The 69100-nt window shown below is 59.6% G+C and overlaps 1 long non-coding RNA gene and 1 other non-coding gene across 2 annotated transcripts; both read left to right on the top strand.

Annotated features, from left to right (window-relative positions):
* The first annotated feature begins 21367 nt into the window (after positions 1-21367).
* On the top strand, positions 21368-60002 carry LOC121016080 (uncharacterized). Its single transcript, XR_005784096.1, has 3 exons — positions 21368-21730; positions 34527-34648; positions 59913-60002. It is a non-coding gene; the product is annotated as an uncharacterized LOC121016080 (long non-coding RNA).
* LOC121016116 (U6 spliceosomal RNA) lies at positions 28063-28168 on the top strand. The gene has a single exon (XR_005784122.1). It is a non-coding gene; the product is annotated as a U6 spliceosomal RNA (small nuclear RNA).
* Positions 60003-69100: the final 9098 nt, after the last annotated feature.

Raw genomic sequence — 69100 nt, 5'->3', positions numbered from 1 at the left:
AACTGAGACCATTGCTCTCATGTCTTTTTTCTTTATTAACACAGGCATCTAACGCTCCGGCTTTTCTTTTAAACCCCGTGTTAGCTGTCGCCTACAACTTTGATATGCTTTGCTTTCATTATCATTCACTTTGAAATATTTCCCAATTCCCTTTTCCCCTTTGTTACCCTTTTCCACTGATTGATGGCTTATTTAAAAGTGTTTTGGCTTGATTTCCTGATATTTGGTGAGTTTCTAGATGGCTTACTGTTATCACGTTTAAGTTTGAGTCCACTGGATTGGAGAATATAACCTGTATGATTTCCGTCTTCCTGCGTGTTTTGAGACATGCTTTATGGGCAAGCAAATGGCCTTGTCCTGGCGACCGTTCCTTGCATTCCTGGGTAGAAGGTGAGTTGTTGATGGGGTGACCCCTCGATGGTGTGCAAGGCCCTCCTTCACATCTTCTGTATTCTTCGGGCACGAAGACAGCGAGGAGGGCTCCGAGGACATGCTCTGTGCTGGTGGGGCTGGCGGACAGGGTCTCCCTGCGAGGAACCAGGCTTTGCTGTAACACGCCAATTCAGAACCCACGTCTCTCACGCTTAGAGACTGTCTACACCAGCAGATGAAGGTTACTCGATTTCTTTAAGTCGACTACTCGCTAAGGGCGTCAGGTGTGTCTGTCCCGGCTGGGGAGCTGGAGGGGGGGGGGACAAGCTTTCATCAGGGGACGGGATATTGCCTGTGGCTAAGCGTGGCTGGTGCCCTTTCCTTCAGAACTGAATGTGCCCGGTGAGCCAGAGTCTGCTCTGGTGCCTTAGATGAGGCCTCTAACTGCCTTGCACCCAGCGTGGTCACTGGGCAGTGCGCGTGGGCCCCCAGCGTGCACGTTCCTTCTGACTGCTCGGCCCCGACCCTCGGGGCTCCCGTCCCGTGTGGCTGTTGGAGCCCAGCAGGGGTTAAACCACCCACCGCAGAGTCTGAAGTTACCAGAACCGAGCATTCGTTGTTCCGATGGGGAGCCGAAGCCCAGAGGGCGGCGGGGGATTGGGGGAGGTCACGTGCTGAGGGGTGCCACGCGGGAACGAGTGTCAGCTCTCCCGTCCCCTCTCCACGGCTTCGGCCCTGGGCCGGGACCCGAGACAGCCCGGCACGGCCAGTGCTGCACAGCGTGCAGGCCAGAGGGTCAAGGTGAAGGGTCAGGAGGCCTTCTCTGTCCCCAAGACCCCCGTCAGGAGACGGGAGCCTGGAGGGGAGCACGGCCTGGGCCCGTCTGCCATCTCCGGGGGCGCTGGAAATTCCTCCAGGCGTCAGCTCCCGGGACTGATTCGTTCGGGGCCGAGGTCACAGTCTGTGACCGGGGCGCAGGGCCGTGCGGTCCATGGGTTAGAAGCTCAATTGCCCCAAGCGGCTGGGAAGGCGAGGAGGGCGGAACCCGCTGGTGAGAGGAGGTAATTGTTCGTGTGCGGAAATCGTGCTGCAAACCGCCAAGTGTCAGCACGTGAGCGGGCGTCCGCGTGTTTTCGTCCCGGCGATTTATTCGGCAGATCTCTCAATCCGTGGCAAAGTGCTGTTGCCGTGAGGGCTTGATGGTTTGTTTTTTCTGCTTAAGCAAAACATAAATTATCTGGCCCATTAATATCCGGGCGCTTTAATCCATTATTAGAGGAGAAAAGTAAAAATCCTGCACGAAGATGAATGTGTGCTTTTAAGGTGATTAATAATGCGCAGCCCCCGGCACATCCATCACTCTGCCGATGGCCCCGGCCGGCAAGGGAGGAAGGCTACGGGCCGGGAATCCTGCGGGCTGCCGCTGCTCAGTGCCTCGTCCGTCCTCGGCCCCTGCCCCCATCTCCCCTCCTCCAGAGCCCTCCCCAGCTCCCTGGCTCCTTGTTTTCCCCTTAAAAGCCAAGCTTCCGGCACTGGGCGAACTGCGGGCCGGGGCGCCTACTATGTGCCCGGCCCGGCACCGAGGGCAAGGCCGGAGAGCCTGGGTCCGGTCCGAGTCTCTGCCCTCAGAGGATTTTCTGTGCATTCGAGAGAGGACCGCCCATGGAGAGGAATCAGGTGCTGTGCCCGCGCGGCAGGCTGCAAGGACCGTCGGAGCTGGGTGGTCAGGGAGTGCTTCCTGGAGGAGGCGGATGAGAAGTGCGTGCTAAGCACAATGAAAGACGTGGATTCTGGAGCCCCGCTCTGTGCTGAGCATCCCACTGGGGCTCCTTGTCACGATACTGTGAGTCCACCCAGTCGCTCTGCGAGGTGGGTGTTGTGATGTCCTCTCACAGGTGAGGACACCAAGGCTCGGAGGCGGAGGTGCCTGCCGGGCATCACACAGTGGGGGCTCGGAGGCTGGGTCCCGACCCTGTGCTTCCCCTGAGGCCCGCGGGGCAGAGAAGCTGGGGGTGGTGTGGACTGCGGGCCTGCGGGCAGAGGGGCTGGAGGGGCGGGCGGGTGGGCGTGCTTGGACAGCGGGGCAGCAGGGTTGGGACGGCCTCGGTGCCGGAGGGAAGGGACGCCCCCGAGCCCTGAACCAGGCCGGCTGCCCACCTCCGACCTCAGCAGCAGTACCGTGTCCCCTGCTGCCGGGACCGTGGCCTCCGTTTGGGGGAAGGAAGTGCCCACAGGCTCCTTTCTCCAGTGTCCCCAGTGGGATTGCCTGGGCCTGTGAGCCGGGCTCAGGGCCTCCCGGTACTTGTCCTCCTGCCTCGGCTGCAGGGGCCATTCCCGATGGCCTTACAGGCGCCTGGCGGTGAGTCGCCCCAGGGGGAAGAGGTCTCAGGGACACCAGCTGTGGCCAGTCCCGAGGGACTTCTGCACGGAGGGCTGGACCCTATTTATTACAGGACGACCTGCACATCACGCGGTCTTGTAATTTCCCAGAGAGCTCGCTGTAGAGCTGCTAGGATCTCAGTGGACAGGCACCCGCACATGGGCGTCCCTCACCTCTGGCGGGGCCAGTCCGGGGTAGGGAACCGAGCCATGGCACCCCCCCCCCCCCCCCCGTGGCAGGTCACGGCTGGTGACAAGACCTTGGCCTCTGGATGGAGAGCTGTGGCTTACAGTTAGAAAAGGAAAGGGAAGGGAAGGGGAGGGGAGGGGAGGGGAGGGGAGGGAAGGAAGCTATTTGGTTTTCATCTAAAACTCAGAGTCCCTTGGGCACCCTGTAGTCTGGCAGGTGCCTATGGGAGAGGCCGGACTGGTCCTGCTTGAGTCACGTGCCACACGTGCCCTCCGTTTGGACCAATCCCGGTGAGTAGGTTGTACAGGAAGCGCCGGGGTGGACAGTTCCCGCCACAAGCGCTGGGGGGCGGTGGGCAGGTTCCCGGTGACGCCCCCTCCCCCGGCACTTCCTGGGGGACACGGCCCTGCTGGTGGCCTCGGGTATGTATTAGGATCTCACCTGCCTCCCTCTTTTGCTCCGTTCGGCTCCCCTGCCACGTGGTTCTCCACCTGTTGCATCCACACGACTCCTGAAACAGAATGCTACGGGCACCAGTGACGGTCACAACAGAGTTCATTGCAGTGAGAGGCAAGGCCGACCGGTCGGGACCAACACTCTTGATAAGAGTGCGGCCCCGAACAGCCGGGGTACAGAGTTTTTAAAGCCGATCACATCGTTTTATCATTACCTGGGAACAGAACAGAGAAATAGTTCCCAGATGAGTTAGAAACAGTTTCCAGATGAATTAGAAACAGTCGTCAGATGAGTTAGAAACAGTTGCCAGATGAGGTGATTATTTTAGACTTTCTGCAGCCAAGTTGTAACCAGTGGATCTCTTTGAACTTGCCTCTGATGCTCTTTTCTTTGAGTTTTTGTTTCCTTCATTGGTAAAGCCTGATTCACAAGAGTATGAAGCATAATTTACAAGAGTAAAGTCAGGCTGTTATCTCTTGACCTTCAGTGTCAGAACAAAGCTGTTATTTTTCAAGCTACCTTAGCCCTACACTAGAATTTAACCCTTACACACCCACGCTGTCCACGCGCGCTGAGAAGTCCTGCATCACGACAGGTGAGTGGCCAACATGGCCCGGTTGGGGGACCTCGGTGGCTCCAACTGTGGCTGCACATCAGTCTCCACAGGACGTCTACGTGTCCGAGTTAATATTTTTTATTTTATTTTTAATATTTATTTATTTTTGAGAGAGAGAGACATAGTGTGAGCGGGGGATGGGCAGAGAGAGATGGAGACATAGAATCCGAAGCAGGCTCCAGGCTCTGAGCTGTCAGCACAGAGCCCAAAGTGGGCCTCAAACCCACAATCCGTGAGATCATGACTTGACTTGAAGTCTGCTGCTTACCCCACGGAGCCCCCCAGGGGCTCCCCTTCTTGGCATTCATTACTGTCGGCCGTTCTTATATGTACCTTGTGACCTGGTGCTCTGATGGCCGGTGAGCTCCAGTCTGGGGTCCTGTCCACCCTGCCTGCCCCTGTCCACAGCGCCCACCCCTGTCCACACTGCCCGCCCCTATCCACACTCCCTGCCCCTGTCCACACTGCCCGCCCCTGTCCACACTGCCCGCCCCTGTCCACACTCCCTGCCCCTGTCCACACTGCCCACCCCTGTCCAGCGGCAAGTATTTATGGGGCTTCTGAGGCCTCACCTGGGGTTAGGCTTCTCCGGATTCCGTTTGCATCTGCGGTGGCCGGAAGCCCGACGCCAGGCTGTTTGTGACTCACAGGTGGTGTCATCTGGGATCTCAGAGTCACATCGGAAGTGGCTTGTGTTTCCAGGAAGCTTTTCCTCTTCAGGCTGGAGGAGTCTCCCGGCTGTGTCTTTGTGGGGGTCCAGGTTTGGGACCCCTCCCAGCCTCACCGACAGGTTTGACATCAGACCGCCTACCTCGGGCCGCAGCCGGCTGTCCTCAGCCCCAAACATCCGGCGGCTCCCAGCGAAGAGCCTCTCGGTGTCCAGGGACAGAGCAGACCTCGGGCCCCCTGTTCTCCCCAGGCTCCTTATTTCCCTTTTAGGTCTTTGTAGGTCCCTCAGTTTTGTGCCAGCTCGATGGTGGGTTCAGATGCATTTTTACAGCTCTCGTATCCGGCCACTCTGTATCGTGGGGAGGGGGGTCCTCCAAGGGACCGGGGCACACTGCCTCCGGAAACGGGCCACCGTGTTATTCTTCGCAAAACCACCACTGGCTTTGTCCTTTCAAGGTCCCTCTTTTCTTTCCCCCCTTGTAGTGCCAAGGCAGGGGTGTGGGAGCAGGGCGTATCCCATCCCCGTGGACATACCTGGATGCCCACCGAGCTACCTGGCCCTCTCAGATCGGCAGTTTTGCGCCTCTCTTGGGGGCTGCACCCCCTCCCCTCCCACGGCCGGAATTACAGAGAAGCTCTCGACCCTCCAGGGCAGGGTGGCGGTGGGAGTGGGCTTGGGGATCCTCCTCAGGGGGTCTGGCCCTGATTGCCTGGGTTCCAGGGGTGGGCAGGGCAGGGGACGGCAGGGACCGGGGCAGCTGAGGGCTTGACCCCAGGGCACAGAACCCGATGAGCGAGTGGGTCTCTGGGCGGAGAGCCCAGCCTGGCGTGGGGACTACCCCAACAATGAGGACTTGCGGGCTTGGGGAGAAGGCAGACAGTCTCTAGGGGCCGAGGGTCTCCACGGGCTGAGAGAAGAGGCCCCCTCCCCCCGCCTCCGGGTCTCTGAGCACAAGGAGCCGCGATTCGACCCTGCGGTGGCCCCGTCTCTCCCCTTCTGTGCCCTTCCTTCGTCCTCTCCTTCCGGTGTTGTAAAAAATCCATTAGGTTTTTATTTGCTTTAAAAATACTGTTCATTTTCCTTTTATTTATAACAGTAATGTGTTCACGGTGGAATCCCTGGAAAATGTCAAGCACGAGAAGCGAGCTGATGCCTGCCCCCAACCCCGTCTACTTTCACTTATGACTATTATTGATACTTCGCTGTTCATATTTACGTATTTGCCACATATAAATAAGCGCACAACTTAATAATGTATATTACGAAATTTGCATTATTTTATAGACTGCCTCCCCCCCCCCAGTTAATGAACTATTATGAAAAATTGTCATTGCTCTGAGCGTTCTTTGCAAAGATTATGTCTAATGGCTCATACGTTCCATCGTATAGATGCAATTTCAGGCATTCGGTCAATTATTATGCATTTGGATAATTTTTTCCAATGTCTTAGTTTTATAAATAAGTCCTTGATGAGCACAGTTGTGCATAAATTTTTGTGTGTAGCTCTGTTTTTTTCCCTCACGTCCATATCGCTGTGAGTGGAGTTGCTGGTTAATTTTTTTTGTGTGTGAGGATTTTGATTATGGTATGGAGCTGTCATACGATAATGTGATATATATGTGTATATATATGTCATATAAAGTGCCAAAAAATATTGTGTTCTGTAAAATCATGCAGTAAACACGACATGACTTATGGGAGAAAATGTGTTTAAGGCAGATCACTGAAAATTATGTTCTGTTGTAACCACAACACTAACAAAAAACAACCATCTTAATAAAAATGCTGTTTAAAAATTAAACTTCTAACAAAGACAGCAACAACTGCTTTATTTTATTAAAAAAAATTTAAAAAAAATTTTTTTTCAACGTTTTTATTTATTTTTGGGACAGAGAGAGACAGAGCATGAACGGGGGAGGGGCAGAGAGAGAGGGAGACACAGCATCGGAAACAGGCTCCAGGCTCCGAGCCATCAGCCCAGAGCCGGACGCGGGGCTCGAACTCACGGACCGCGAGATCGTGACCTGGCTGAAGTCGGACGCTTAACCGACTGCGCCACCCAGGCGCCCCTTAAAAAAATTTTTAACGTTTATTTATGTTTATTTATTTTTGAGAGACTGAGACAGAGTGCAAGCAGGGGGGGACAAAGAGAGAGAAAGGGAGACACAGAATCTGAAGAGGCTCCAGGCTCCGAGCTGCCAGCACAGAGCCCGACGCGGGGCTCAGACCCACGAACCGCGAGATCGTGACCTGAGCCGAAGTCAGACGCTTGATGGACTGAGCCACCCCGGTGACCCACAACTGCTTCACTTGTAGAAGCCGGAAAGGGGTGAGGGGACAGGATGGGGAGGAAGTGCGGGGTGAAGGGGAGGAGGTCAGAGTGCAGAACGATAGCCTCAGGATACTTTCGCTGTCAGCGCACACGCGTCCCCATTTGGACTCTGCCCAACACAGAACACCTCGCCAATCTGATAGATATGGGATCTCGTTTATAAATGTGTGGGTTTCTTTTTTTTTTATAATTACCAGGAAAATTGGCTATTTCTCACGTGTTTCTCAGCCAACTCTGTGTTCCGTGGGAACTGTGGGGCCGGGATGGTGCCTGTTCCTCTGTGGTGGCACTCGGGGTTTGTGTATCAAGGTCTCTCTTTACATATGGAGGCCATTAATCCTTTATGGTCATAACGACGTCAAATATTTTCTCAGCTTGTCGTTTGCTTTCCGGTTTGGTTTGCGATGTTTCTCAGGTACAGACATTCGTCACGTCTCTGGTGTCCCCGTACCATTTCTCCCCTGGCTTTGTGCTTGGAAAATCCTCCTGTACCTGGCAGTCTGTTAAAGATTGACGAACACCCTCTTCCAGATTTTTTAAGTTTCTGCTTTTCTAAATTTGATTAAAAAAAAAAAATCAGCCTAGAACGTACTTTCACAAATAGTGTGGTGACCTAATAATGTAGTTTCCCCCAATTTTTAAAGAGTTGGATGTCTTGCTATAAGCCGCTGCCTCTTCCTGTAACACAAGCCCATCTCGTTATGATAAACCAGACTCACTCAACAGTGACGTGTCTTAGTTCATCGACCTGTGTGGCAGTATCGTCCCTGGTTTCCTTCCTGTAGGTTCACATACTTATATATTAATGTTTATTTTTGAGACAGAGCGTGAGCGGGGGAGGGGCAGAGAGAGAGGGAGACACAGAATCCCAAGCAGGCTCCAGGCTCTGAGCTGTCCACACAGAGCCCGACGCGGGGCTCGAACTCACGGACCACGAGATCGTGACCTGAGCGAAGTTGGACACTTAACTGAGCCACCCAGGCACCTTTCTTTCTTTCTTTTTTTTTTTAATGTTTATTTATTTCCGAAGGAGAGAGAGAGCGTGAGTGGAGGAGGGGCAGAGAGAGAGAGAGACAGAGAGACAGAGAAAGACAGAATCCGAAGCAGGATCCAGGCTCTGAGCTGTTGACACAGAGCCCGATGTGGGGCTCGAACCCACGAACCATGAGATTATGACCTGAGCCGAAGTCGGACACTTAACTGAGCCACCCAGGCGCCGCAGCAGGTCCCCGATTGAAACCAACCGTGTGTGGGGGTTTCCTGGGACTGTGACAAAGTATCAGAGACAGAGTGACTCGGAACCCGGGGGGTTTACGGTCCCACAGTCTGCATCGCAGCGATCCGAGTTGAGGTGCCCGCGGGACCGCGCCCCCTCGCCGACCTCAAGCCCTCTGTGCGTCTCTGTGGCCTCCGGTGCCACCAGCAAAGGTGGGCGTCCTCGGCGGTGGTCCCGGCTTCTCCCCGCGTCTCGGTCCTCACTCGGACCTCTTCCCGTAAGGACACCAGTCTCACCGGATGAGGGGCGCTCCTGACTCCAGCGTGACCCCATCTTAACCAATTCTGCCTGCCAGGTCCCTGTCTCCGAACAAGGTCCCCGTGAGGTTCGGGGACAAGCGCTCCCCGGACCCTTTTAGGCAGGACGCACTTCACCCCGTGACGCCAGTAACTCCACGTGAGCAGAACACACACCGGCGGGAACAGCAACGGAAAACTTTACGACGCGTCACGTTTCCACGCGACGGCATCATCCGCTACCTTGTGGCAATCACTTGCGTCACGTCGTCACGTCGCAGCGTTCTCGCAAACCTGGCCGACCCGCGTTTATCCCTTAAAGGAGTCGTGGGCGTCCTGCCGTCGCTCACAGGGCCGTTCACGTCCGCATCCCCACGCCAGCTGGGCCCTCCGCTTGCTGCCTCTCCACGCTTTGGCGAGTGTCACGAGGCCACGCTTCCTCCTAGAAGGAACGGCTATGCTTTCCACGGGACCCGAGGAAGCGCGTGTGTGCGCATGAGCGTGCGTGCGCATGCGTGTGCGCGCACGCGCGTCCTCCTCGGCCGGCGCACGGTGCCTCTGGCGATCACCGAGGCAGCCACGCGGGGCCGAGGGCCGTGACACCAGCCACCCCCTTGGCCTTCACCAGACCCGCCATCGGGCGGCCACCTTCCCGGCTTGCGGCCCCCGCCGGTGCCCCCGGCCACGCGGCGTGGACCGGCCGTCCCGGCCCCGCCTTGGAGCCGCCGCAGCCCCGTATGTTCCCCCATATGCTCGAACCTTTTCTGAAATTCTTCCATCTGTTCCCGGGAAACGCGAAGGAATTTAATGATCTTTTCCGGGGTTATTAAACCGACAGCTGTTGTCATTAATGGAGGACATTCCTGACTGCGGAGAACAAACGCGAGTCGTAACTGGGGCCTGTCACACGGGCTCCCGCTAACGACTCGAGCGACCGGCTCGCGACTGGGCGCGCGCGGGCGCGGGCGGCCCGTCTTCGGAGCGTGAACGTCCTCGCTGCTTCTCTGTTCTCCAGGCAGCTTTTGAGGCAAGATGTGTAATTGGCAAAACACAGAATGCAATCTGCCAGCCGCTGCCTCCTTTGGAAACGAAGGCGCTTGGGCGCCACAGAGGGAAGATTACGTTTCACCGTGTGTTTCAAATTACGGCTCATTTTCCGGTAGGATGTTAGAGGCACAGGGAAAACAGCTTTTGTGGTTCGGGTCGGAGGCCGTGCGCACCGTCAAAGACGGGGGCCGGGCTGGTGTGGACGAGGAGCCACGGCGAGGCCGCGCACGACCCGGCCCCCTCCTGCCTCCTGGCAGCCGTCCAGATTGATCTTTGGGGCTCGGATGGCCCGGGAAAGTGCAGGAGAATGATGGGGCATTTCTCAGCGGGCCAGATAACGGCCCCAGGTGCTGTGGCACCTGCCCGGTGATGTGGCGTTGGGGACGGCGGGGCGGGGCAGACAGAACCACGTTCAGAACCATCCCTGAGAAGCTGGGGGCCAAACGGCCAGTGATTAGAGAAGGGACCGAGAAAGCCACCTGTTGGGACTCGGTTGCCCCTGGCGGGGGGGCCTGGGCCCCAGGGACTCCTCCCCGCCTGCACCGGCCTTCCAGACCCGGGGAGAGCCCATGGCGTGGCTGTGGCGGCTGGCGATTTGCTCTGGGTCCTGGATCAGGCCAACGGGGGAGACTTAGGGTCTGTGACAGGGTCGGCTCGTTGGGAGAGTGCGGCTGCTCCGGGCCTGTTGCCCTGGGGAGTGGGCGGCCCAAGGCCGAGTGTGCCCAGCAGGCAGGGATCAGGGAGCAGAAGAGGCAGAGGGGGGAAGGGACAGCTGCCACCAAGGATCCTCGTTCTTCTCCAGTGGGAGGGTTTCCTCTGAAACTTTGTTCATCTACCCATTCACAAATATGAGCTGTGTACCCAGAGGTACCCTGCATTTTGCTGGGCCAGGGGAGTATTAAGGAGCCTAGACCCTGCCTCAATGGGGGGACAGACACTCAAACCACACGGTACTGTCGTGTGGTGACTGCTGAGTAGGGCACGTGCAGGGTGCGTGGGGTGTGGAGGAGAGGCACGAGTTCTTGTCTTTGCTTGGGTCAGGGAGGGCTTCCTGGAGGAGGCACCATCTCCACCGCTGTGAGGGAACAAGCAGGCTCAAGAGGAAGGTGTGTGGGGAGCAAGGTCCCGGGGATTTGTGGCAAGTGAACCTTCCCGACGGTTGTGGGCCTGCGGTCACAGCCGCATTGGTGGCTGTGCTTTTCCTGTTGGCTTCCACCGCGCCCTCCCCACCCGTTAGAACGTGAGATCTGGCAGTGGGGGGTGGGGAGTTTGCTCGTGATGTGAATCCCGTCGCTCCAGAGAGAAAACCGTCTCCCGCCAGGCTGTGCTGGCACAGGACTGGTCATCAGGGGCGGCTTCTCAGCACCGAGGGTGTGTCCTGCGACATTTCACAGCCCAGGCGCTCCCAGACTGGGGGGCCCACGGTGATGGCTGTGTCCCATCCGATTCGTTTGTAACCGGGCGGGAGCTGGGCTTGTTTCGGGCGGGTTCGGGGAGCAACACCCCTGCCCCCAACGCCCAGCTCGTCCCTTTTGCAAAGCTCTGAGCTGCCCGGGGGGTGGGTACCACCAGGAAAATCACACAGATTTCACGTGAAGAAGTCACCTGCGGCTGGAAGGCTTGGAGACCGTGATCTTGGCTGAAAAAATCTAACGCCAAATAAAATATAGATTCTCAAACCCAAGCAACACTGAGGGTCCCTTTATAAGATGAAAGTATTTTCCAAGATCTCTCCCCGACTCCTGTTGATTCAAGTTAATTCCCATCATAATGTTGCTTGAACACGTACCGACGCGGAAGCAGAAGCAAGACCCTCTATTTATGGCTCTCATTTCACTATAAAAGCAAAACAAATGGACAAATTATAGAACGGCAAACTAGGAAATCAATAAAATTCAAATTAACAGCATTAATTTAACGGGCTGCGGTTTTCCCAGACCTCAATCACCGCGCTCCTGTCACAGTCCCTAGGGAGGCTGACTGTGGCTCCCCAGCCCCCAGAGCCTCCCCCCAGGGCGCGCCTCGCTGTTCCGATCTTCGTGGCCCCCCGGGGTTAGCAAAAATAAGATCTGGTGTGGTCCCCGAAAGCTGGAAAGCTCTTTTTTAAGTCATCTCTGCACCCAACGTGGGGGTTGACCTCACAACCCCGAGATCAGAGTCTCGTGCTCCACCAACTGAGCCGGCCGGGGGTGCCTGCAAAAGCCCGGCTTCCAACAAACACACATGCACGCGCACACACACACACACACACACACACACACACACCTGTGCACAGGCACACGCGAGCCCTCCTTGCACAACTCTTTCAACTTTCCTCGTGTTTGACGTTTTCACAATGCGATGTTAGAACAAGTGAAAACAGGAAGGAGATAAACGTGAGCAGAGAGGCTGAAGCAACCCCTCCCCCGCAGAGCCTACAGCCCGGTGGGGGCAAGAAGGGCATCAGGGGTGCTGGCGGCAGCGCTGATGGGGCGCTGGAGAAGGGGGGGGGGGATAGGCGCAGTTCCAAACTGGTTGAAGTCGGGGGCCGGGGAGCCGGCCACGTGGGCGTCCGCCTTGCAGCCGAGGGGAGGGCACCCGCGGAGGCCCCGAAGGGAGGTGCGCGGCTGCAGGAACCAACGAGGGGGAGCCCCGACGGGCCTCGAGCGGAACGTGGAAACCATCAGCCGCGTGTCTGAAGGGCGCCCCCGGCTGCTCTCCCCGAGGCCCCGGCCAAGGGCCAGGGGCCAGGTGCCTCCGACCAGGACCAGGGTGGCCGGATCCTCGGCACTTTGCAAAGCAGCACCGACCGACCGGATCTGCTTGTAGCTGGACGTGAGGAGGGGGAGGACGAGGCATCAAGGCGACGCCCCGGGAACAGAGGTCCTGTTTCCTGACACGGGGAGACTGGGGAGCAGGAGTGACGGCGGGGCGGGGGAGGGGCGCGCCTGCTGTTTGTGGGCTGCGGGGGAGGGACAGTGCGTGGGGGTGTGTCCAGAGCCGCGGGCTGGGCCCCCAGAGGAAGGCACCGGACCAGCCTGGGCTGCAAGTCCTGGCTGTGCTGGTCTCCGGGGACGGACCTGGCCCAGCTCCCATGCTGTTCTGGAGGGGACCGCGTACAGCCTCCACGAGCAAAGTGTGTCCAGAGTCCCTCCCACGCCCCCTCGGGGGCGGCGATGTCCCATCGGTGACACAGAGGTTTGCTGGTCTCACCAACAGTCTGTCCCCCCCTCCCCCCTCCCGCCCAGTGACCCGGCCGGATCCTAACATCAGGGGGACCCGGACCAGGGAGGGCACATCGTGAAGTCTTTGCCACCATCAAGGGCGACTCACCCTCCTGGTTTGCCTGGCCCTGCCCTGGTTCAAACACAGAGAGCCCCACGTCGTGGGAAACCCCCCATTCCCAGGCGGACTGGGGGGAGGGTGGTCACCCCACCCTCTATCACCTCGCAGGCATCGCTCACGGTCTCGTTCACACACCGTTGCCCCAACATCCTGTCACTGCGTTGTAAACAATCACCAGGTCAACGTGCTTGTGACCTTTGAAATGCTGGCTTAGCTCCTTCCCGGCTATACTTTCCTTGCTCTTGGGGTTCTGAAGCACCCCCCCGAGCACGGGCTGTGCTGTGCGTCTGGGCCGAGGCCGGGGAGGAGCGGGGGCCGGGCTGCCCTTGGCTCTGACCACCCTCATGGCCACGGGGTTCTGGTGCTGTTGAACCTAGAAACACACAGCACTGTTTGCTGCGGAGATCGGCAAGAGGGAAGCCTGACGAGGCCGGTTGAATTTAGAACTCTCCTCTCCGTGAGGGGGCCAGACATCTCCGCTCAAATCAGACCCAGGGCGTTCCGCTAAAAGCAGACACAGAGACTATTGATTGCCCAAGTTGGGTGAAAACTAAAATCCAATAATATACCTTGTTAATTTAGTGCAGAAGAGAAGACAAGTCAGCGCTGCAAATGCAGGTTACAGGAGACACAGGAAGAAATTACCGTGTAACAAGCGAGACGCTAATTCCACACGTCGTGCTATAAATGCCACAGCGTCCCATCAGCCAGAACTGAGCAGTCGTCTTTCCCCAGCTCGTTGGACTCAACCCGCCCTGCTTCCTTGTTGACTGGAGACTTTGAGTGGAGAGGAGAAATATGACCAGAAGGAAGGAACAGCTCCTTTTTCTTTCTTAAAGCCGCTAATGAAAGCACGACTTAGCAGTCTGCACGAAAACACGGAAAGCCATCTACAAGTATCCACGTTTAGGGGATGTGCAACGGAGGCCTCTTGGTCCTGTGGTGCTCCTGGAAATAGCAGTTGCCGAAGAATTAAATCTTTAGTTTGTTGGAGCAGAGGAGGTCAGATGGGTGGTTGTGATCAGTCCCCAAACCATCTTTTAAGCGACTGGCTTTCTGGGTCACGGCACAAGGAGCAGGACCCACGGTGGGGCCGCCCCAGCTTCTCAGAAGCCGGCCCTCCTCTATCAAGGAGCTGGCGTGTTTGAAATGCATCTGTGATTGAAAACACTTAAGTGTGAGGCCCCTGGCGCTCTCCCCTTTCAAGGTGACAGTAATTGAAGGGTGGCTCCACGCAATTCTGACATTTATAATGCGGCTGCGGAAAAGGTCAGCTTCCTGTTGGATGCGCACGGCAGCCAGCGGGAGAGGATCTCGGAGAGGTCACATGGCGCGTTTGATATTTTCTGGGGCGCTTTGATTAATAACGGCCTCAATCTGCAACATATAATTATAACCCCTCACTCTCCACTGTGTAGAGTGGCCAGCTCTGAGGAATAACGCCGCGGTTTCCCCCGAGGCGGGATGTGAATGGAGGCCCCCGGGAACTTGGGAACGGTTTGTGGAAGAAACAAACCGTCTTGCCCCACGGGTGCAGCCTGGTGCTCTGGGCGCCAGCAGGGGGCCTTCACCCGGGGTGCGGGTGAGTTGTGAGCAGGGCGATGGGGTCATATTTGGTCCTGTGTGCTCCCGGTTGCCAGTGCTGCCTGGGGTGGGGTGGGAGCCGTGGGGATACAGGCAGGGACCCCGGCCCGGGAGGGGCTGTGGGCACAGGCTTGCGCGGGAGGGGGTCCCAGGGGGCACAGAGGGGGCCGGGCCCGCAAGTGTGGATGACACCCTAGCGTGGGGACTCTGAGGATGGCTCAGGGGCTCCCCGCTGCCCCCAGACCTTCAGGTCCTCTTGGGGCTTCCGGCCGGCTGCTTAGATGTTCTTGTAGAGAGATGGGGTCGGAGCTGTGCCTGCTCCCGCCGGGCCCCTCCGGGTCACAGATGCGTGGCGCTCATTCTGGGCACCGGGTCCCCCGCGAGAATGCGTGCCCAGGGTGCACCTGCAGTGGGCGGGCTCAGCTGTGGAGCCAGCTGTGCTCAGTGCAGGGGAGGAAACGGGATGGGACCCCAGCCGTGGAGGGAGACCGTCTGCCAGGGCTCAGTCCCGTAGCCAGAGGTCGACATCTGGCCAGGACGAGGCTCAGGTGGGGGCTGGGGTCACGTGGAGGCTGAGCTGCACGGTTTCTGCTTTGCTCTGGAGCACGTATCACTCAAGCGAATTCCTTCGAGTGTCCGATTCCTGGGAGGGGAGACAGCTGGGCTGGCCCAGCTTGGGGCATCCTGAGGGAGGTGGCCCCCCTCCACGAGTCGATCGTCGGTGGCCAACGGGAGAGTGGGGGTCCCTCCAGGCCGAGGGGACCTGCACTGTGTGGGGGGCAATTCAGAGAGGAGGCACCAGCGGCAGCCAGGCCGCCCTTTCAGTCGTGCGCATTTTCAGAAGCATCAGGATGTCCTCCCTGGGAGGGGCTGCCCCTGGCGTTTCTGACCCCAAACCTGCCTTGTGTTGTCGTCATCAGACGGAGTCCTCGCCCTGGAGTTACCAGTCCAGCCTGGAGGTACCGACCTGTCGGGGGACACTCCCTCCTTCCAGAGCGGTGGTCGGTCCAAGGCCAGGGTGGGTCTTAGTGTGGCCACAACCACAGTCTGGGTCAGGGGCCCGGCGGTCTGGGGGAGCTCCGGCCTCGGGGTGGTCGGTCCGCAGCCAGTGGCGGTAGCCGAGGGGTTACTGCCTCAGCAATCACAGTCGGGTCTTTTCCCTCAGAAATTTACATTCCAGACGCAGAGGGATTCATCAGCAGGACAGAGCAGGGGGCTAGCGAGAGGGGGTCAGAGTGGCCGTCTTCCCCTCTGCAGCCGAGGCGTTGATGGGATCGCGTTAGAGGCTCCTGATTCCTGAACGGCCTTCCGGTTCGTAAACAGCTTCTTGGGCTCTCTGGGCCGCAGACAGGCGCGACGCCTGTTCTCCCAGGGGGCTCTGCGTCGTCCACGCCCGCCGCCTTGTTGCCACACGTGTCCCTCGGCGAGTCTCCCGTGGCTGCAGTAGGGGCCTGGGTCTGGAGAACTCAGCACCTGCTTTTCTGCTCCAAGTCTCCAGATGTGACCGAAAAGGCATCACAGTTCACGACAGCCGTGGGAAACTCCAAGCAGGCTCTTGGACCAGATACTATGGTAAGAAGTCTTCAGAAGACAGAAAGCAAGGGGAGCGGAACCAAAGGAAGCACCAAGTGTGGGTGCCACGTCTAGGGTGCCTCTGCCACAACAGGCTGGCGGGGTGGCCGGTACGGCGACCGTCGGGCGTGCGGGGGCCGCTGCCCCATCCCGGTCTCCAGCTGGGAGCGACGGCGTGGCCGTGTGAACTTGAGCAGCAGGGCCTCTGCAGGTGGGTCCTGGGCCAGCGGGGGTGGGGGGCTCGGTGATGCCGCTGAGGGGATCTCCCAGACCCTGGGCCCGCAGAGGGAGCTCCGGGTCCCGGCACCTGACAAACGGATGCGGCACAGAACGAAATGCAGGGAATTCTCAGGGAAGTGACAGTAAAGTAACTCCCAGGGCTGAGGAAAGGCTACTCTGTGGGCGACTGGCTCAGTTTCCTCCCCTGCACGAGGAGGACAATGATGGTCTCCAGCGTGGGGTTGCGGGAAGCATCCAGGCCGGCCACTCGGGAAAGCTTGACGTCGGGGGCCCGCATCATGGGAATCGCTGTTATTGGGAGGTGCCCAGGGGCCGAGGTGTGAGGCAAAGAACGCACAAAGCCCCAGACGATCAGGGAGGCATTTCGTAACACCACGGGCAAAGAGAAATATGCCGAAAACCTTCCAGAAAGAGCAACGGATCAAAAGAGAAACCGAGAAGCAGACGGTCCCCGAAACAGCAAGTCGGACCGACGCTGATGCAGGCGTGCAGGCAGCCGCACGTTCCAGGCTCTGAGGAAAAACAGCTTAAAGCACGATTTTCTCCGTGGCCTCGAGCGCCCCGGAGGGAAAGGGAAAGGCACGTTCGGATGGGCAAGGACTTAAGAGCACTGCCTTCTCATTACCCATCTGTGTGTTATGGCTTCACCTCTTCCTTCCAAGAATAAGCCTTAAAAATTATCATGTCGTTTGAAGAGCGGCCGACGCTTTGACAGAATTGAAATCTGTAATCTTTTAACTGACTCACGACTGGTGAATCAGTGACTGCGCAGCGATTGAACAGCTAGCTATCCCTCCCCCGAATTGAGATCAGAAGAAGTCATACTGGGTGAATCGCTCTCTCTCTCCCTTGTGGTTTGGATTATGTGTGTTCAATTCATCTTCTTGTGGTCTTTTTCAGTAACTTTTTAAGAAGAACTGAGTGTAGTCGACACAAACGTTCCAGGAACGTCAGGTGCACAGCATGGTGATGGGACGCGGCCCCACGGCTCCACACGGCCACCTGCCACCACATGACGGGATGACAATACCAGGGACTACGATCCCCGCGTGGAACCTCCCATCCCCATGTCCTCTTCAGTCCAGAACTGGAAGGCTGGACCTCCCACCTCCCCTCCGCCCATTCTGTCTACCCCCCCCCTTCTCACAATCCATCTGACTAAATTAATACGGAAATGAGAGATCAATCAAAGAAGAGGGGAGATGCAAAACACTAGTACAGCCTAGAGATAAATCGTGTCTGATTGCTAAAAACAACGGCGATCTGGCATCAGGATCCCAGAGGACACAAATGTGGGAGAGACATGAAGGGGTGGAAGAAAGCAAAGGAATTCAGAGTTTTGTTTTGTTTGAGGGGAAGACATAAGAGACTGGTTCCTTCTAGATGTTGACGGTGATGTAGCTTTAAGTACGGATGTGGAGTATTTAGGGGTTTTCTCCAAAACAACGGAGAAGGCAACGGAACAGGAAATATTCAACATTAGAGAAGCAGCGTGCGATGAAAATACTTGGTCCGTTCGGCGATAGGTAGGAAGTGGGGTCTGGAGGAAGAAAAAAGTAGACAGGAAGTATTAAAGGGATAAAGAGGGATGACGGATGTCGGCGGGAGGTCCAATCCACTGACAAGGATCAGCAATCGGCAACCTTGTGACCCGAGACCGTGGCTTCAAACCACGGGATGCAAAATCTGATGGGTGAAGAAGTATAGGAAAAAGTTGATCTACGATCAGCACGGACTCTCTCTGAAACCCACAAATCAGGGAGATTATTCACAGTCACTAGCTGGTCACATATATTTCTGCATATATGCATGTGACATTTTAGTCAACAGACAGCACACATTATTTTCAAGCACACACGAAACAAACATTCACACAAACCGACACGTATTAGGTTACAGCGGAAATCTCAACGAACTCCGATAGGTAGGAATTGCACAGCTCAGACTTCTGCCCGTCCAGTATGGCATACCACGTCCTGTTGACCACCCTTCCCTCCGAAACGGTGCCGGACGTCATCTTTCCTCCTTAAATACACTAATAAATCGGAAAGAAAGGAACAATGAGGTCAAAAACCTAGCGAAGGCAGGCATCCTTCCCAGTCTTTGGATTTTTGCCCCAAAGGCCTTTGCTGAACTTGAAATTTGATTTGGAATAACAGGCTACGACCCGGGGCCAGGTGCGGAGTCTACCAGGGAACCCTCGTTCCCCTCGTTAGGGAACCAAAAATAACCCTTGATGCTCACTGTAAGGAAAACCACCTGCCTTTAAATTTGGTGTAAGTGCGGGAGGAGGAACACTTCCCTTGGGCGTAAATCGACACAAATGGGCTCGTGTTGATTGGGAAGTCTTGGTGGGCGGGACACGATCCTCGGCGTCGGTAACAAGTGCCTTCTGCAGTTCTGAGGAGGGTGGTCCTCAGAGTGCCTGAACCAGTGAACTCACGCTCGTGCACGTTCGAGTTACCCGGAGAGCTTTTCAACGTTTCAATGCCCAGGCCGCCCTGCAGGCCGACAGAACCTGAGTACGTGCTGGTAGAATTCGGGCATCAGTATTCTTCACAAGGTCTCCAGGAAGGTCTCACGTGTGCCAGCGTCGAGAACCACTGTCCTCAACAGGGGCAGGAGCCAGAGACTTCCGGGTGTCTGCACGCGCCCACGCGTGCAGAAGGGAGAGCGTCAGAAAGCTCAGCGGGGGTCAGAGCGGAGAGGGAGCCCCAATGGACGTCAGCTGCTGCTGTTCTGTGGCTGTTATTATGCTGGTTGATGTAACGGTTGCCGGGTTATGGTGGGAAAAGTACCAAGTTGAAAAGCAGGAAACTGCAGCTCTCTTCCTAATGATACCTCCTACTCTGCACGTGATCAGGGCACAGAACGTTTAGGAAAGGTGCCAATTAGAGCCTCATTATATTTCAACTGTCACAGTTGATAATCCGTTTCCTTCGACCAAGATACTGAGCCACAACGTCCTGTTCCTTGGGGCTCTTTAAAAAAGGAGGGTGTCATGGGGCGCCTGGGTGGCGCAGTCGGTTAAGCGTCCGACTTCAGCCAGGTCACGATCTCGCGATCTCACGGGATCTCGTGATCTCGCGGTCCGGGAGTTCGAGCCCCGCGTCGGGCTCTGGGCTGATGGCTCAGAGCCTGGAGCCTGTTTCCGATTCTGTGTCTCCCTCTCTCTCTCTGCCCCTCCCCTGTTCATGCTCTGTCTCTCTCTGTCCCAAAAATAAATAAATGTTGAAAAAAATTAAAAAAAAAATAAATGAACGTTAAAAAAAAAGGAAAAGAAATAGAGAATCGTCGGTCCCATCGAGAGAGCCCCCATTCTGAGCTAGACCCAGGGCTGAATACTTAACACCCAACACGTTATGCTATTTATTTTTCAAACCCCCTGCAAAGTAGGTGCTTTTATTGTTCACAGACTAGAAAAAGGACCTCTGTCCATGGAGGGTCAAAGGCGGGCAGGTGACTGAGCCCACACTGGACGTGGGTGTGACAGGAGCAGCCGTGCTTTCACTGTCTCTCTGCTTCCTGTGAGCAGGTCCCAGGGAACCAGGAGGGAAGAGACCGGGTGGGCTCTGACAGCTGCCATCACCTGCCCGAGGGCAGTTTGGGAAGAGCAGGACTCAGCGCTGTGACCTCTCAGAACTCTCTGGAAGCTTGGCACACACCTGGCCCCGAACATGTGAGCAGAGGTCTGACACTGGGACTTGATCTGAGCAGAAGTCTGACACTGGGATTTGTTACAGTGAGGGCCCTAATGGCAGCTGTCTTCTCTGGGCCACCAGGCAGGCTCTGTCCTCTGTGACTTGTCATCCCGCCTGGCTCTGGCACTGGCCTCCCCACCACTGCCAACGTCCCCACTTGCTTCAGCTGCAAAATCTGAAACTAGACCCAATGTGTCAATAAAAGCCTCATTTAAGTCACACACTGTGGGAGGATTAATACCACGTTTATCGACCGAATCAATTATCGAGTGAGTTCCGGGGTCCTCACACAACGATTTCGCCATTGTCCTTATTAATGGGTTTCCTCCCCAGGAATTGCGACTCTGCCGCTCACACTGGTCATACCCCGTAGCAGCTCCCGTTATTTCAGTGAAGGGCTCATTATTTTTGCATATTTCATGCTTCATTTTCTCCTGAACACAGTCCGACGTTGGCTAATTGCGGCTGTGTTGCCAGGGTCACGGCTGCCCTGCGTGAACCCTGCATGGGAGTGATGGATCCTGTCTCCCCTGGGCTAAGGGTGGACGTGCTGGGGGCAGGAGGCTTGTACACATCAAGTGAGCAGGGAGAGTGGGTGCTCCTCCTCTGGGAGACAGGTGGGCAGGGGGAGGAGTGGGGGAGGGTGGGCAGGGGTGGGCAGGGGGAGGAGTGCGTGCACCCTCCCGCCCCTCTCCAGGTGGCGCAGAGGTGAGTCTCAGGGACACGCTGGCTCTACCCCATTCCCTGCCAGGTCCTCGCGCTCACCGCTCTGGTCCCTTTCCCTCCCCATGTCCACTCCTTCACCTCCCTCAGGGACCACAGCCCTGTCCCCTTGCCCAGCGCCCTCGCCCCTTCCCCTGCCTGTACCCCCTTCCCCACGTACTGCAGCCTCAGCCCCACCCCCTCCGTCCTTCCCCCACGGTGGACCCCAGCCCAGTCCCCTGCGCCCCCGCCGGGGCCCCCACACACCCTGCACCACGCGTCCTGTCCGCCGCAAGACAAACTTGCAGCTCCTCCCTCGCCGCTCCAGAGGCCGCCGTCCCTCCCACCCCTGCCACGGCGCCCCCTCGGCCGCCCTCGGATCCCGAACAAGCATCTAACCTTCGACTGCTCCACACGGCTCTGCAGGCAGCACGAGCTCAGGCAGGCTGAGCATGTGACCCAAGCCGGCCAATCTGAGTGTTTCTCACCAGCACCTTAGTGATTGGGCGGACGAGGACACGTGACCCTAGCCGGCCAATCCGAGTATTCCCTGCCCCGGACTTCTGGGTGGGCAGGGACACGTGACCCGAGCCGGCCAAACCGAGCGAGAGGCTTGTCGGGTTCTCGCAGGAGCCATGGAAACTGTGGTCGTGTCGTCTCTCCGTGGGTCCCTCCCGTGTGTGGGGGGGAGAGACGAGCCTGGCGCCGGCGCAGAGCAGCAGCGGGAGTCCCCCGGGCCGGCCAGGCCTCCGGCCCGTCACCCCGGACCTGGACGTGCCGGTCGGGGCGGCAGGAGGTCCGTGTGCACGTGCGGGGCTGTGCGCGGTGCCGGGGCCGGTGACCTCTGTGGTCGCGGGCTGGGACAGCCGGTGACGGAGGCCGGTCGCCGCACCGTCGGGGCCTCTCGGAGCCGGTGACGTTGGCGCCGCGACTGCAGCAGCAGCAGCAGCGGTGGCGGCAGCAGCAGCAGCAGCAGCAGGAGTTTGGCCGACTCCGGTGAGGCCGGTGGGAAGCGCCAGCACCGAGCCCGGAGGTGGGCCGGGGGACGTTGGGGGCAGGGGTGCTGGGGCAGAGCCATGTGGGGAGGGACCGCGTCCCGCTCCCCCCCACTTTGTGCCGTTTATACCTGTGGGTCTGTCCTAATCGTGGATGTCAGGGTGTCCCCGGTAGGACATGCATGTTGTGGGGTGGCTCCACCCGGAAGCCTTGTAGGAATTGGGGTTTTTCTCAGAGTGAACTAGGGCTTCGGCTGAAGGAGGGGCAGCAAGACGAACAGGGGTAGGAAGGGGCTTCCAGGCAGACAAGAGCTTGTGCAAAGGCCCTGTGGCGGGAGAGGAGGGTTTGGAAGGATGGCGCTGGGTGTGCCGGGAAACACGGGTGGGTACGGCAGGGCACCATTCAGGTGAGGACGACGCCGAGCACAGCCTGTCGCCCGGAAGTGCCCGACCAGGGTGACTTTCCTTCCTGGGGGACCCAGGCCTCCCAGGCTGCAGATGTGTGGGTCCCAGTGAGCAGTCGTGACCCCAGGAGCCCAGTGTCGCGAGGCAGCTGGAACACATCAGTGTGGGCCGGTGGCTCTTCCTAGAGCTGAACGAAAGCGTCCTAGTGAGTAGGCTCGGCTCGCTCCCTTCCGGGCACCGCTGGGTTCCGTGACATCCGCGCCCCGAATTCGTATAATCTGGCTCTCTGGGCAGGAAGTAACAAGGGGAAAGTGGTTTGGACAAATAATCGTGAATGAGTTGACGGGAACACGCGTGAGTGCTAACGTGTGGTGGGCGGTGCGTGGAGGGTGAGGAGGGAGTCAGGGGCCCTTCCGTCTCTGCGGCCACTGTCCCGAGCGGTCATCCGCCCGTGATGCTGAGTGTCCCCCGGCGTCTGTTCCCCCCTTCCAAGCGCTAGCTGGGCTGTGGCCCCAGGCTAGAAGCTATGTTTCCCAGCCTTGCCATGACTGGCAGAGCCGGGTGCCCCTGTGGCCAGATGTGGGCAGTAGGGTGTGAGTGCGAGTGCTGTGTGCCCTTCCAGGCCCTGACCCGTAAGGCCAGCACCGTATACCGAGCTGGCAGGCCCGCATCGGGGACGGCGGCCCTGGCCGCCCGGCCTTGTCCCTGACAGCCTTGGAGGGTCAGCCTCCAAGCTAGACCCCACTGCCTTCGGAGAGGAGCGCGCTGTTTCGGTCAAGCCACAGCCAATACCCCAAGCTCGCGAGGCCCTCGTGTCGCAAAGCCTGCAGCCTCCCTTCGGAGCCGTCCTCACGTCTGATCTTGATGGTGGCCCCTGTGAGTCGGGGGCTCGTGGTAGCTACCGTGCTTTGCTCATAAGGAAACTGAGGCCCAGAGACAGCTGGGTTCTGTCCCAGGTCACAGATGCAGGGAGGAGACAAGAACCCAGGCCCCTGGGCCCCAGGGCACAGCTTTCTCGTGTGCAGGCTGTTGCCAGGAACGCTCTGAGTCGAGGCCGTGAGGTTGTTTTTAAAATATTTACTTGCATGAAAAATTTCTATTACCTGAAACTCATGTATTATAGATGGAATCAGTAGCTTAGGAGGAAATAAACAAGAAGAATCACTTTAATAACAAAAGCTATGCAGATAAATTCCTCATTTCAGCAAGCTCTTGGCGGTCCCGAATAAATATATCATTTTTATCAGGCAAGTGCTCTAGAAACAGCGTCTTCAGGAAATATGTCAAAATAATCTCTCTGGCTGTGCTGCTTTCTGGAGGAAAGAAATATGACAGTGGCTTCGGCACAGGCTGTCTGGACGGAGGGTGACGAGGCGCTGAACAGGCTGGTCTCCCGGCTGCGTTCCAGCCCACCACGCACAGCTCAGGGGGCGGGGGCCACGCTCTCACTTCCTGGCTGACAGTAGCCACGCTGCTCGCCCTCTCTGAGCCTCCACTGACCAACTCACAGAGCCGTCTGGGTATGGAAACTTCTTACCAGATGTGGAGTGCTGCTCACAAATCACGTGGGTCCCACTGAACGCCGCCACTCCTGCTGTTGTCTAAGTCGTGGACGGGGTGTAAGGGGAGGAGCAGAGTGGGGCCCGATGCCTGCTGTCTGAGGAGTGCGTGCGCCCGGTGCACACCTGTGTGCCTGCCCCTCTCCTGGAGGTGCACCATCAGCCGGGCCTCAGCGGTCCAACCCCAGGACCCTCCCAGCCCCTCGCCTCCCCTCGAGGAGAGCCGGTCCGCGCTGAGCCCCGGAGCATCGGAGCCCTGTTCCTTGAGTCCCTGCACCACCTCCTGTCCCTGCTCCCGCTGTCCCTGCCTTAGAGCAGGACACCATTGCTCCTGACTGCTGCCTCAGCGTCCCCACGTTCGCTCCCAGTCTGAGCTTCCCCCAGGATGAAAACTGTCCCTCGTTTGTGCGAAAACCTCCCACTGCCGGGCCACGGAGCCCGGATTCCTCACCTGACACCGAGCCCTCGTACCTGTCCAGCCCAGCGGCCCCGACACGCCCCGCCTTCCGTGCTCCCACACTTCTCGCTCTCCGGTCTGTCTGCAGCAGCCTCTCCTTTCTCTGGGGCGTCGGCTCTCCCTGCAGGGTCCAGCTGGAGTGTCTCCTGGATGTCAGGGACGGAGCGACCTCTCTCCCTGCTGCGGTACTCTCACGGAGTCCCATCTGTACCTCTCTGGCTCCCAGCACGCCTTGCGGGGCATGGTCACCCTCCTGCTGGTCCCGCCGTCTGAGGCTGGGAGGGAAGGGGCTGTGGGGCCCGCGGCCCTGCTGCCAGCAGCGGGCCAGCACCTCCGCTTGGGGACGGCCGGAAGTCAGCGTGCAGTCAGGGACCCGGGGGAAGGGCGTGGAGGTGCCCCTCCTGTACCCTGACCCACCGGATTTAATTAGAGCCTATCCGTAGCGACCCCCCTTCCCGTGGAGCTGTTAGGGTCTCTGTGAGGAAAGGAAGGAAAAGAAGCTCTTGTCTGGTGCTCTTTTGTTCTGGAAGGTTCCTGGCATCTTGGAGGTACGACATCTGATGATTAGTTGAGACCCCGTGCTTTACGTAACGCCCTTTGTGTAACACGTGCGTGTGTGTGATTCGCGTGCAGGCATGTGAGTGCGCGTGCAGGTGTGCGTGAGTGTGCGTGCAGGGGTGCAGGTGTGCGTGCAGGGGTGCAGGCACGAGTGCAGATGGGGCGTAAGTGTGCGTGCAGGGGTGCAGGCACGAGTGCAAGTGTGCGTGCGGGGATGCAGGGGTGAGTGCAGGTGTGCGTGGTGCTTCCATGCACGTGTGATCGGGTGTGCCGGGACTTGCCAGTGTCGGAGTAGATAGGTAGTCATTTTGGCCAGGGGCCCGTCACGGACGGAGCTGATCTCCCTTAATGCCAGTGTCCCTGGAAAACCAGCCTGCCAGTTACTGCTGGCCGCTCGCGCTCCCCGTGGAGGGGCGCTTGGCAGTGACTGTGTGGGACGCGCCCGGCAAAACTGCCCCAGTGTGCTGGAAGCCAAGCTGTCCCGGCCTGAGTGGCAGGGCCCGGGCTGTGGACGGATTGGTGACTGCAGGGTGGCCTGCCGACAGGGAAGCTTCTCGTCCTCCCGCTTTTAGGTAATTTGGCCTTAAAACTACCGGGGGTATTGTCTGTTGGGGAATGGCCCTCAGCAGGCCCCCTGGGAAAAGAACCATTAGGGAAGAAAATAAGGTTCCGCAAGAAATTGTGCGGCCTTTCGTTTAGCCCTCGCCATCCTCTATGGAGACTCCTCTACTCGCAGGAAGGATAGCCTCATGCCTTTGCCAGCAAAGAGGGCCTGTAAGGGAGAGACATGGATTGGAAAGCCCCACTCCGGCAACTAAGGAGTGTATCTCTGGGCACAGGTGACTTCAACCCCTAGGCCCACCTGGCCCCCCGGAGGCATTCCAGATGATGACTGAGCCTAGTCGGTTAAGCTACAGAATGGTTCATTGGTTCCTAGGTGCGTTGTCTCTCTGAGAATGTAGGAGGCGTGGGTTTCTAAGGCTTTTTCGGCCCCTTCCTGGCACCTGGGACCGAGGCAGACACATTGTTCTCCTGGCCTCATGTGGTTAGGAGGTCACGTCCCTGTCACTGTTCCCCTTGAGGTGTTGAGAAACGGAGGGCCTTTCACGAGAACAGCAAAGCAAATGCCTTGTAGATTATAGATAAACGCAGACGTGTAATGGAATAATGTAAGAAATTAATCAACAATCAAAGGGTATGCGGGAGAACTAGGGGAGAATCGCCATGTTACTTCTTAAAGCTTGATTACACATAGGAACGTTTTCCAAGTTAGGTAATGTTAGGAAAACATAGATGACGTATGTTACAAGGAAATCGCTAGCAAACATAATGCCACGTTTACTGCAGTAAATCGGCCAGTTCAACCCACTTCTGTTGTCTGTGTCCATTTTTATGTTAGTTTTAGTTTTTTATTTTAGTTTTTAGTTCCACCGACGCCGTTCTTCCTTCGGGAACCCCTGGTGACTGGAGCTGGTCTTTGGCCCCAGTGCCACGACTATGCTTCGGTGACACGGCAGGATTTAACCTCGTAAGCTCCCTGTTTGAACAGCCCTCATCTATATCTTAAATTAATGAGGGGACTCCCACGGGAACGACTCGAAGGAGATAATGATGCGTCCTCGTGGGGCTGCGGGAGCGTCGCCAGCCAAGGAGCATCTCATTTCTCGGAAAATTAAGCCAGCACGCCATTATCACATCGTTTCTAAACGAAGGAAGGACTGGACCTCAGCGTCGTGGCCTCGTTTTGGCAAGAAAGAGACAACCTGACAAGCTGTCTTGTCACACGCTTGTTGGAGCAGAACATTTTGAGGAATGTCTCTGGATCCGTTCGGGAAGAGGAGCCGGTGGGTAGGAGAAATGTCCGAGATGACCAAATGTGACGGGGCCGTTTGCCGAGTAATCACCCCACGCCCGAGCCCGGGAAGAAGGAAATGCGTTTCTGTTTTCTGCTCTTGAGCTGCGGGACCTTGCTCGGGGTGGGGAGCCAGAGCCCGTCTGCTGAAAAGTCGTGAAGCTCTGCTCGGCCGTAGACGCTGGTGAACACGGCCAGGTGAAGTCGACCGATCCTGCCTGATGCACCTTTACCCCATGACAGGCCCTCTCGGGACGGCCTTCCTGCCCATACGCCCTCTGTCTCCCTAGGAACTGCCCTCCTGACTCGGTGGCACCCCGCAGCCTCTGCTGCCCCCGGCGAGAGCCGCTAGGCCCTCCGGGGCGGAGTCGGCCTGTGCTGGGCCAGTCAAGTCTGTCCACTGGAAGCGGGGACTCGGGAGCCCAGCAGGAGCTGGGGGCCTTGGCCCACTTGGTGAACACCTGCCAGCAACCGGCCCCTCCTCCCCGGGAAAGAAGGGGGAGGAGGGAAAATCTGGAGCCACGCTTTGAAGCCTGACGGTTCTGGGTTCGAATCCTGGCTCTGAATCTTGAGACCGATCCCGATCTTGTGACGTTGAGCGTGTGACTTAACCTCTCTGATTCCCATTTCCTCACTTGGAAAATGGAAGTTTGATAACAAGGAAAATTGTGATTTAAAACAACTGTCATGAAACCTGTCTTGGTGGCTCTGAAACTTGTCTCTAGAGTAAGTGGACTTTGGACCAAACATCAATGAAGCGTCCTCCCTCCCAGGGAAGTGGACTTAGCCTCCGGTCAAGTCCCTCCGGCAGCAGACGAGCTCAGGGTCGAGGCCCCTTGTGTCTCGAGAGGCTCCACCGATGGCCGTTGTGTTGCCCGTTTTGTCCCATCCCTCAGCACCCCATCCCCTCCTCGACGTTTCCAGATCCTCCAGGCTACAGGCACATCTCCCGGGTTCTCCCCTCCCCATATGTCCGCCTTCTGGCTCCAGTCTTCGCTGAGTGGTTTCCAGGCACATCTCGCTGCTGCGTGCAGGGACTGTCTTCTGTTGAGTGATTTACTCCCTCATTTGTCCGGAGCACGTCCTCAATCAGCTCCCTAAGAAGGCACACGGGAGGGGAGTCTCTGGCGTCCGTTGATACTTGAAGGTGCCCTGACGTTCTCCTAGCATTTGATAGTGTGGATGGTCCAGAGGAGTGTAGAGTTTTAGGACAAACGTGATTTTCCCTTCTGTGCCTTGATGGTATTTTCCCGTTGTCTTCTGGCCTTCGGCGAGGCTGCAAAACATTCCTGGTGCCGGGTTGATTTGTTCTATTGCAAGTGAATTGTTGTCTGTTTTCCACTCTTTTTCTGGAAGCTTTCTCTCCAGAGCAAAGGTCAACAATTTTTTTCTGTCAAGGGCCAGATGAGAAATATTTTAGACTTTGTCGGCTGTATGGCTTCTGTTGCGACCGCTTAATTCTGCTGTGGTAGCACGAAAGCAGCCATGGACAAGGCACAAACGGGCGTGGCTGTGTTCCAGGAAAACTTTATTGACAACGTGCATGCTTGGGCAGCACGTGTAATAGAATCAGAAGGACGCAAAGAAGATTAGCATGGCCCCGTGCAAGGATGACGTGCAGATCGGTGAAGCGTTCCCTATCACAAAAGCCTGACAACTTCATTCACAAAAACATGGTTTGCCAACTTCTGCCTTATGTCAAAGGGCGTTCTCTTTACCCTTGATTTTCTTTTTAAGTTTCTTATTTATTTTGAGAGAGACAGAGACAGCACGGGTGGGGGAGAGGCAGAGAGAGAGAGGAGAGAGGATCCCAAGCAGGCTCCGCGTCGTCCGCACAGAGCCCGGCGCAGGGATTGAACTCGCAAGCCGTGAGATCGTGACCTGAGCCGAAACCAAGAGCCAGATGCTTCACCCGCTGAGCCCGCCAGGCGCCCCCTGTCCTCGGTGCTTTGAGACTTCCCAGCGAACCGTTTATGGAGTGTTCTTGTTTTCATCGATTACGCTTGAAAACCTGGTGAACTTTCAGTAGAGTCGTGTCGTCCAAATCTGATAAATTCCCTAGCTTTCTTGAAAAGGTATCTTCTCCCTCTGCCTTCTCGGAGCCCTGCTGGTTACCCTGCATTTGCAGGGCCTCCCAGACTTCTTTGGTTTGCCTCTTATTTTCTCAGCTCACCTTTCTGTCACTTTCTCTTGTTAATTTTTATTTAACTTTAAGTGATCTCGACACCCAGCGTGGGGCTCGAGCCCACGGCCTCGCGATCGAGAGTCACACGCTCCACTGACTGAGCCTGCCAGGCGCCCCGCTGTCTCTTTTCTTTTTGTAATGTTTTCCAGGCTATTGGATTTGACTTTTTAACAGCCTTTTTACATGTTTTAAAAATACTTTTGGCCATATATTTTTAACCTCTAAGGGTTCTTTCATGTTCTCTGAGTGTTTAAATATTGTAGAATAGTTTTATTTTATACAAGATGCTATGTCTCCTGGATTCTCCCTAAAGATACTAATTAGGGTTGTTGTTGGTGGTTTCTCATCTCCTGTTTTCAGAATTATTTCTAATCCCTTAGGTGTCAGCTTTTCTCTTTAATGATCTGATTCCTTCTCTTTTACGTTGCAGGGTTTTGCCCCCTTATCTGGTGTGCTGGTTGACAATTATATCGAGGTGATTTGTATTTGTATTCAGAGTAAGCCATGCACAGTTGCACTTGTGCTCTGCGAGTATGAGGAGTGCTTGTTAATGGCGGAATTTGCACTAGACTGGTCACAAGGAGTTGCTTTTAGAGCTGCGGGGCCCCTGAGCCCCAGACGTGGAGGTCTGTTTTTCTGGAATGGGGCGGATTTATAATTTACCTACAGATGTTTGGGCATACCACCTTGGGCTTAATTCCACTTCCCTTGAGCGACAGTTGGGCTTAGTGACTTTGTTCTAACGAACAGAATACGGCGAGCGTGACCGCGCGCGACTTCCGATATTAGGTCCTACGAGGCATCGCAGTTTCCTCGTTGTTCTCGCGTTGTGACGACACCCGGGCAGCCTCCGGAGAGTCCGGGCGGTGAGGGAGCCGTCCAGGATGCCGACCCTCCGGCCCCAGGCGAGGCTTCAGATGATGCAGCTCTGGGGCCCGTCTTGGCTGTGCCCTCATGAGAGACCCGAGCCGGGACCCCCCAGCAAGCTGCGGTTGAATCCCTAGCCTGCACGGGCTGAAAGATAACGAGTTTTTGTGGTCGTGAGTGGCTCTGTTTCGGGGTAGCGTGTATAACGTGTATGCAGCCATAGGTAACAGCGCAGGGGCTGTGAACTTTCCTTGGGGTTGACTCGCCGAAGTTTCACCTAGATCTGTGTACCTGGCTGCGAGGTTTTCGTCCAACGGTTGGGCCACGTATTCTGGGTATAATCACGGCCACCCTGCTCTCAGCGCTGTGTCCCATTTCCATTTCTGGGTGAAGTTTCTGAGGCCCAGCCTAGGGCCGTGAGGGGAGCTCTGATTCCTGGGCTGCACCTGTCTCCACGTACAACCTCAGGTGTGGTGTCCGCCATGCTGCCTCCTGTTACCCCGCGTCCACCCGCCTCCCCCCACCCTGTTATCCTGTGTCCACCTGCCCCCCTTACTCCACATCCATCCGCCCCCCCTGAGTTATCCCACATCCACCTACCTCCCTCCCCCCTTACCCCAGGTCTACCCGCCCCTCTTACCCCCAGTTATCCCGCATCCGCCCCCCCTTACCCCACGTCCACCTGCCCCCCCGCTTTACCCGTGTCCACCCCCCCTTACCCCACGTCCACCTGCCCCCCCTTACTCCACATCCATCCGCCCCCCTACCGAGTTATCCCACGTCCACCTGCCTCCCTCCCCCCTCACCCCACGCCCACCCGCCCCCCTTACCCGCGTCCACCCCCCCTCACCCCACGTCGACCTGCGCAGAGGGGAGGCCCAGGTGGCTCTTGCTGAGCCTCCTGCCTCCTCCCACGAGTCAGGTATGCCAGCGTCTCCGGGTGACAAACCGTTGCTGAAGGCTGGGAGTCTTAATGAAGCAGTAACTTTAAGAACGTGAGTGGACACAAAGGCACAACCAGTGCCTCCTTGATTTGCTTGTGTGTCTTACCTTCAGCAAGCGCGTGTCCCGCGTCTTGTGGACTCGCAGGGACTCCGGCACCCCAGGGGCCCGGAGGCCCCAGTCTCGGCCGGGGGTGCGGCCAGGCAAGGACCTCAGCTTTGATGGGTCCTCTTGCGAGGCCTAGACCATCCTCCCGCGTCCTAGCCCCCAGACCCGTGAGATGCAGAAACGGGTCTTCTGGACCAGAGCTCTAGAATGCCAAGGGCACAAAAGGAGCCGACTCGGGGGAGGAGGGTGGCGGGGTGGGTGCGTGGGAGGGGGAGCCGGGCGTATCTGTGGTCGCTCCTTGGTGGGAAAACGGTCCTCATCTCCGTGCCCAGACTTAGCGTCAGCTGTGCACAGGGAAGCTCAGCGGTGAAGGTCGTGTCCTTGGGGGGCTGACGCGGGCATCGAACGGCGATCAGAGGGAAGACAGAGCACTTGTGCCTTTGAGGAGCGTGTAGAGGGAGTGGAGGAGGAGTTGCGACAGAGCGACTGGGGACGCCTGTCGAGGGGAAGCAGCCCGAGCACGGGTCAAGAATCCCTTCTCAAGGGTGGGACCCCACGGTGGGGGGGGGGGGGGAGAGTCTCACCAGTGGTGCCTCTAAATCGTTGCAGGGTTTCAAGGACGTCACTTGTGTCATAAAAACATACAGGACACTTGCACCTCGGGGGAGGAGGAAGCGTGTCGTTCCGTGGCCTCGTCTTTTTACTCTCTGGTGCTTGTCCGCGTGGTCAGCAGACATTTCTGCCGGGCGGCTGTGCACCGGCCCCGGGGGGCTGGCCCGCAAGCCGGGAGCCCGGCCCCCCGGGCCGCACAGGCCGCAGGAGGGCCCAGCGGGTGCAGCGGGTGCCCTGCCCTCGTTGGCAAGAGTGGGTGCAGAGCCGTCATCGTGCCCGCTTCCCGGGTCGCCGGCGCCTCAGGGACAAAGGCTTTTGTCTGTTTCAATCAGCTCTGCGTCCGGCGCCTGGCGCACGGTAGAAACCCAACAAGCACTCACTGCTTCGGTGAACGTTTCCGGACGTGTCTGCGGGAGGCGGTCGCGGGGTCACGCGCTGTCCTAAGCGCAGGCCTGTGGTGCAGTCAGTCGCGCTTCGAACGTGCCGTGGGAAGGGCCTGAGGCATCGTCCCTTCCCCCCCGTAGCAGGGACGACACGCGTCCCGCACGGGGGACGCCGGCGGTGACCAGGGCCAGGCCCTCACCTGCTCCGTCCGCGCCCGGTACCCCGCGAGCGGAGGTGAGCAATCGTGGCGGCCGCTGCCCGGTTGTCGGCCTTTCCCCTTCCGGCACATTTTCCAGGTGTTTCCTCCGGGAAGTATGCACGTGTGGAAGTGCCGGGTCAGAGCGCGTGCAGTTCAGTCTTGACGCGCATCCACAGGTGCCCCTTCCCGCCCTCCAACACTGGCGTCCTCGTCCCTGTGAGTCCGCACTGTCACGTCACCCTGCGTCCCTCTGCTCTCGGGGGGGGGGGGGGGGGGCGGCTGAGCATGTCTTCGTGTGCACACCCCCGGGAGCCCTGCGGCGCTGGCCCTGCTGGGGGACTTCATCAGGGAGGCAGGTGAGCGCCCAAAGTAATTAAAAAGGAATCAGACCCTCTTGTGTCTCTCAAAGATGATTAACGGGGCTCTCATTCATAATTTAAGAAGTCTTTTCTCAGAGTCTCCTCTCCTCCCTCGTCCTCCCACCCCTGCAGGCGGGCCGGCTCCGGGGCGCTGGGCTGGGGGTTGGGCACGGGCTCAAGTTAACAAGCTGTGTCCTTGGCACATTCTTGGTTTTCCTGGGAGTCGCCGCTGGGAGCCTTTGGCCCTTTTTCCTGCCGTGACGTTAGTCTCTGATTTGCACAAAGTGCGTCCCTGTCTGCGCGCCAGATGGGTGACAGACCCCCGTCCTGGGCGTGCGTCCGCCACTGGGGGGAGCGGGAGTTCCCGGGGGGCTCTGAAACCCTGGTTCTGACGCCTGCCTGCCCCTACCCGCTCCCCCAGCCTCCGGGGGCCCCTGAGGGGCGTCTGTGGAGAGTGGGGCAGTCACCGTGGAGGCACAGGCTGCGTGGAACCGTGCCGGTGGGCTGTGGTGTCTTTTTCTCTTTTTAACGACACAGGCGACGCCAGAGCGGGAAGCGTCAGAAAGCAGCACGAGTACGAGTGTTGTTTCCCTGCGGTGGGTGTCCGTGCGCACGTCTGGTCTTGCCTAAGTGTGCCCCTGACCCTGGGTCCTGTGAACACCGCTCACGCCTAGCGAGTTTGGGCCCTGGCAGCGGGCCCGGGACGCGGGGTTCTGCCTGTCCCCACCACGGTGGTCGGGGTGACCTGTGCTCGGATTCTCTCTCTGGTCTCGCGGCCGCGCCTGCTGCCTGTTTCAGCCATCCCCTCCGAGTCCCCCTCGGCGTCCCCAGATCCGACCCCATGGGTCCCTGCGCTTCAGCCCCGGTGGCCGGTCTGCCGTGCCTCTTGCCACCGCCTCGCCGGAGGCCCAGATCGCTGCCTCCTGCTCGGGCCCCGCCCTTCCCGGCTCCAGGGCCCTGTGGCCTTGAGCTTGGAGACTTTCCTGGACTCTCCTGAGAAGCCTCCCCGCCTGCTGCCCGGGTGGACCATGAGCTTTATAGGTGTGTTTGCACATACACGTTCATTCTTTTCACTGCACACTCCCTCCGTCTGTCCCAGGAGGGGGCTCCGTGCACACGTGTCTGCTGACAGCCTCACGCTCTGCCGGGACTGAGTCCGTGCCCCCACCCGCTTCCCCTGTGGAAGCCTGACCCCAGCATGGTGGCATTTGGAGGCGGGACCTTGGGGAGTTGATTGGGCCACGAGGGCGTGGCCCCGTGATGGGCTTAGTGCCCTAGGAGAGAGACCCCAGACGGCCGCCTCCCACCTCCCGCCTGCCGCCATGCGGGCACACGGTGGCATGGCCAGCCAGGAGACTCCAAACCTGGCACCTTGATTGTGGGCCTCTGGCATCCAGAAGTGTGAGACGTGGACTTCTGTGGTGTACGTCGGGGCCCCCAGTCTGGGCATTTGCTGCGGCAGAGCCAGGCTCACTGACGCCAGCTCTCGGCCTCCTGCCACTTTGCCCATTTCAGCGTGGCTTCAGAAAGATGAAAGTGAATCCTTGGGTTTCAAGTGGAGATGAGACTTTTAAATATTGTGTGAAAAGTCACGTTGCATAGGGGTGCCCGGGGGGCTCAGTCAGTAGAGCACGTGACTCCTGGCCTCAGGGTTTTAGGTTTGAGCCCCACGCTGGGAATAGAGATTATTTAAAAGTAAAATATATAAAAAAATTAAAGATCCAGGGGTGCCCACAGGGCTCACGGTCAGTTGGGCATCCGACTTCGGCTCAGGTCACGATCTCACGGTTTGTGGGTTTGATCCCCGTCTCGGGCTCTGTGCCGACGGCTCAGAGCCTGGAGCCTGTCTCAGACTCCGTGTCTCCCTCTCTCTCTCTGCCCCTCCCCCACTCACGCTCTGTCTCTCTGTCTCAAAAATGAACGTTAAAAAATTTTTTAAAAAGGTGACATTATATAATACGAACTGTTTTAAAGCAACAATTCGGTGGCATTCAGTGAACGTACGATATCACGCAGCCGTCACCTCTCTCTGGTTCCAAGACGTTTCGTCTCCCCCAGGAGATCCTGGACCCGTTGATTCTTCCGTCCTCTCCCTCCGCCAGCCCCCAGCAACCGCCAGTCTGCTTTCCGGGTCTGGGACGTAGCTGTTGTGAATAGTTCGTGTAAACGGAGCCCCACCATGTCTGACTGCTGGTGTCTGGCTTCCTCCACTTAGTGTGTCTTCTCTTAATTCATGGTGAAGATGCTTAAAAATCGTGTGCGAGAGTGTCTTTCGCGTGTTTAAACTCAGAGGGGTTTTGAGTTTATTTATTCGTTCCGGCGTAATTAACATACGGTGTTCCGTTAGTTTCAGGTGTGCGACACAGGGGTTCCGAGCGGCACCGGGTGCCCGCCACGAGGGCGTCCTCAACCCCCGTCGCCTGCTCCATCCACCACCCTCCCTGGTAACCGCCGGCGTGGTCCCCACAGGTAAGCGTCTGTTTCTTGGTTGGCCGCGCTCTCTCTTCTCCTGTGCCTGTTGGTTTTGTTTCTTAAATTCCACATTTGAGTGAAATCACGCGGTGTTTGTGTTTGATTTATCTCACTTAGCATATTTTCTAGGTCCACCCACGTCTTTGCAAGGCACAGCAAGACTTCATCCTTTTTATGGCCGAGTAGCCTTCCGGCGTGTGCACGTGCGTGTGCGCGTGCATGCGTGTGTTTCGGCCGTTGTAGATAGTGCTGCTGTAACATCGGGTGCGTGGATCTTTGAATTAATGTTTTTATTTTGGGGAGTAAACACCCAGGGGAGGGATTCCTGGGTCGTAGGGTAGTTCCGTTTTCACCTTTCTGAGGACCCTCCACCCTGTTCCAGAGCAGCTGCCCCAGTTTGCACCCCGGCCAGCCGTGCACGGGGGTTCCCCTTTCTCCGCATCCTCGCCGGTGCCTGCTGTTTGTCGCGTTGTTGATTTTAGCCACTCTTGCAGGCGTGGGCGGTGTCTAATGGTGGTTCGTGGTTGTGATGTGTATCTCCATGAGGATCAGTGATGTTGAGCGTCTTTTTATGCGTCTGGGTGTCTTGGGAGAAGTGTCTACTGAAGACGTGAGCCCCTGGGAAGGTGGAGTTGTCTTGTAGTTGTTATAGGGACGTGGTTTTGCGCTCTGCCCGCCCCCTCCCCCATCCTCTGGGAAGGAGGGGCTCGTCCTGGGCTGAGCTGAACCTCAGCGGCCAGGCTGGACGGGGTGAAGCAGGATGAAGTTCTGCAGGGCTTCCTCCAGCTCCCTGCTCTGGGCAGTTCTGGGAGCATTTTTGTTAGTCAGTCGAGGGCGATCCCAGCCGCGGTTTGGGTCATGCCAAGTGTCTGAGCGCTTAGTGCCTGTGAAGGGATTTGCAGAGGGCTCGTCCTGTACTGACCAGAACCTTAGTGACCTCAGGCTCTCACGGTGCGGGGGACGTGGGTGCGAGCTGCCCGCCAGAGGCAGGGGGGGCCCGACCTCCTCTGCAAGGCGGCATCTTCGCTCAGGGAAAGTGGCTGACTCTTTCAGGGGTGTGGGGGCGTCGGGGGTGGAGGGGGGGCTCTTCCGTGCATCTTCAGGGCTTAAAGTCCAGGAGACGCCCGCAGGCATCTCACGATGGTCTCAGAGGGGCCACACTGCGGGGGCCTGTGGGATTCTGGGAACACTTCCACGTCCTCAAGTTCAGTACTTGCTACTTCCTCCATATTTCTTCCTAGGTATCATCAGAAAACCCCCAATTTTTTGTCTTTGGGCTGTGCCTTGTTTTGGGGGGGATTAGGAAAGGGGTGGCTGTGTGGGCCATGCCTCCAGCTTCAGCGGGCCGTCGGGGACGGGGGTGGTCTGAAGGGACACAGCGGGTGTGGGGCCCTGCAGGGGAGCCTGGTCGGTTTCTCACCCTGGAAGTCAGGCTCCAAGGTGACTTAGATGGGTCAGAATTGAGGAGGAAAAGTAAGTTTGAGGTTGAGGAGAAGAAACGTGAGCCCCCTACGTTTGGGTCTTAAATCCCAAGCGCACGCATGTGGGATGAGGGGACTCGGCACGTGGCTGTCGGCGTGACGGGGCCATCACGGGGTGGACGCAGGTGAGAGGAGGGCCGTTCGGACCAAGGGAGGCCGAGACCCCCAGTCCTTCCTGGACTTGAGCCGGCCTGCCAGGGGGTCACACGTCCACGGCGTGAGGTCGCCACGTGACGAGGCGCGCGAATGTGGGCACCAGAGTTTACCGAGGGGACGACGGGGTCAGCGAGAGCCTGGGGATGACGTTTTGCGGGCGGCGGTTGAAGAAGCCGGGGGTGGACCGGGATCTGGCTCCGCCTTGTCGGGGGCCCGCGAGGGTGGACGTTCCCCTCCTTGTGCGGCCCTAACAGGTGACCACACAGCTCGTGGTCTGGAACCATGTGAACTCGCCTTGTGGTTCCAGAGGCCCCATGTGTCGGCAGGCCAAAATCAAGGTGTGGGCAGGGCGGCCCCAGTGTTTTCCGGCCGCGGGGGCTCTCGCGAGCTCTCATGGGGTCCCAGCCCCGTTCTGCCTGCGGGGCGGCCCCCTCCCCTCTGACCTCGGCCTGCGTGGGCCCCTCTCCTCCAGCCCTCGCTTCCCACGTGGCGACGCCGGGCCCTCCTGGACAGTCGGACGGTCTCCGCACCGCCAGCTTCCGGGTGTAATCACACCAGCTAAGTAGAAGGCCACACTCCTGGGCGCGGGGGGATTAGGCCGCGGGCCTCTGGGGGCGGGTGGTGGTATCGTTCTGCCTCTCACAGACAGCAGCTGTCAGCTGTGGTTTTGTTTTCCGGTGTGGCTTCTGAAGCAGAACCCGGGCTGGCGGCTGTGATCACGGGCCAGGAGGCGTCGCGATCTGGGCCAGAGCCCTTGTGTCCCACAGTCTGACTTCGTACGGCAAGGGAGGGGGGCTCAGGAGGACGTGGTCCCGCTCCCCCGGGGTCACTCGGGCACAGGACGTGTTTTGCCCGGGAGGGTGGTTCAGCGGGGCTTCCTGTGCTGGGTGAGATGTCGGACCCGGCGGCATAGATGTTCCCAACTGTAAGACCGTTACTTTTACGGGGGCCGTTTGGGGACGTCGTCCCGTTTGGCTCACAGTTGAGACCAGACCAGCTTGTGTCACACGCAGGACGAGACCCAGGCGCGGCCAGCCGGCCGGGATGCGGTGCCCAGGTCAGCGCCTGCCCGAGTGGCCCGGGGCCGGGAACCGAGAGGATGCTTGGCGTTTGTCTGCGTGGCGGGGATGGGATTGTACGGTCACCACGTTGGGGGAAAAGCGTGATGCTCTCGGTCTCTGGAACTGGGTTTAGTTTCTGAGTCCGGGCGCCAGGCCGAGGAGTGAGCTCATTTCTAACGGCTGGTTTCCCTGCCTGTCTGCTCACAGGGGCCGCTGCCCAGCCTCCGCCCGACTCTTCAACCCGGGCACGCTGAGAACCTGGCTCCCCCCAGGACACTTGCCCACGCCTCCCTGGGCCTGCAGTCCCAGCCGCAGACCCCCTGTTCCCTGTCACTCCTCCTCTGGGCCCAGGGCAGGGGCGGGGACCCTGAGGCCCCTCTTCCTCTGCCGTCCCTCCCGGGGTGGGAGCCTTCCCACCTGGATCGGGTGCGGGTGGGTGGCTCCATCTCAGGAGCCCAGAGGGAAACCGTGCCTCAGAGGTCCCCGCAGTTCTCACACCTAAATGGGGGTGCCGGGGGACTACGGGGCCGGCTACCCTGCCGGAGGCCCCAGGCACCCCCCTCCTGTCCCCAGCAGCTTGAAAGCAGCCGGCGCCAACAGATGGCGGTGGCTTCTCTGCGTCCCGTGCCCCCGAGGGCATGCCCCCTTGAAATGTCACCGATGAGTCGTAGCCACTCGGAACAGCTTTGCCATGGGTGTGCTTTACAGTCTTTCCCTGGGGTGGTTCGTGACACATTTGCAGTGAGTGTCACTGTCTCCACAGCGGGGGCCACAGGGCCCCTAGCATCCCGCGTGGCCGCTGCGGTGGACGCTGTGGGGGCACGGAGGGCTTGTCCCCGGCTGCTGGGCGGCCTGCAGACAGAGCGTTCCTGGCCCTGCCCTTCTAGGGCCGGCCCCCCAAGAGGGCCTCACCCGGGAGCCCACTGCCTTTCTGGGGCTGTCAGGAGCCCTGCAGCCGTGGGCGGGCCGGGCCAGCCCGGGGTTGGGGTGTGGCTAGGGGGCGGGAGCGGGTGCAGCCACCTCCGTCCGCAGGCTTCCTGTCCTAACGGCAGCTTCAGGGTGCCGGGACCCAGGCTGCGCTGGTGCAGATGTCAGCGTGCCCCTGTCCCGTCGCCCCGGACGCGTGGAAGTCCTTCCAGCTGAGGGCATCGCGGAGGGTGGCCCTGTCTGCGGGGGCCGCACAGAGCGGGCGTGACTCCCAACAACCTTGGGCGGTGCCCCACGTGTAGAAACCCCTCAACGCTTTGTCCTCTTTGACCCTGACCATAACCTCCAGGGCGAGATCGTGACCCTTGTCTTATCTCTAAGATGCCCACAGAGCAGAAAGTTCCAGGACTTACCCAAGTTTCCCTGGAAAGGGGCTTGGTCAGGGTTTGAACTTGGATCGGCCCAGTTCGGAAACCCACACTGATGCCACCGCCCAGACGGGTGGTTCTCCAACAGGCTTCCACGCCCAGAGTGAGCTGGATGGGGTGGCCGGGGTGGCCGTAGGCAGACGGTGGCAGGACATCTAGCTCTGCCGGCTGGTTCACGCTCCTGGAAGATTCTCTCATTCCGGGATGAGGTCTCCGGCAGGCCCTCAGCTTCTGGGTGCACGCGTAGGGATTAATAGGTGTCCTGCCCGCCCCGTTAATAAAAAGTCTCTTCTCTGTATTGTCGGTTTTCATCTCCTGCCCAGTTCCAAACAACTTCATCTTTCCCATCACCTTCTAGCTGGGATGTCCCTCGGGCTGGGACAGCTGGCACAGGGACCAGAGGTCAGGACCACCTCCTGTCCACTGCTGGAGGTGCGGGGAGTCGCTGCCTGGGGCTGGCGCCTCGACGGGGGCTACGTCCAGGCTGGTCCTTTCTCTCCTGGGCCCCCGATGGCAGTTCCCTGCTTCCCCGGTCCCCTGAGCCCTGGCTTCCCGCCGTCCACCCCGCGGTCTCTGACGGGATCCTGTCACCCCCTGTGCCCCGTTGTTCCGGGGTGAGTGCCCGCATCACCCAGAGGGCACCCAGCTTTCCAGCCCCACACCGGATGGTCATGACCGAGGCCTCCAGGCGCGGCAGGGACAGGCGTGCCACCCTGGGAGTGTCGTAAGCGGGGTGGGACTTGGCTGGACCGGGGTGGGTGCCGTGGGTGCCGCCGACCCCTCCCCCGGTCTGGGGCCTGCCTCTGCTTGCTCAGGAAGCGGCTCAGGGGCCGGGTGAGTTGTCTCCCTGGGCCCTTGGGTAGATTCAGAGGACACCGTCCAGCACTTTGCAGAAGCAGCTGCGGGGGCCCCGGGAATAGGGCCAGGCACGGAGGGGCGGACGGGACCGAGGACCCCTGCCCGAGGGTCTGGAGACCTTGGCTTGAGCCCCAGCTCTGTCTCTGACTTCCTGAATGACCTTGGAGAGTCCCTTCTCTTCACGGAGCCTCGGTTTCCTCACCCACAGATTGGGGGTGAACATCCCTGCTCGGGTGGTCCAGCAGGGCTCTCGTGAGGACCAGGGGGGATACCGGCACAGGCGAGGCGTTAGTGTTCTCCTTACTGAGTAGCCACGGGACTCGGACAGGTCGGTTCTCCCCTCCGCTCCTTGGCTTCTGTGTCTGTGAAATGGGCGTAATAAAACCTTTCTCGTGGGTTTGTCGTGCGGCCCAAAGGACCCCGTAGCTGCAGCTGACCAAAACTGTCTCCGATGAGCGTGGCAGGACGGCAACTTGGTCGAATCAGCAGGAGCGTGTGGAACCTCCAGAGCGCCCGACCTTTGAGCTGACTTGGTTCCAAAACGCCGAGTCTCCGTGTCTGTTCAACGTAGAGGCGCACCTTGGGTCAGGTGTTCGCGTCAGGACCACACAGCTCTGGCCAGGCGGCAGAGACTTGCAGAGACACGGCCGCTGAGAGCCCACCCCTGTGGGCGGGTAGGCAGGCTATGTGCCCCTCATAACGTGGAGCTCTGTGTGTGCTGGTGTCCCGTGGCCCTCGAGGGTCCGTGACTGCTGTCCTGGAGAGAGGAAGGGCCCCCGTTATTCCTGATGGCAGAGTTGTGGGGGGGCCTTAGCTGTCGGGACCTTAGGTGGCCTTTCACTTACCCACCCACCCGTCCGTATATCCATCCATCTATATATCCATTCAACCACCCACCCACCCATCATCCCTCCGTATATCCACCCGTCGTAACCTATCCGTCTGTATATCCATCCGCCCATCCACGCAACCACGTATCCATCCGTCAGTGTACCTATCCATCCACCCATCCATCCGAATTACCCCAGAAGTTAGCGGCCTGAACAATAAACGGGTGTCTTTCCCACGCGGTTTCCGCGGGAGGGGGCCTGGGGGCCGCTCTCCCGCTTGGCTCGGCTCAGTCTCCCTTGGAGTTCTGGTCAGGGTGTGCAGGACCGCAGTCATCTGTCCGTCCACAGCACGGAGGCTTCTCGGCGGAGATGCTGAGTGTCCTCCGGAGGCGGCCATGGGCTCCCCCGAGAGGGCAGAGCCGTCCTGGAGGGTGCACGTGCCGTGGCCACGTTCTGTTGGTTGCAGCCGGCCACCAAGTCCAGCCACACTCAGCAGGGGCGGTGAGCCCCGCCTCTCAGAGGCAGGGGCATCCGAACTTTTGTGCGTGGATTTTGCACCCATCACCGAGGCACTGGGAGTTTCTGCCACTCTCTCAGCTTCTCCTTCTGCTGGGAACTGTGTCTCAGGACTGATCCGCTCCCTGGACGCCAGACCCTTTGGTGGTGGTGGGGGGGGTGGGGGTGGGTGGCGGTGTGTGCTGTGGTTGTCAAGGGCAACGGTGACAGGCACTGTCAGATTCTGAAATCGGCCTGCTGGTTCCTGCAGCATGGGTGGTGGGAACTACCTGCCGCACGGGGGCAGGTCTGGAGGCGGGGCCGGTTGAGGTGGGGGCGGGGTTTGGTCTAAGGGGGCAGGTCTGGAGGCGGGGCCGGCTGTGGGGTGGGGCGGAGTTTGGTCTAAGGGGGCAGAGTTGGGGTGGGGTGGGGTGGGGTCTGTTCTAAGGGGGCAGGTCTGGAGGTGGGGCCGGCTGAGGTGGGGCGGGGTCTGGTCTAAGGGGGCAGGTTTGGAGGCAGGCCCGGCTGAGGTGGGGGGTTGGGGCAGACCTGGAGGCGGGGCCAGCTGAGGTCGGGGAGCGGGGTTTGGTCTAAGGGTTAGGGTCTGGAGGCAGGGCTGGCTGGGGTGGGGGCAGGTCTGGTGGCAGGGCGGGCTGAGGCACAGAGGGAGGCGTTTGGTGTAAGGCCCCAGAAGGGCGCAGGAAGGTGGAATGCAGAGTGCTCTGTGGCTGATGGGCCGTGGGCGGAGAGGGAGCCGTCCAGAGAGCCCCAGCAGCAGTCATCTGGTGGTGTGGCTCTCACCCCCAGGGCGGCTTGCCATCAGAACAGCGGGGAGTAAAGCGTGCCCAGACCGACCAGAAGAGTCCGCTCGAGGGCCTCGGGCTGGGGCTGCTGGAGAAGGTCTGGGTTGTGGGATCTATTGCTGAGAGCCTGCTGAGAGCCCAGATGGTGTGCTCCGGAATTGATCCATTCCTTGCTTCCTTCAACCAGCTAGTGCGTGTTGAGGACCTGCTGTGTGCTGGGCACTTTGCTACGCCTTGGGTATACGGGGATGAACAAGACGGAACACAGCGAGCCTTCGGGGGTTGAGAGCCCGGGACCTGGGGAAAGGCAAAAAAACGGGACACGGGGCTCAACTGCCCTGTCTGCGCCCCAGGGGTGGCGGTTTCTCCAAACTCCTCCTCCAGGAAGTCTGCCGGGAGCTGCCTGGCGCCACGTGCAGGCTCAACTGCGTCCTCCCCACCCCCACTCCCCCCCTGTGTGCGTCAGCCTTGTCCCCGTCCGTCCCTGTGACACTGACCCTTCACTTGAGGACACAGGTGTTTGCAGGTAAAAGCCGCCTAGAGAGGAACCCGGGAGGACCGGGCCCTCAGAAGTGGCCTTTTCCAGCATCAGGGCCAAGGGTGACCTCGGTGCCTGCGGGTGCGACCTTCACACTCCCAGCAGTGACCGCCCTGGCGTCTGTAGCAAAATCCAGTTTCCCATCAGAACGTTTGACTGTCACGGTCTCCATCTCGAATTTCCGTCCCTGTGGGTCTTCACGCTGCGTCGATAGCATCCCCGGTCCCCGGGATGGCCGGTCCATCAGCTCTCCTTCCCGGGGCTGAGTGCGGCAGAGATCCTTGTAGAAAAGAAAACTTGTTCTCAGCTTTATTGGCGGAACGTGCATGCAAATCCCCCCGGTAGAGACTCCTGTCATCGGCCAGGAACTTTGACTGTGAGGGGTTGCCCTTTCCTCTAGCAACATACGAGCCAGTAGGAGCGTGTTCTGAGGTTTGGTGAAGACTGGTCAGACTGGGTCAAGAGGTCAGGGGAGACATCACCCCAGGTCGTCCCTGGCTGAGTGAAGTGAGGGCTGTTCTGCCACCACGGTCTCGCAGCCAGGACGCCTGAGGCTCAGGAGGGTCAGGACCCGCCCGCTGCCCGTGGCTGGACGGTCTGCCAACCTCCGGCTGGGTCACCGTCCCCGCAGCCCAGGCCGACCACCGCCCCTTTCCTTCCTCTGCCTCTGCGTCACCCCGCAGGTGACCTGTCACAGAGCCCAGGCACCCCTCCGGCCCCGCCCGGTCTCTGCAAGGAGCCTGCCGGTCATGGCGGGAGCAGGCCTTTCTTTGGCCCCCGAGGGCGTCTCTCCTCAGGAGGCTCCGTGGAGCAGGGCTTGCGCCCACGTTGGGTGCGTGCTGATTCAGCTGGGATTTGTAAGCAGGAGACTTGTACGCCGTTCCCAGTACGGGGTCCTGGGCAAACGGCCTCTCTCTGGAAACGGCTGTCTGCTCACCATCTGCCAACCACTGCCAGGCTGGGCCCTCCCTGGTCAGCCTGTAGACTGGGTGGCCTTGGGGCGGGAAGCATCCTGAAACCCATCGGAGCCCACAGCCCTCCTGGCATAAGAGGGAGACTGAGGGCCAGGGAGGGGCGGCCCCCGGTGCAGGGCCGTCTGGATGGGGCATCTGTCCAGTGGGGGGTGTGCTGTGGAGAGTAAATGTCTGCGGGGCACCGCGAGGCCCCGGGGGCTGGACCGGGGCCAGTGTCGGATGGGATCCCGGCCTCCCAGACGCCGCGTCTGATGCCCTAAACCTGTGAATCTGCGACCTCAGCTGCGGTTGAATTGAGGTTCTTGATGCGGGGAGATTATCCGGAATTGTTTGGACGGGCCCCAGGTTATCCCAAGGATCTTCCCAACTGGGGGCCTGAGGGTGTGTGTCAGAGAACGTGTGATAAGGGAAGCAGAGGTGTGTGTGTGTGTGTATGTGTGCCCGTGTGCATGTGTGTGTACGTGTGCACCTGTGTGTGTGTGCAGACACACGAGTAAGACTGAGACCAGGAGAGAGGGAATGAGACGTGGAGATTCTCCGCGGCTGCCGCGATGGCAGAGGCGGCCTGGGGGCCAAGGGCGCGGTGCGTCTGGGCCCCGGGAAGGAGCACAGCAGCTGACGGCCTGATCTCAGACCCTGTGGCTCCCAACTGGGCGAGAAGTTGCTGTGGCTTCTGGTCACCGGCCGGGTGACCTGTTGTGGCAGCCGCAGGAGAAAGCACGAGGTAAGAACCCCAGCTCTGAGCGTGAGGGAGACCGGGGGCCTTATGTGGTGGGTCCCGGTGGTAATGGTGACGGTGGCCTGGGCTCTTCAGGCTGCAGGTGCACATAGCAGTTTTCTCGGTGCCCAAAAGATGGGCTCCTATACGTTTTGGGTAACCAAAACAATAAGTTAAAGAATAAAAACAGCTAAAAAAAAAAAAAATTAAGTGTATCTTTTGGTACGTAAGGGAACTTGAAAAATCTCCAAGCAAAAGTTTTCATTCGAATGCCACCGTTCAGTCTGACTATTTAAAAATATCTTCCCACTGTGCGCATCCAGATTCGGACTCTTGGAATGAGAAGCAGATAAGAAAATTAAACAAACAGCCGCGTCCCTCGGCGCCTGACAACTCTCATTGGCCTGTCGTCCAGACGGGTCTGATGCGGCCCTTTCCCTCTTGGACAGAATTTCCGTGATCACCGGGGGAAATGCTCTCGGGGTCTGCCCCAGCCTGGACCCGAGGGCGGCCCTTCTGCGTTAACCGCCCGCGTGCCCCCTGCGCCGGAGTCCCGGCTCCCAGAGGACCGCTCTGGCCCTTGGGCCTCCCGCCTGCTGCGGTCACCCGCGCTCAGTGTGCGCTCTGGGGAAAGCGCGTCCGGTAGGCGGCCGTGGCGGCGGAGGACCTGCCGGTGACGTTCTTGGGACCGTGGTCCTCTGGCTCGTCCAGGCAGCGTCTGGAATCGGAGCAGAAGGTGATCTTGGGCATAAGGTGAGCCAAGGGGGAAGGGCTAGGGCACTACCGCGTGAGCTCCCACGTGGGCCGGATCGCACACGGTTCCACGGCTCAGTGCTCAGTATTGAGCGCTTCCTGTATGCCAGGCCTGGGGCTTGGCACCGGCACGGCCTTCAAGGAGGGCGTCGCGTGGAGAAAGAAGGCGGGTCGTGGGAGCCACGCAGACAGGTGTGTCACACGGGGGGGACGCCGGCTCTGGTTCCTGGGGAGGACCCGGGCTTTCCCACTCGGCCCCCCACCGCGGGGGGGGGGGGGGACACTGTTGTCCGGTGGCTTCAGTGCCACGGGCTGGGCTGCTCCTGTAGCACGTCTGCCTTTCTGTTTTCTCACCGTGGAGACCGTGCGTCCCCAGGGACGAGGACTCTGTCTTCTGCCCCTTCTCTCCTCTGGCAGGCCGACAGGACCCGGACGGAGAGCCTGGTCTCCCCCCTCTGTCCCTGGTTCCCCAGGGCCGGGCCCTGACATCCCGGGAGGAGCTTCCCTTTGCGTGGGGCTGACGGTTCATGCTCCGGGGCGCTCCCGGGTGCTGGGGTAGAGGCCTTCTTCCCCTCTCCTCCCTCGCTGCTTTGAGGCCAGCATCCTCGCACACCGGGCACCCGGGGCGCCTTTTGGATCATTTCAGTGGGGGCCGTGGCTTCCCTGAAGTGGCCGAGGGGCAGCGCCCTGGAGCCAGCGAGGCCGTGTTCCCTCGGACGTCTATGCTGAGCCCCCCAGATCGCACGCACCGCCGTGGCCCAGGAGGCGTACGTGGCCTCTCTGCGCTTCCGTGAGACCCCGTGTCACGGCTGCAGAAGGATGAGTCATGCCGCAGCCAAGGGGGACCTGGGAGAACGTCGCAGTCACCGGGACGGCTGCCCACGGCCTCCAGCCTCCCGCGACCCCCCTGCTTTCCTCTCCCTGGTGTGGCAGGAGGAGCTCAGACACGCAGGGACATTGCCGGGCTCCGGGTCAGGGCCCGAGAAGGCAGCGTCCTCCTAAGTCACAGAGCCGTCATGGTCCTCGCCACATGCAGGGCAAGCTCTAGGTCCCCATTCCCGGCAACAGAGACGCCTTTGTTCTGGGACCAACCTCTCGCTGCCGCCCGCCGCTGACCTCTGCCCCGTCCCTGCGTTCCAGGTGCTACACGTGCCGTCCCACGTCTGCACCACTGTCGACAGCCTTAAGTCTCGTGTGCACGGGAGACCCCTGATTGTCCCCCAGGACCCTCCTCCAGGCGGGGCTGCGTCCGCCGCCTGGGCTCGTCCTGAGCGAGGACACGCTGCATCATGTCCCTGCTGCTCTGCTCCGTCCTGGAGGATGGGGACCCGTCACGTCCTATTCTCGAGTTCTCGGTCCTGGCACGGGGACGCTCGCCAGAAATCCCTGGGACACGGGGCTGAGCTGGGGTTTCTGAGACCATGTCTGATACACGGCTCCTCTGTCCCTCAGCCGAGCTCAGGCCCGGAAGGGAGGGGACAGGGTGGGGCAGGACCGTCGGACGAGGCTGACGGAGGTCAGCAGAGGGGCTCCTGGCTTAGCTGCGTCTCGAGAGGGCTTGTGAGGCCGCAGCCCCAGGCCAGGCCTTGGGGCCACTCGCCCGAGAGGAGAGCTTTTGTCCGGTGGCCAAGTCCTTGCTGGCAGGGTCCACGACTTGGAGAGAGCCAGAGGCCAGTGGAGAAGGCTGACGGGGGAAAACAAAAGGACCTCTAACCCTGACTTTCTGTCACGTGACAGTTTCCAGGGAGGTGGGTGCCTGGTCCGGGTCTCAGTGCTGACCCGAGACCGGCTCCCTCACACCAGCCCCTGCCCGGCCCCGGGGCACTCGGGGTGGGGTTCCCCGGCTTGGGCAGAAGCCTCTGAGGGGACCCGGGAGACATAAGGTGGGGTCTGCTGGGCTGCGCTTCTCTGGGCTGATAAATAGTTGTCCCCGGCCGGCGTGGCTAAAGAGTCATCAAACCACACAATTCAGAAATCACGCTCCTTAAAAACTCCCCATTTAACGTGCGGTGGAAAACGCTAATCTAGCACACAAGGTGGTGTTTTATTTTTCTAGACGGGGAACGTTTTCTTCAGTCACATAACGACTGTCCTTGACATAATGGTGAAGGGCTGTGAATTTAAAGCAGCCTGGGTCTCAAGGAGCGTTCTCTGTTGTGTGGGGGCGCTGGCCGCGTGGGGATGGCGGGGCAGCTGCTTCCTGGCCGGGCCGTGTCTTCATCGAATTAACTGCTTGCAAAGACCGGAATTTACCAGATGAGACTTTAGTGAGTAATTCTCGTTCACACAAACGGCCGAAATTAAACCTCTGTGCCCGTGCTGGGCGGGCTGTCACCGGGGCCGACGACGCGTCAGGGCCGCGCCACGGAGTCAGGTGGAGCCAGGGTGCCGCGCATTGGGGGGCGGGGGGCCCCCCGCTCTGGAATCAGGAAGGTCACCGTTCAATCCCCAGCTTTCCCGCTCCCTGTCAGGGAGGCCCGGGGCGTGTCACCTGCACCCCCCAGCCTCAGTCTCCCCATGTGTGAAACGGGCCCGTGGGTGGTGTCCATGGAAGCGTTTGGTTCCCTGCGAAGGTGCAGGTGGGTGTTGGCCAGCCCCCGCCTGAGGGGGCTGGGCCGGACCGGCCCGGGAAGAAGAATTATGGCGACTCGGGAACGAGAGAAGAAGCCGTCCCCCCGGCACCTGCCTTTCGCAAAGGTTGGAGTCGGTGGCACGGACAGCACTCAGCACCCAGGGCACCTCTGAAGATCGGCTCCACTGGACGCGGCCACACAGCCACTTAATCCACGGGGTCCATGGTCGGTCGGGCTGGTTGCTGGGATGCCGAAGCCGTAGGTGAAACACACAAACTTTGGCGGCCCTGCCCTTGTGAGGCCGAGGAAACGGCGGTAAGAAACGGGGTTTTCTGATCCCTGGGCCGCCCCGTGTGGCAGGTGAGACAAGTGGCGAAGACAGTCCCCTCCCCACCTCCCCTCAGCTCTGGACTGGCCGCATGCCTTCCTGGGGTGTTGACAGACTGTGCACGAGCAGGGACTCTGGAAACACGTTCGGTCTGCTCTCTCGCCATGAGACGCTTCCCCTGCACCCCGGGCTCGGAAATAAACACAGACGGAATGGACCAGAGCCCAGCTCGGTGGTGAGGACCCAATTCTGGGCAGAGCGGCCCGGCCCGGCCCGGGCAGCCCCAGCTGAGCTGCAGATATGCGGACAGGACCCCCGAGAGGTTTCTGGCAGGTTGTTACGCAGTGGGGCCCGACTGATGCAAGCTGCTTCCGTAGGTGTTGGCTCACCCAGTCTGGGCGTAACTTCAGTAGCTAATTCTCTTTTCCACACGAGGAAACGGGGGCTCAGGGAGAAGTGGCTTCTCGAGGTCACAGCTGGTCAGAGAACTCGACGTGCGGCTGGGGTCCCTTCCCTCGTGTGTCAGTGGCTTCTGCACGGGGCACCGGGGGCTGGGGCCCTGGGACCCAAGGCGGGGGGATGTGTGTCGGCGGCGCTGGCTGGGCTCCACCACCTCCCGGGCGCAGCCAGCGACCGGCCCGTGGCTCGCAGCGCGGCGTTTCCTGTGATCCGGGTTGGTGCCAGGCTGGCCCTGGGCGGAGGCGGGGGGCCGTCTGTCACGCACGCGTTTAGTGGGCGGCCGCGCCAGTGACTAAGCGGTACAGCGCTCGTAACGGTGTCGTCCCACAGCGGCGTCATTCGTGTTGTCAGAATGGTGTGATGTCCCACGCGGCGTGGGCCTTCAGAAATGCACGTCCGGTGCCGTGTGAGGCCAGAGCGGGCGTGCCCAGGTCCCGGCTCTGGAAACACGTGGGATTGTTGGTTCCCACTTGAGAAGATGGGAGGGAGGGCGCGCGCCGGGCCGCCTGCGATGGCTCGTTCGCCGAGCCGGCTGGCGTCAGGCGTCCTGGCCCTGCAGCGGCAGGGCAGGGGGGCCACCGCAGAAGTGCCCTCGCCGGGCTCCCCGCTCCCTGTAGGAACAGCCCTGCGGGCTTGGCAGAGGCGCCCCCTCCCTGCGGCTCAGGCCGCCAGCGGTCAGCGCCCTGACGCGGCACGCGTTTCCGGCTCTGCCTCCTCCAGGTCGACCTCCGCATGGCGGCCACTTGGGGGTCTCAGGCCAGACACTACACTGACCCTCCCCTGCGTTCTGCTCTGGGCGCTGAGACGGAGGTCCGAGCCCCTGCCCCGGCCTGTGGTGTGATCAGGGCTCAGCCGGGAACACAGAACCTGTGCCGGAGGGATGTTCCCCGGGGCCTCACCGCGGGGAAGGAGCCCGAGTCCCTGATACGGCAGCGGGAAGGTGAGGTGACCCAGGGCAGTGGCTGCAGGGACCCGGGAGGCAGGGCCGCCCGCGGGCCGGAGCCCGAGGGGAAGCACGCGCTCGGCCTCCCTCTCCCCTTCCGACTCCTCCAGCCGAAAGTGAGCTGGGGCGTGCGTCCGTGGAGGGACGCGTACGTGGGGGTCGTGCAGGCGCGTGCTGTTGCCGTGGGGCTGGAAGCCGGTCTGTGTGTCCATCACCAGGAAGGCGGTACACTGCTTATACGCTCACCCGCTAGACGGGTGCTCAGCAGCTCGACTGTGTGCGGACCCTAAGCGCCGGCGGGGACGATGGGCTCGTCACTGGCCATGTGCTGTGGCACCTGTGCCCAAGCTTGCCCTGCTGTGCGTGGCGGGGCCGACCCCGGCTTCCCCGCGCCCGGCGTCTGGCTGCGGGGGCCACTGCAGGGACACCTGCGGTCTCATTCAGCATCGGGGCTGCCCCCCGGGGGGCCCGCACCGTGGAGAGGCCGCCACGGGTTCAGGGAGCCGTGCCCTGTGCCCACGCCGGCCGGCCGGCCCTCTGTGCGCGTCTGGCCTGACCACGGAAGGCCACGGAGCCCTGGAGGCTCACGAGCGATTCTTTGTCCCGTGTGAGCGCTGGGTTCGTCGTCACCTTTTCCTCTTCGTTCTTCCCTCATTTTGCCCAAGTGCCTCCTCAGGAAGCTTTCTCAGAGGAGACACGGGGCGGTGGAGGTGTGTGGGGCCCGTGTGGGAGCGGCTCCGCGCTCCGTGCCATGGCGAGCTCCGGTCTCGTGTCTGCCTCCCGCAGGTGGCGGTGCTTGGCCCTGCTGTCCTGTGAATCTCCGGGCTCAGGGCACACGGGGAGCAGAACACCGGCACATGGCTCCAGACCCCGCGGTGGCCCTCTGTTTCTGAGCGCAGGGACGGCAGCCTGTCCCCGGGGCGTCCCCGGGCTCCGCGGCGTGAGCACTGCCTGCTCTGTGCGCCGTGTCCCCAGCCCGTGGCTGTCCTGTGACCCTCCTCTGCCTCCGCCTCCGTGTCTGGGCCGCGTGGAGGGGGCACACCGAGGCGGGGGCCGCAGCTGGGAGGGAGGGGGTCACGTCTCACGGGGATCTCGTGTCTTTGCACCACGTCGTAACGCCCAAGTGTCCGTCACCTGAGCGTCTGGGAGTGACTCCACAGGAACACCGTCCTGTGAGCCCCTTCCCCACTGCCCCCAGAGGGCAGCCCTCGGGGTGGAGGGTGGAGCTTGGGGGGGGGTCACAGGGCCTGGAAGATAGAGACGAGATTAGGGTGCCGGGCTCTAGGGGGCTGGCGGGCCGAGGGGACCCTCCCCACGGAGGACCGGGGAGACTCTGCGTGGGCTCCGTGAGCACTGCTGTGTCCCGTCGCTGAGGAGGGCGGGACAGGCACGCAGAACCAGCAGCTGAAGGGCAGCAAGCTGTGGGGGCCGAGCTCTGGGTTGGGGTCCCAGCGGGGCCCCCAGCATCTGTGTGTCCCTGGGTGGGTCACCGTGGGCTCTCGCTCTGTCCACCGAGTCGCTCTTGTGAAAACCGTGCACACGCTGAGTCTCTGGGGAGGGTCCAGGCGAGCTGGTGGTGATACTCCAGGGAGTTTTCTGTGCTGTGCACGTGCACGTGGTCCTACCCGTCTCGTTGCCCCTCGCGGAGTCCTGCCGGTGATCCCGGGGCAGGACAGAAGGTCCCCCCGAGTCGAGAAAACCGAGACCCGGAGAGGTTAAGGCGCGACCAAGCCCCCGACGGAGCCGCCGAGCCGGGTCTCCGGGGTCACCGTCTGCCCTCCCTGCCCCGCGAGCCTCTCTCCCGAACTGGCGATAGCGCCCGCTTGTTTGGAAACCCCTGAGCGTTAGGCACCTGCTGGCTTTCACGTTTGCCGCAGATGCTTTGCTGCTGGCTCCGCGCGGCTTCATTTCTGGAGCTAAATTCCACACCCAAGGGCACCATCTTCCGGACGTAATTCAGCGTGCCCGGGGACTTGGTTGCCCTAATAATTCTTATAAGTAATTACAGGGCGTCCCTGCGGCCGCAGAGCTCACCCGAGGGGCCACGGGGCCGCCAACGGGTTGAAGCGCTGCTTGAACTCAAACACGGTGGCTCGGACCTGGTGAGCAGCGTGGGATCGCCTGGCCCACTTCTTTCCCTTCCCACGTGGGGAAGGCTCAGGGCAGGGAGCGGCTTGAGAAAAGTCAGCAGCGGCAGGGGTCAGACCGGCACACACCCGGGACGCACCGCCCAACTCGTCGCTAGTAGGCTGTCGTGTACCACCCCTGGGGTGACTTCCGCTTTGCGGTCCTCACGGGTGAAGGCAGGGCGGGCACGGGTTTTCTGTAAGGGGTGGAGTGAGTGACCCAGGCTCTTTAGGCCGTGAGATCCGGGTTGCAGCCGCTCACCTCTGCCCTTGCGGTCCGCAGACAAAACGTAGGTAGATGGGCGTGGCTGTTCCAATAAAGCTTTACTTATGGGGGGGGGGGTGGGGGGGGGCCGGATTGGGTCTGCAGGCCACGGTTTGCCTGCCCCTCGTGTAAAGGTGACTTTTTTTCCAGGATCTCATCTGCTGTCCGTGGAGCATCTGAAAATCCCTCCTTTTGCCAAAAAGCCCCCGACAGGACGGTGACAGGCCAGTCAGAGGTGAGGGGGCCTCTACCACAAGGTCCAGAGTCGATCTGTAAAGTGCCGGGCCGTGCCCCTCGACGGTTCCTTTATTCCGCGGCATGCTTTCCGTGTGTGTGTGTGTGTGTGTGTGTGTGTGTGTGTGCCTGGCCGGCGACAAGGAGGTTGGTGAGGGGAACAGGATGGGGCTCCTGTGTCTGCAGCCCGCTGGCCCCCTGTGCCTCCCCTCTTAGACCTTGTCCCCCTGGCTGGGAGCCTCCCATTTCCCGTTTGTCCCCAGTGCTGGGCTGGGGCCCCTGGAAGGCAGCCCTCGCCTGTTGCTGCTGTGACCCTGGGCCCCAGGTGGGGCCTCGTGCCGCAAACGTGCTCAGTAAGGGGCTGTTGAGGGAACGGCCAGATGTGTGAGTCCTGGCTGGGGCATCAGGAGCCTGGAGCCAGGGGCCAACCTTCTGGATGGAAGAGGGCGGCTGTGCAGAGGTCACACCTGGGGACGGAGAATCATCAGGTCTGCTGCTGAAAACGCCTTCGCCCAAAGCACCTGTTCCCCGGGTTGTGGAGGGACGAGGAGGCCCCGGTGCCATATGGACACATCAGCCAGGGACCAGGAGAGGGACCCTGGCCTGACACACCCACCCCTCCTATCCCAGCGCTCCAGAAGGAGCCGGACCGGCAGGCACACAAGTAGGAGGGGAATCTTAGCCTGTGTGGGTCCAGTCGTGTCCCTGCTCCCAATAACCTACGTGCTGGGGTCCTGACCTCAGTCTCTCAGCCCGTGACCCGATTTGGAAAGAGGTCTTGACAGATAATCGCGTTAAAATGAGGCTTTCAGGCTGGAGCCTGATCCAATATAACCAGCCTCCTTAAAAAAAAAAAGTAATAATAATAAAGAGGAAACTGGGACAGAGGGTGCAGAGGGAAGAGGCTCCTGGGAGGGGATGGGGACAGTGCCTACGAGCTGGGGGAGGGGCCAGAGGAGGGGCCGGGGGAGGGGCCTGGAGCAGACCCGCCCCCTCCAGCCTCCAGAACCCGAGACTCGGAGATGCCACCGCTCTGCAGCCTACGCAGTGCAGTCCGCGGAGCTGTTCCGACAGCCCTGGGGTCCTGCACCCCGACACGGAGCCCATCCTGCGCCCTGTTTCCGGTGTCCCCGGCTGCGTGGCGTGGTCCGTGGCTGCTCACGTGCACGTGTTACAGCTATGGAAAAGGGAAAACCTGGCGCCCGTCCCCGGCTCCCAGCCAGGAGGAAACGGCAGGTAGACCGGCCCGTCCGGAGCCAGTCACAGGAGGACGGAGCGTGTGGAGAGGTGCCCTCCGGGCTCTGGGCACCACGCGATTGAGGACCGGCAGGGGGCCTTGGCTGCGTGTCCAGCACAGAGCACAGGTTCCCGCCGCGTTCATCCTGCCGCACACGCACGGCAGGCTCCGGGTAACGAGGCTACCGGCACCGTGATCACGGAAAGGGCTGTTTGTGCCTGTTGTCTGTCTGCCTTTCTCAGTCCACAGGGTACATCCCACCGGACTCGGCCGGTGGGCAAACCCCGCTACGGAGTCAAGGGGCCGCGTTCTCTCTCTCGGGACACGCGGCCCGCCTCGGGTTTTACCATTTTCCGCTATGGTTATGCAAAATGCGTGCTTCCCACGGGAAGACAACAGACGGGCTGTATTCAAGGCGGCCGACTGAGCTCGTTCAGTTGTCCCTCCGTTTCCACTTCATCCCAGCAAACGGCTGTGTGTTTTCACCTTCTTCCTGCTGTAAACCACTGTACTTTTCCCACCCGGTGACCGTCTTTAGCCTGACGCCTCGCGCTCTCCTCCTTGTCCCGTAGCTTTTAGCCTGGAGACCGTGCAGCAGCTGTGCAGGTGGCACCCCTCCGCTGGGACCCAGCGCAGCGCCACCTGCTTCTCCAGCCCCGGCTCTGGCAGACCCTGGGGGGAAAGGGTCTCAGCTCCTCCCGGAACGGAAGCCAGAACCGGGGGCGGGGGGTCCCCACCCTTCAGGAGCCTCCGCTGCTCCTGGTTCTGTGCCCCAGGCCACGTGCGGGAGCTGCATGAAGGGCAGCTGGGGGTGTGGAGCCCAGGGGCTGGGACCCCAGCAGGGCGCCGCGGCCGTGGCTTCGCGGGGTGACACGAACGGGACAGATGCCAGCTGTGTGGATGGACAGAGGGATGGGGTGTGGATGTGCCTTCTCCTCACTGGCCAAAGCTTCTCTTCTCGAACCAGGGAGCCTGGAACCCCCTTCCTTCCCGATTCACTGGCGGAGGCCCCAGCTTGGCGTGTATTTCAGTCACAGGGATATTAATTTCACTGGGTTCTTGGGCCATGATGCTCCATGAATCCTGCCTTTCCCGAGCTAATGGGGCAGCATAAATAACTCCAGGCGACGCAGTCACTGGGCAGCCCCCAAGTCCGGCCGGAGTTAATCAATCCTTGGCCGACGCGTCGCTGGTCAGGGGTTGTGTCCGTTTGGGGCTAATGCCATCGGAGCAGAGGCCGCTGCAGAGAGCCTGCTGCCCTCTGGTCAGAGGGAGGCGGCCTGGGAAGTTAGGGCTCTGGCCTGATATCCCCTGTGACCCAGAGACAGACGGAAGTTCTGTGAGCTCCCCGAGTGAGCTGGGGCCGCCCCAACCCTCCCTCCAGGACCCCAGCCACCCTCCCTCAGCCTGAGAGGGGGTCCCCACCAACGGCTTGCCCCCCATCACTCACCCCTGTGGCCAGTTGTTGTCCCCATCTCTCACCCCTGTGTCAACTCTTGCCCCCGTGTTTCACCCCTGTGGCAACTCTTGACCCCTGTCTCTCGCCCCTGTGTCAACTCTTGACCCCTGTGTCGACTCTTGACCCCCATCTCTCACCCCGCGTCAACTCTTGCCCCTGCCTCTCGCTGGCTGATTCTTAGTTTTCACATCACTGGGGGGCCTGGCCCTGCCCAGCCACGGGGCTTCTTCAAAGGACTCCAGGTGTGAGCACGAGTGAGTCTTAGACCAGGGCCTGGCCCGTCGGAAGTGGTCCTGCCCTTGGAGACCTCATCTGTCCCCGTGCTTGGGAAGCACCCATGGTGCCCTGGCCTCCCACCCAGTACCCGAGGGGCGGGACTCAGGCCCGTCAGGACTGTGGCTCCACCTGGGGTTCTCCGGGTCCTTGCAGGTGTCAGCCCTCAGCTCCTCAGATGCTCGCGGATGGTGGACCCCCCCCCACCCGCTTTGCTGCTAGATTGGGTCACCTGTCAAGTGTCTGCTAAGCCCAGTGCTGGGGGCACCCTGACGGCAGTGGAGAGGGTCCAGGCGCCCGGGGGCATAGGGCCCTCCTCACTGGTGTCCGATTCACAGTCTACAAGCTCCCTGGCCCCTCCTTGAGACCCCGTTGAGCCTGTTTCAGGGCCCGGGGAGACCGGCAGGAGGCGCCCTCCCCACGCCACCAGGGAAGCCGGTGCGGCTTGCAGGGCAGACTCGGTGTGCACGGACGCACGCGGTTAGGACGGCGGGACCGTCTCGCGGCTGCCAGCTTACCCGGCCTCCCGGGCCTAGAGCGCTGTGCTCCCAGCCCTGCCCCTCGGCCCACTGGCCGCTCCCCACAGAGGCTGAGCTCAGGCCACTTGCTGGGGGCGGGGGCAGCAGGGCGTCTGGGCCACCGGTCCCTCCTCCCCCCGGGCTCTGAGTGGGAGCAGGAAGTCTGCGCCTCCAGCACGTATTTATTTTAGAAGTCATTGGGACAAACCCAACTCCCAGAGATCCAGGCTCAATTTATTAAGCTTAGATGATTAATTACAGGGTAATTAAATATCTGATTAAATTAATCCTAAGGCGTTTAAACATTGTTTTGCAAAGAATGTTTGCTCATTAATTAGAATGGCTAAATGCGGAATTAAGCAAGTGGGGGGTTACGGAGGGACGAGTGGGGCTTGTCCCTCGGAGGCTCTTCCCTGGAGTCCCCCCTCTCTGTGTCCCCATCTGCAAATCTGTGCAGGGAGGAGGGAGCCTTCAGGGAGCCCGGGAAGGACTGGGGTGAGGACACGGGGTCGCGTGAATGTGTGATGGGGCGCGCCTCCGTGGGAACTGAGGAGAAGGGGCGGGGCTCCGGGAGGTCAAAGGGAAGGGATGACGTTCAAAGGAAGATGAAAAAGACCAAATGTTTGGTAACAGGTGTTTGCTGGGCTGTCCGGAAATGATGGGGCGCAGGGGACCCTGATCAGACGGGCCAGCTGGGCTCCTCCCCGTCCCCCCGCCTCGTTCAGAGTATGATGTCATTATCCACAGAGATAGCGCTCTTCCTGAATTTTTCTAAACTTTTAGGCAGTTCGGGGGAGGTCAGCTTTCTTTCTGAGTTTTTTGGGCCTTGGTTGTTTTCAGCTCAAAATGATCTGCACGCCGCCTCGGCCCATCTTGGGCTATTTGTTTGGGGCCCTGGCAGTGGTCTGGGCAGAGCAGAGAGTAGGGGACACTGGGTCAAGGACAAACCTGGGTCCAGGGGCGGTTGGGACGGGAGCCTGGAGGTGAGGACGTCGAGTGCAGACGGCACTCACCAGCCTTGTTGGGGGTCCTGGGGGCAGAGACGGGGTGCTAGCTGGAGGGAGGTGGATCGGGAAGGGACAGGCCGTTTTAGAACAGAACTCACGGGGTGTGTCTATGCTGCCGGCAGAGATAGTGGGGCCCTGGTGGGCAGGGGCGTGTGCGGGCTCCTTTCTACCGATTGCGACCACTTCCGGGTGTATTTCTTCTGCTCTCAGGGTCCCGGGGCCTCTCACCACCCTGGCCGGCAGCTCTCCCCGGGGGTGAGGTCACCTGTGGAGCCCCGGACCTGCCCCACCTGCTGGGGGGGGGGGGCCCGCAGGCACAGCTGCTCCGGTGACCACAGCCCATCGGAAGAGCTGTAGTCCTCGCTGGGTTCTCCCCGCTTCTGCACCACAGGCTGTGGGACCCTGGGCCGGTCACTTCTCTAGCTCCGGGGGACACCGGCTTCCCCCCAGGGCGGAGCGTCTCTGCACCCGTTTTGTGAACTAGCCTCTCGACTCCACCCACAGCCCCGCCTTCCGGGCAGGTGTTCCCACTCTTCTCCGGCCCCCACATCTGTCCCTCCCTCCTGGTCCCGTGTAGGTCCTGTACCCCAGGGCCTCCCCCCATCCAGAACGGGGTCAGCTGGCCTTCTCCCCCGCTTCAGCCTCTCCTCACCTGGCAGGGCCCCTGGGCCCCCGGAGCAGGGCTCCACCCGTCTCCACGTGCCCCACGGGGCCTGGGGCCTGCGGGCGGTCAGAGCCGCAGACGCTCCTGGGGGCAGGGCGGCCGACCCCCCCGCTAGAGTCCGGGCCGCCCCCGTTCCTCTGGCGCCCGCCCACCCACCGCTCTGCTCCGCATATGGGTCACCGAAGGGATGAGGAGGTTCGGCTCGCTTTGTGACAGTTAGACCAAAATGGAGTGAGGGCAGCGCGGGATTCCCTGTCCCCTACCCAGCCTGGCAGCCCCACACGATCTCCACGCCCAGAAGCTTCAAGTTACTTAAAACAAATGCACACGTAACTCCCTCGGTGGTAGGTGTTTGAAATCTCTAGTTCGGGCTTGAAAGAAGAGGAGATTTCTTACAGGAAAGCAGTGGGATGGGGTGAAGAGAACTTCGGGTCTGGGATCACGTCGGAGCTCATTTGGAAATTTCTATTCTGCCGTTTCTTAGCCGCGAGCATGTCAGGCAATGTATCCGTCCATCCGTCTGTCAAACGGGGGCTGTCAAATGGACCCGCCCCACAGGTCGGACGTGAATTCTAGCGTGTCTGCGGGAACATTTCGGACATCTGTGGCCTCGGGACGGTGGGGCGAGGTGGGGACTCGGCTCGCGCCGAGCTGCCTCGGCAGCGGGAATGGCGCTTCCCAGGAGCCGTCCTGTGCTCTGCTTGGATCCCAGGGAGGACTAACTGTTCTGGCTAATTGGAGCAGAACAAAAGTCCTCCCCCCCACGCGGCAGAGAGCAGCCAGGGAGCGGGTGGGGGCGGGCAGGTTCCGGAGGAGGCTTGGCGGCTGTCTGCAGGAGAGCCCACGGGAGGCCCGGGAGGCACCGACTGTCACCAGGGCGGCCGCAGGAGGGAGGACAAGAAGAATATCCGGGTGCAGAGCGTGGGGTTCTCCTTCCCCACTTGTACTTGGGCCTCAGTGAAATTGTAGCCAGACGCATCTTGTTTTTCTTTCAGAGAGAGATCGTTGGCAATTAACTCTCTGGTCTTGGCAAGTTTCTTAAATCAAGAGCCACTCTTGCAGATGCTTGGTACTATTTCACCACCGTCGTTGAAACCCGCTGAGCCACCACTGCCCTGAAATGCTCAGAGGCAGGAAGCGTTCTATCCGAAAACACCTTCAACTGCCCGTGTGTGCCGGCGTCGTGGCGGAAGAAGTTTCCTCCGCCCTTCAGGCTTCTTCCAGCTGGTCTGAGCGTCAGAGCGACGTGAGACGGACTGACAGGAGCGAGTCGGACAAAAGTTCGATTACACGTGTGCCTCCTGCTTATACCCGAGAGACCGAGGAAAACGGTAACTCCGGGAAATGGCCAAAGCCGTCACCTTAAATACCGTCTTCGGCTAAAGACAGAAGGTTGGGGGTAGGGAGTCGGTGATGGCAGGTTGCCAGGGAAGCACAGTGAACAAGGGTGAGGCTGTCATGCAGATTTGAGTCCATGCCTCCTGCCCCGATTAGAGTTTCCCGGGGTTTGGAGTCACCCCTTCTTCCCAGCGCAGCCAGGGGGCCACCCTTACAGACCGAGATTCCCTCACACGTGGAAATGGCTCTTACCGAAGGGAAGCTTCGTGCGGGCTCCCGGAGCTGCTCTTGTGTCTGCGTTTTCCTGAAAACCGGCCGCTTAAGATAATCCGTATGCCAGAGGGGCAGACCCTGGGGTGGCAGAATTTGCTCCCCTGCACTGGTCATCGCACAGCTGCGGGCAGCTCTGAAGCCTTTGTGAACCAGGACGCATCTCCTCAGAGCGAAGACTCGATCAGACCACGTGGGGGCCGGGGGGCGGGAGGCCCGGGGCGGGGCCCCCGCTCTGCCGCTGCGGGGGGTTCTCATGATTCGTTCAACGGGCAGGATGAGGTAGGGGGTGTGAAAGCACGCTCACGGCTACCTGGAAAATAACGCGGTAGCGTTCAACCTTTTAGAACAAAGAAAAGCTTGATGGAAGGATTCTTCCACAGGGTGACACGTAAGCAAGAAACGAATCAGCACCGGTAAAGTAGCTTCAAAACGAGGAACAAAAATAAATTCCTCTTATCATCCCACTGACAATTAACGAACGGCAATTAACGAACACCCAAGCAGGTTCCTAAACAGACTTAAGGTAGCTCAGCTCGGTCTTGTCTGGACATTCTGGTTAATTCATTCAGGCAAGATAAAATGAACTGGGGGCAGGGAGACGATGCGGGAACCTTGGTATAGATTGTGGACAAAGGAATCGGCGAAAATCCACGAACGAGGGTTTAAGAAGCATGCGGGCTGTGCGTGAGCGTCCATGGTCTTCCTGGGTTCGAACAACAGCTAGAAGATACAAAGAAAAAATCCATTGATAACAGAAACGGGACGAGTATTTCTCACCTTGCCGCACACCGTTTGCGTCCAGCCTGGCGATGTTTGCTTGGCCCCTGCCAGTAACCGAGCTCACCCGCACCCCACGCCCCCAACCCCGACCCCGACCTCGCCACGGCGGCTTGCTGTGCGTGTGCGTCTCGGGAGGGTGCTTCCCGCCAGTTTCCCAGGTGGCGCCCGGCCCCGCGACGTCCACTGCTCTGGTGACCGGCGGGGCTATGCGTTTTCCCAGCGCCGCTGACACAGCGGGGGCCCCGCGCGTGGACAGCCTGCCCGGACGCGGTGCTTATCGTCTGCGGGGTCGTCGCATCCCGCTCTTACCAACGGTAACGAGCCCTCGCTTGGCATAGCCATCGACCCTCCGTCTGCCCCGGCTGGCAGCGACCCCCACCCCCCGCGTCTCCTCCTGTCGTGCAGGAGTTTTCTCTTTGTTCTCGCTGCCATCCGCCCGTGTTTCCCTCTGCGGTTTCTTGCTTTGCTTCAAAGCTGGGAGCGGTCTTTCTTCATGAGGATGATAAATATTTCATTTTGTGCTAACTTTTCTATCTTTTGTAAAAGAGATTTAGCTCTTTGAGGCATCTGCTTTGGCGTTGGGGGCGGGGGGACTCGATTAGAATTCTTCCGTGCTACCCAGTTTCCCAACATCGTGCATTTTTAATTATTTTTTAATTATTATTTTATAAAGCGTTCTAACGTCGAACAGGTGAGGCCTTCTGTCTCGCTCTTTTTAGCCCTCAGATGTCCTCTGAAACCGTCATCTGTTTGCTTCTCCAGAATCCACCGCGTCCAGGAAAATACCGTTGGGACCGATCCGAGGGCAGCTGTGTTTGCAAGCTAAACTAAACCGGTGACCCGTTCTCCCCACGGCTTGTGTGCTCGTCTTGGGAAAGACCTCGTCTCTCACCTTGCCCTGGCCCCACAGGGTGCAATTCTCTTCACGAAGATCGGGTATATGCTCTGTTTATTCCTAAGTAACCGTTGTTCGCACTGGAAGCCCTGGCAGATGCCCTCCAAGACTGGTGGGGTCCACGTCGCGGCCCCTTCCCCCCCACAGCCCCTCCCTGGGTCCGCCTGGGCGCCCAGTTCTCGGGTCCGGGCCCCGCTTTCCTTCTCCACGGAAGTGTGCGTCTGCACCCCGGGTGTGCACAGCCGGGCCAGCAGCTTCCCGGGAGCCCCGGAGGCCTCTGCAGGCGCCCCTGCCTCTGCAGAACCTGGCCGTCTCCCCCCACAAAATTATTGCTGCGGTTCCCCAAGCGACCCGCTCTGTCCGGGTGACCTGGCCGGGGCAGCTCAGCCACGGGGTCAGGGCCCTCAACCCCGAGGCTGGCAAGGAGCCTCCGGGCCCCACGCAGAGCCAGACTCAGACCCTGCAAACCCCGGGCAGGGACGGGTGCACGGAGCCCCTGCAGGGAGCCAGGAGCGGGGGTCCCCGCCCTCAGAGTAGCTACCCCATGCCTGCAGGCACCGGGGGCTCCGGGCTGGGCTCTGAGACCCCCTCACTCCTACATTCCGGAAGCTGCGTGTGTGCACGTATGCGTGTATGTGTGTTTGCGTGTGTGTCCGTGTGTGCTCCTGTGCACGTGTATACATGCGTGTGTTTGTGTGCACGTGTGTACGTGTGTGCACTTGCGTGCTTGGTTGCCCGTGTGTACATGTGTGCAACTTGTGTGCATGTGCGTGTGTGTGCGTGCACGCGTGTACCTGGGTTCCTCTTACCCTTCCCCCTTCGTGCCGCACGCAGTCCTGCTCGTGTCCCGTGTCCTGGCGTCCGTGGGGCCTGCCCTCGGGCCTCAACCGTTAACTGAGCTCGTTGTCCGCGTCCCTCCGTCCGCAGGACCGTTCACGGGGCCCGAGGACCCCTGGGGAGGGATCCTGCAGACAAAGGAACCACCGCCGGCCGGATGGCGCTTCACGATGTGCGGCATGCCTCTGCACACACTTGTCTGTGTGCTTCCCTCCCACAGGGATGGTCTCCGCTCAAGCTGGTCTTAACCCAGAAACACACCATCCCTGCTTCCTGTGCAAAGCCCCACCTGCCAAATACGCCCCGATCTTGCAGGTTCTCCCAAAGATGTGGGATGCGCGGGGAGAGACCGCGTGCGCAGGGGGTGCTTTGCCGGCGGTGCTGCGGGAGCGGGTGTCCTGGGGTGGACCTCATCCGCTCGGGCTGAGGGACAGCCTCTCCTCACCGGGGAGGGGCTCTCCAGGGGTCTCGCCCCGAGCGGAAACCCTGGCCCGCCACGTGGCGCCAAGCAGCTGTGTTTCTCCCGTGCAGGACGGGGACGGGGACGTGGGGTCCAGGCTTGGTATCCCCGCAGAGCGAGCTGCACGTTCAAGGGGCTCCCGCGGGTCTGCGGTGCCTGGCGAGGGGGCAGGAGAATCTTCCAGTGGGTCAGACTCCCTACCGCCCGCCGGCCAGGCCGCCGTCCCCTCCAGGCCAGCCCCACACCGCCTCCTGCCTGGCGGGTGCTTCTAGGTGACACGGCACCTGTCGCCTGCATGGCTCTGCGGAAGGGCCCCTGTGTCCCTCTCACCGTGTCTGGGGTTCATTGTGGGCTCCGCAGTTAGTCTGTCCCCGCGGCTCCTGCCCTCACGTGTCACCCACATTGCTTCCTGGTCAGGTACCCCGCTCCCCGTTCTTCTCTTGTTTTGGGACCGTCCTGCCTCGTGGCCCTGAGTCCTGAGCAGGCCCACTGGCTGGTGGCCTCTGCCTCTGACATAGGTAGCGTGGCGGGGGGGAGGCCCTTCCTGGGGATGTTCGCGGTCACACGTGGTGGCCGCCACGCCCTGGAGCTGTGTCCTGTGCCGGGAGACGTTGGGTGGCTGAGGATATGTCCGTGCATCCTGGCTGCATTTCTCAGAAGTGCCAGGTAACCCCGGGGCCCAGGGAAGGGGACTTGAAGGTCCGGGATTCAGACCAGCTCCAGTCTGGCATTTAGGAACCCCAGAAACCCGGGACGGCGGCTGCGTCTGGACTCAGACTCGAGCCAGGAGTGGACGTGGGGGTCTGTCCTCTGTGTGGAGACTGTGCTGGCTGCTCATTCCTTTCTCTGCTTCTTTTTTTTTTTTTTTTTTAATGTTTATTTATTTATTTTTTTTGAGACAGAGAGAGACAGAGCATGAACGGGGGAGGGGCAGAGAGAGAGAGGGAGACACAGAATCCGAAGCAGGCTCCAGGCTCCGAGTTGTCAGCACAGAGCCCGACGCGGGGCTCGAACTCACGGACCGTGAGATCGTGACCTGAGCCGAAGTCGGACACGTAACCGACTGAGCCACCCAGGCGCCCCCCTCTGCTTCTTCTTAACCTCACACCTGCCCGCCCCTTACCTGGGCATTTAAACACATGTACCTAATATTTCCTCTCACTTGTACGCACAGCCACTTGGTCCTTTTGTTCCTGCTCTACTGGGGCTCGATAAACGGGGCACGTTGCAGGCATACGTTTTGGTCAGCCTGCCGTGCACTCGCCCACGAAACCATCAGCAGTGAGGACCGTGAACACACACGGTCACCGGGAAGGTCCCTCCTGCCTCGTCCCTGCCTCCAGCTGACCGCCGACCTGCCTTCTTTGACTGCGGATCGTCCGTGTTTTCTGGGGTTTTGTAAGCGGAATCCTGCTGTGCCCTCTCTTCCTTCCCTCTGGCTTGAGCCCCCCTCGTGGCCTCCGGTCTCAGTACTTGGCTGAATCGTACTCCATCCCGTGGACACAACTGGTTTATCCACTCACCTGTTGGTGAAATCTCAGGTTGTTTCTAGTTCGGGGCGATTGCAAATAAAGCAGGCGTGAACATTCACCTGTGAGTCATTGTAAAGCCACGGTTTTGCATTTTTCTCGGGTACAGACCGAGGGGGGTGGAGTGGCCGGATTTTATGGCAGGTGTGCGTTTAACGTTCTTTGTAATTGGAATTTTTACTGAGGCGATTATAGGTCCACACACGGTTTTAAGAAATAATGGAGAGATCCTGTGTGTTTTTACCCACTTTCCTCCCGTGGTGACGTTCTGTAAAGCTGAACTGTGACATCCCGGTCAGGACGCCGACACGGATTCGGTCCGCGTGTCGGGTCTCCCACAGCTGCCCGTACCGATCTGTGCGTGTGCGTGTCACGCGTGCAGACTCGCCCGTCCGGCACCCCCGTGGCCAGCCTGGATGTGGTGTGTCCGTCCCAGAGAGGACCCCCTGCTGCTCCGGCCACACGCCCCCCTCGCGCCCTCGCCCCCATTCGTGACCCCGCGCCATCACCCACGGGGTCTTGATTTCTGAAATCTTGTCACTTGCGAGTGTTGTACGAGCGGTTCCACACGGCACGTGCCCTCGGGGCCCGGCTCCTTCCCCGGGGAGCCCTCTAGGCGCTGCGTGCCTCGGTCCTCGGCTCCTGGTTGTGGCTGAGCGGTGCCCGCGCTGGGGGTGCCCCTGACCGTGCGTCCGTCCGAGGACATCCAGCTCGATCCCAGTGTGTGGCTCCTGTGAAGCAAGCGTCTGTGAACGGGTCTGCACAGAGGTTTCATTTCTCTGGGATGAAAGTCTAAGCGTGCGCTCGCTGGGGAGTCTAAGAGCAGGAGCCGCCGAGCCGTTTTCCAGAGTCACTGCCCGCTTTGCAACCCCGCCGGCAGTCCGTGCCTGAGCCGGCGTGTCTCATGGGTGGCATCCGCTGTGGCCGTCCTCGCGGGGGTGCGGCGCTGTCTCTCCGAGCGCTCAGTGCGTTTTCCCAACGACTGATGACGTCCAGCTTCGTTTCACGCACCGTTTCTCATTTATATATCGTCTTTAGTAAAATGTCAAATTACGTGTTTTGGCTCATTTTCTTTCTTTTTTTTTTAATTTTTTTTTTTTGAACATTTATTTATTTTTGAGACAGAGACAGAGCATGAGCGGGGGAGGGGCAAAGAGAGGGGGACACAGAATCGGAAGCAGGCTCCAGGCTCCGAGCCGTCAGCCCAGTTGGCTCATTTTCTCACTGGGTTGCTCGTTTGTTCTTTGCTGCTGAGTTCGCAAGGTTCTTTCTCTATTGTAGACACGGTTTGCAAACACCTCCTCTCCGTCTGAAGCTCGCCCTTTCCTCTGTTTCACGAGTCTCCCACGTTCTGGCGTGCTCTCCCGCCCATCCAGCCTCCCGATTTCCCTTCCCTGAGCCCTGCTGCTCTTTGCCTAGCTTCAGGCCTCGAAAATTTTCTCCAGTTTCCCCCCCCGCCCCCCAAAATGTTATGGCTTTGCATTGTAATTGAATCCCGTGGTGCATTCCGAGTTAATTTTTGGACGAGGCGTGAGGTGTTAGATGAGGTACAGTTTCTGCCCGTGAACGTCCTCCTTCCACTGAACTGTCTGTGTGCCTCCATCAGACGTCAGTGATGCGCTTTTGTGGGCTGGGTTCTGGGTTCCGTCCCACTGATCCGTCTCCCCCGGGGGTGCCACAGGCATTGCCTTAATTACCGTGACAGTGGTATCGAACGGTGATCCCCCCTCTTCCTCTCGGCCAAGATCGCTTTCATTATGCTGGGGTCTGTGACTCCCCGTATGCGTTTCAGAATAAGCTTGTCCACGTCCGTGAAAACCTTGCCGGTGTTTTGACAGAAACGTCATTAAACCCGGAGATCGATGTGGGGCTCATTTAGCTCCGTTAGATGAATGTGGCTCATCCGTCCGTTTCTTTGGGTCTTCGTGATGTCTTCCGTCGGCGTGTCCTAACTTGCAGCATGCCGACCCCGTGCACCTTTTGTTAAACGTGCACCTAAGGATTTCATCGCCTCCGAGGTGGTTGTAAACGGCCTTGTGCTTTTAATTTTCGTTCCGGCGCATTCGTTGTTAGTGTAGGGAAATGAAATGGGTTTTGGAGAGTTGGTCTTGTAGCCTGAGAATGCGCTGAGCTCGTATATCAGAGTGTTTTCTTGATCTCTCGAGATGTTGTGCCCACTGAATCACGTCACCTGCAAACAGAGACCGTTTACTCCTACCTGTCCGGACTGTACGTCTGTTCCCCTTGCCTGCTGCCGCAGCTGGGACTTCCAACACCGAGTCAGACAAGAACGTGGGGACATCTGTGCCTCGCTCCTCGTCTTTGGGAGAAAACACCGTTTTTAACCATTAAATATATCGTGAACAGTTGCTGCTTTGGTAGCTGTTTTTTATTGGCGAGGTAATTCCATTCTGTCTCTGACTTCCTGGTTTAAAAACAAATTGTGACTATTGGATTTCATTGAGTGCTTTTTCTGCGTTAATTGATACAGTCATAGGAATTTTCTTTAGTTTGTCGGTTCCGTGGATTACATCGATTCTTTTGAATGTTCAGCCAACCCTGGGTACCTGGAATAAATCCCACTCGATGGTGATACAGAATAGCATTCACCTCCATCACGCGTTGAGAATCTTTGCCTCTTAATTCATGAGAGATATTAGTCTGTATCTTTCTTTCTACGGACTCTGTCTGGCTTTGGTACCAGGGAAATAGTGGCCTCATAAAATGAGCTGGCAAGGGGTGCCTGGGGGGGCTCAGTCGGTTGAGCGTCCGACTTCGGCTCAGGTCACGATCTCACGGTTGGTGGGTTCAAGCCCTGCGTCGGGCTCTGTGCTGACAGCTCGGAGCCTGGAGCCTGCTTCGGATTCTGTGTCTCCCTCTCTCTCTGCCCCTCCCCCACGCGTGCTCTGTCTCTCCCTCAAAAATAAACAAACATTAAAAAAATTTTTTTAATGAAATGAGCTGGCAAATGCTTCCTCCTTTTGTGTTTTCCGAAAGAGATTGTGTAAAGTTGGAGTTAATTTTCCCCCAGCTCCAATGCTGTGTGATTGACAAAGAGCATCTCTGTTTGCCGTGCGCAGCGTGATGTTTTCCCGTGTGCGCACACCGTGAACTGCTCACGTCCACCGGCAGACGGAGTGGTTTCTGTGTGTGCTGAAAGGTTTGTGATTTTTCTGTGGGCAGATCCCCAGTGGGCACTGTATTAGCACGGGCTGCAGTCACGCTGCACATGGGGTTTCCAGAACTCTGTGTCGCATAACTAAAGCCTTGTCCCCCTGACCCGGCATCTGCCCGTTTACCCTTGGTCCCTAGCAGCCGCCACTCTGCTGTCCGCCTCTGTGAGTTCGGCTTTCAGAATCCACACGTCGGTGAGACCAGTCTTGGGCCCGGCTCTTTTCGTCCAGCGTGGCGTCCTGCAGGGTCACCCACGTCGTGCCGAATGTCAGGAGCTCCTGCTGTGGGGCTGGGTGCCGTCCCACCCTGTGTGTGGGCCACGTTTCTGTTACCCACTCGTTGGTGGTGGACGTGTGGGTGCGGGTATCTTCAAGATACGGGTTTTCATTCCTTTGGGTAAATACCCAGTAGAGGGATTCCTGGGTCGTCGGATAGCTCTATTTCTAATTTTGGGGGACCCTCCACACCGTTCCAGAGCGGCTGCCCCGGTTTGCACTCCCACCAACAGTGCACGGGGGTTCCCCTTTCTCCGCATCCTCGCCGGCACCTGTTTGTCGTGTTGTGGATTTTAGCCACTCTCGCGGGTGTGAGGTGGTGATCAGTGTGGTTGTGATGTGTATTTCCCTGAGGATCAGTGATGTCGAGCACCTTCTCGCGTGTCTATTCACCGTCTGGGGGTCTTTTTGTGTAAAGGGGTTAATTTTTTTTTTTTTTTTTTTTTAGCGTTTGGTAGAATTCTCCCATAAAACCATCTGGGCCTGGTGATTTCTTTCAAGAGGGATTTTAATTATGAATTCGGCTTCTTTAACGGTTAGGGGCCGTTTAGATTGTTTCTTTAATCTTGGTTAAGTGGTCTGGAAATTGGTCCATTTCTTCTGTTTGTATTAGGAGTTGTTTGTAACAGTCCCTCATTATCCTTTTAATGGCTACGTGAAGTACACGTTCCCCATTTAATTCCTGATATTGGACAACTGTGTTTCTTTTAATTTTTGTCAGTTTTGCCAGAGGTTTGTAAATTTTACCGACTTCTATCCAAAGAACCAGATGTTTGTCTTACTGATTTTTTTCTACCATTTCTCTATTTTCAGTGTCACTGACTTCTGCTCTGGTTTTTCTAGTTTTCTTCCTTCTCTGGGTTTATTTTGCTTTTCTTTCCGGTTTCTTGAGGTAAGGACTTCGGTGATGGAGACGAGATCGTCCTTATTTCTGGCGTATTCAGTGCTGTAACATTTCCTCCGAGCACCGCTTTAAAATCGTCATGTTCTTGGTTCTTGGCCTGATGAGCAGTTTCTGACCGTGAGCCGGACGCGGCCTCTCTCACGTGAGGAGACGCCAGGCCGTGTGTGAGGTTTCTCCACAGCAGGCAATCACCCTGTTCCTTTTTGGACTGCGGTTCCCGTGACAATTGATTTACGAGCTCGGACGATGTCGCTTGGTCTGCTTGGTTCATCTGGAGCCACCGTTGCTCGCGTTGGTCCCTGCTGGTGGCGCCGGGCCCCGTGGACCAAGGGGCTTCCTGGTGGTGGGGGCTCCTCTGCCAGAGCCGCCTGCACCCTGGGACGTCCCGGCAGGAGCGAGGCACCTGGGGCTCGTCCTGGCCACTCCCTGTCAGCAGGACTCCCGCCGACGCCCCCCGCGGGTCATGCCACCGCTGCTTGCTGGCCTGGGAGCCTCGGAAAAGGCATCTCTGCTTCCGTTCCTGCTGCCCCTGCCCCGGCCCGGCTCTGCTCCAGCACGAACTTGGCCTTCGGCCAAGACAAGGGGAGACGTGATTTCTGGTGCGTGCGCCTCTCCTGGCCACGACAGAGAACAGACGAGTCACAGGTCCTGGGCAGAGGACCGAGGGCACGGTTTGGGTGTGAGGCAGGTGGGCCCCTCAGAGGCGGCCGCTGCCATCGGGGGTGCCGGACGTCCGAGACCCGCCAGGCGAGTTCTAGAAGGTCGGTGTGCCGTCCGGCTTGTGCCAGCGCCCGGCCTCTGTCTTCCCTGTTTCTGCCCTGGTGGTGTGGCAGGTGCACGGCGGCCCACCTAGACCTCTGCCTCGTCTTTCTTCTGGCTTGCTCAGCCCACACACTCGCTTCTTCTCCACTTGGCTCTCGTGGCACAGAGGTTGCCAGGAAGATGGCGTGAAGGCTGAGCTGTTCTAGCAGGAACTTTGAAAAGGATCGAACAAACTCCATCCCGTGCTTCCTCGGCATCCCAGGGCAGCTTCTAGGACTGCACACCGTCCGCTGTTGGGCCCACCCCTGACCGCGTCCTTCCTCCTCCTCGTGACCCAGCCTCACAGCCTCCACGAGACTCCCGGACTGGGCCCCGGGGCTTTTCCCTGCTCCACGTCTCAGGTCAGCTGTCACCTCCTCAGAGACCCCTTCCCAGCCATTCCCTTCTCCTTTACCCTGTTTCTGGAGCCACAGCGTGTGGGCTTAAATCTCAGCAAATCCACCAGGAGGGAAATATTTGCTTCTCCCCCCGGCCAGGACAAGAAGGGTGACCCTCCCTCCCCCGCCAGGACAAGAAGGGAAGGTGACCTCTGACCTCCCCCACCAGGACAAGAAGGGAAGGTGAAGTTCGGGAAGAGAGACCTGAGTACGGTTTTGGATTTGCTGAGTCGGTGGCACTTTTGTGACGTCAGACAGCTCCATATGCAAGAGCAGGGCCCAGAAAGAGGAGATGCCCGTGAGGGATTTTTGGGCCCGGCGGAGGGGCCTGGCGTCCCCGTCGCGTGCGGAGAGCGCATAGAGTCCGAAGACAAAGCCGGGGACCACAGCTGCTGGAGGCAAGGACTCAGCGAGAAACAGACACAGTAACGTCAGAGGGAAACGGGAAACATGTACAGTGTAGTCCTGGGGGAAGAAAGCCTGTCCGTGCAAGTCACAAAAGACAAAAACTAAGAGCCCCAAATTCCACGAGAAGGAAGAAGGCACGCCGGTGGAAAATGGACAGAGGCACGGCCAGAGAGAACCCAGGGCGGGAGACGCGGGAGCAGCAAACACAGCGAGTGTGGCCCACGTTCCCAAGAACCGGTTCCGGGGAAATCGACGAGCAGGGCTCCCCA

Source organism: Herpailurus yagouaroundi, unplaced genomic scaffold, assembly GCF_014898765.1.
Source record: "Herpailurus yagouaroundi ecotype Mexico unplaced genomic scaffold, PumYag 208, whole genome shotgun sequence".
NCBI lineage: Eukaryota > Metazoa > Chordata > Mammalia > Carnivora > Felidae > Herpailurus > Herpailurus yagouaroundi.
The sequence above is the reverse complement of the archived record's forward strand: the minus strand, read 5'-3'. Positions and strand labels throughout refer to the sequence as shown.